Source organism: Lynx canadensis, chromosome X, assembly GCF_007474595.2.
Source record: "Lynx canadensis isolate LIC74 chromosome X, mLynCan4.pri.v2, whole genome shotgun sequence".
NCBI lineage: Eukaryota > Metazoa > Chordata > Mammalia > Carnivora > Felidae > Lynx > Lynx canadensis.
This window is the reverse complement of record NC_044321.2, coordinates 93,448,608-93,520,696: the sequence shown is the minus strand read 5'-3', so window position 1 is coordinate 93,520,696 and position 72,089 is coordinate 93,448,608.

The window sequence follows — 72,089 nt, the reverse complement described above, 5'->3', positions numbered from 1 at the left end:
GCGTCGGACTCTTTCTTGGTTTTGGCTCAGGTCATGATCTCATGGTTCGTGTATTGGGCTCTGTGCTGAGAGCCCAGAACCTGCTTATTAGCATTCTCTCTCTCTCTCTCTCTCTCTCTCTCTCTCTCTCTGTGTCCCTCCCCCACTCACACTCATTCTCTCTCTCAAAATAAACTTTAAATATAAAAAAAAAAGTCAACTAAAACCATAATCCTACACCACTTACGGCCAAAAGTGAAACGACTGAAACTATCAAGCATTGGTAAGTTCAGAGAGATGTATTGCTAGGAGATATTCAAAATTCTATTATCGCTTTGAAAATAGTTAGCAGTTCCTCCTACTGTTGAAAATACACCAGTCAGTCCACTCCTAGGCGTTTACTCAACAGAAAGGAAAGCATATGTCTACGCAAAGATGTCTACATGAATGTTTATAGCAGCTGTATTTGTAATAATCTCAGACTAGCAAGAACCCATATGTCTTCTTAATATAAGTAAACAAATGAAACAATGTCCGTGTATTTATACAATGCAGTGTTACTCAGTGATAAGTTATTGATACAGCCCAAAGCATTCATGTACCTTAAAACAATTATGCTGGGGCACCTGGATGGCTCAGTCAGTGGAGCGTCCGACTTTGGCTCTGGTCATCATCTCGCAGTTTTTGAGTTCAAGCCCTGCTGTCAGCACAGAACCCGCTCCAGAACTTAGGTCTCCCTGTCTCTCTGCCCCTCCCCCGCTCAGGCGCACCGTCTCTCAAAAATATTAAAAAAAAACAAAACACGTATACTTTAAATATTTGGGACGTATATTTACCAATCTCAGCATATGTGCAAATTAGAGGCATGGGAGAGATCACAGAGTTGCAAGCTACTGAGATCTAAGAACAATTTTCATGAACTGCAACACGTAACCGGTAGAGATGGTGTGCTTCCAAAGGAAAAGAGATGGACGGAGAGCTAGAAAATAAAACAGGTAAGTATGGTAATGTGGAACCTAAGGGGAAGTGTGTTTCCTGATGGAATGAGTAACTTGTCAACGGTAAACAATGCTATTGCTGCCAAACAATTATCCGTACAGCTAAGAGGTAAACTAAAATGGGAACGGTAAAGACTATTTAATGTTTTTTTTTAATTTTATCAAATTTTATTTAAGTAATCTGTACACCCAACGTAGTGCTCGCACTCACGACCCCGACATCAGGAGTCACGTGATCTTCGAGCTGACCAGCCAGGTGCCCCCAGTAGAGTCTATTGCACTTAAATTTTTTTTTTAATGTTTATTTATTTTTGAGACAGAGGGAGACAGAGTGGGGGAGGGACAGAGAGAGAGGGAGGCACAGAAGCCGAAGCGGGCTCCAGGCTCTGAGCTGTCGGCACAGAGCCCGATGCGGGGCTCGAACCCACGAACCGTGAGATAGTGACCCGAGCCGGAGACGGACGCTTAACCGACTGATCCCCCCGGGCGCCGCAAGTCTGTTGCATTTAGAGACACTGGTGACCTCAGCCACATCGGTTTTTATGAAGGATAGTGACAGACAGCCAAATAGTAGGGGTCAAAGGAATAAAGACAGAGAGACCAGACTATTAATAAAAGAAAGTTTTAAAGATTTCTGACTGAGAAAAACAAAAAATAGGTATGGATGGAAGTTGCCAGAAGGAGAAGAGAAGTTATGTTGTTTTTTTTTTTAATTTTTTAAATGTTTATTTGGGGGGGGGGGGTTGAGGTGCAGAGAGAGAGGGAGACACAGAATCTGAAACAGGCTCCAGCTGTCAGCACAGAGCCCGACACAGGGCTCGAACTCACAAACTGTGAGAGCATGACCTGAGCGGAAGTTGGACGCTTAACGGACGGAGCCACCCAGGCGCCCCTGTAAGTTTTTTTTTTTAATTGAGGAAAATATTATTACATTTGTAACACTGTTGAGCTTGACCTTGCTCATGATAGTTTAACTGTAAGTTTCAAGCCATTGTTAAACATAGCCATTTATAACAACTGTTATATAAACTTAGAATTAAGTAAATTATATTAAGGTCAAAGACATAGAAACTCGAGCATCATTACTTCTTATTTAACTATATTATATATCCCCTTGAGGTTATCTTCAATGGTGGGATCTGTATGGTGGGAATACTGAACAATGTTTTACCACCGTCTATCCCTTCTCAACTATGTGTTCAGTAACACCATGGTGGTAGGTTGACATCGGCCAAGGAGGGAGTTTTACTCCACAGATATTGGTAAATACTACTGATAAGGGCTTTTTTCATTTTCGTTGTTGTTGTTGTCTGTCCAGAAAGAACATGATAGAGACCATTTTAGTCCTTATTACACAAAGCATTGTGTTTGTTACCATTACACCGTGAACTGAACAAAAAAAAAAAAAAAAAGAGAGAATATTACTCCGGTATCTGAAAAGCGTTATGTGATTCACCAAGGAAAATCACATCACTGTCAAAACGTGCTGTATTTTTATGTACTTTGTCATTTTTTTCACTTCTGTTCATTAATGTAAAGAAAAATAGGTCATCGTTCAGGTCAAAACCACACTCATTTGTCAGTTACAGTCACAGATGGGCTAGGACTACACAAGTTTACCAGAAACAACGATAGCATTTATTGAGAATCAATTAATTCCACGTAATTTACAATAAAGCATATAATATTTGTAAATTGTGTGCTATACATGCTTAGTAAAACATATAATAATTTAAGCACGTATATACATTTTTCCAGGCTGCTGGTTATTAAACATTTACCATCACACATATACCTCAGTAGAGCCATAATAAAATGGAGGAGCAAAAACTAAATCCATCTGTAGGTGTTGAATTACTACGTTTTGAGAGTGTGAAATGATCATCAACCATAGACGAGACAATGAGGACCTGGGGCAAGGGTCAGAATATAGATAGGAACGTATTTGTGAAAGGCATCCAGTGTCGGATGTAGCTGGGGTAAGGCTCTGAACGCATTCAATTTCCAAACTTAGATCGATAAAGTAGACTCCTGATCAGGCTATGATAAAAAATGCAAGCAGTTCACTTCATTTGCCATTCAGTTATGGCCCTAGGAGAAAAGTAATAACCACGTAATGTTTCACCAGACACCGTGCTCAATATTTCTTTTTTTAATTTTTTTTTCGAACGTTTATTTATTTTTAAGACAGAGAGAGACAGAGCATGAACGGGGGAGGGGCAGAGAGAGAGGGAGACACAGAATCGGAAACAGGCTCCAGGCTCCGAGCCATCAGCCCAGAGCCCGACGCGGGGCTCGAACTCCCGGACCGCGAGATCGTGACCTGGCTGAAGTCGGACGCCTAACCGACTGCGCCACCCAGGCGCCCCTGTGCTCAATATTTTAAGTACATTCTTTTAAATATTTTCAAAATCCTCGTGCAACTGGTGTCGTTATTCCTACCACCATTACTGAAGCAGAGAAAAGGGAGTCCTATGGAGATTTATTCCCTCAAAAATTTAGAGCGTTAGTAGAGAAGAAGGCATGTGCACAATGAAGTCCGTCATAAAGGGGTTGATGTGCCTAACCACGCCTCCCCCCCCCCGCCTCTCTTCTAGCTTTATCGATTTACAATAAATAAATAACAATTATGTATTTAAAGTGTACAAGGTGATATTTTAACATGCATATACACTGTGAAATAAGCATGCTAGTTAACATCCATCACTTTACATAATTACCATTTTTCTTATTTTGTGGTGAGAACACAAGAACTATCTTACCAGATTTCAGGTATAAAATACAGTATTGTTAACTATAGTCACAAGGCTATACACTAGATCTCCAGAACTTACTTATCTTCTGTCAACTTTTTACCCATTGACCAACATCTACCTGCTTCCCCTCTTCACCCAACCCCAGGCAACTTACAGTCTCCTCTTTTTCTATGAATTTGACTATTTTAGAGTCTCCATTTCCGTATGATCATATATTTTTTTGTGTGTATGTATGTGGATATATAATGTGTATATATTTTATATATCTATGTACATTCACACGCAAAAGATACACGTGCCCTATACATCTCACATTTTCTTTTTAAAATGTTTTAACATTCATCCATTTTTGAGAGAGAGAACACGCGCGCAAGCTGGGGGCGGGGCAAAGAGAGAGGGAGACATAGAATCTAAAGCAGGCTCCAGGCTCCGAGCTGTCAGCACAGAGCCCGACGTGGGGCTCGAACTCACCAACTGTGAGATCACGACCTGAGCCAAAGTCGGACACTTCACTCGCTGAGCCACCCAGGCGCCCCGTATCTTACATTTTCTTTGTCCATTCATCCATTAATGGGCACTTAGGTATTTCCATGTCTTGGCTTTTGTGAATAATGCTGCAATGAACATGAGGGTGCAGATAAATCCTTTGGCTACATACCCAGAAAAAAGAACTGCCAGATCATATAGTGTTTCCATTGTTTATGTTTTCAGGAATCTCCACTGTGTTTCCATAATGGAGGTACCAGTTTACATCCCCACCAAAAATGCACAACAGTGCCCTTTCCTCCACATTCTCACCAGTGCTTGTTATTTTTTGACTTTTTTATAAAAGCCGTTGTAACAGGTACGAGGCGGTATCACATTGTGGGTTTGCTTTGCATTTTCCTCACGATGAGTGATGTTGAGCACCTTCTCATATACCTCTTGTCCATTTCTAAGTCTTCGGAGAAATGTCCGTGTCCTTTGCTCATTTTCATTTAAGTAGCGTTATGTGCTGACGAGTTGGAGAAGTTCCTTATATATTTTGGATAAAAATCACTTACATATGGTGAGCAAATATTGTCTACTATTCCACTGGTTTTCGATTCACTTTGTTAATTGTTTCCTTTCCTGAACAGAAACTTATTTTTTTCAATTGAGCCTTGTTTGGCTGTTTTTTTTTTTAATGTTTATTCATTTATTGAGAGAGAGAGAGAATGAATGGAGGAGGAGAAGAGAGAGAATCACAAGTAGGCTCTGTGCTGGCAGCACGGAGCCCGACATGGGGCTTGAACCCATGAATCTTGAGATCATGACCTGAGCTGAGATCCAGAGTCAGATGCTTAACCAACTGAGCCACCCAGGTGCTACCTGAACAGAAACTTTTCTTTTCTTTTTTTTTTTTTTTTTTAATTTGAAAGAGAGAATCCCAGTCAGGCTGCACACCCAGCATGGAGCGCAATGTGGGACTCGATCCCAGGACCCTGGGACCATGACCTGAGCCAAAACCAGGAGTTTGATGCTCAACCGACTGAGCCACCCTGGTGCCCCAGAAACATTTTTGTAAGTTTGTTTATTTTGAGAGAGAGCATAAGCAGGGTATAGGCAGAGAGAGAAGGAGAGAGAGAATCCCAAGCAGGCTCCACACTGTCAGTGCAGAGCCTGACATGGGGCTCAAACTCGTGAACTGGGAGATCATGACCTGAGCCAAAATCAAGAGTGGGATGTTTAACTAACTGAGCCACCCAGCTGCTCCCCCTCCTGGAAACTTCTGAATCACATACAGTTCTACTTTACCATTGTGGCTTTCCCAGTTGGCTCTTTGTCCTTGAATTTTACTGTATTATTGTAGTGCAAATGGGTATGGTCTTCTTTGTATTGTCTCTCTTCATGGTTCTTAGAGCTTCATGAATCTGGGTATCCATTTCCTTTCTACGTTTTGGGAAGTTTTGGGCTATTACTTCATTAAATAAGCTTTCTGACTATATCTCTCTTCTGCTGAGATTCTAATAATGCATTTTTTAAAGTGTTCCAAAAATCCTGTTGTATTTTTCACTTTTTCATTCTTTTTTTTTCCTTTTTCTTCTTCCAAGTGCATAATTTCAAATTCTTCTCTTCAAAGCTTAGTAATTTAGGATTTATTTTTGTAAAGATAGGTCGACCAATATTAAAACGTTATAACTGTTGAGCCTCTTTTCATGTGTATGTCTTCTTTAGAGAAATGTCTGTTCATGTCTGCTGCCCATTTTTTAATTGGGTTACTTGTTTTTTGGGTATTGAGTTGTATCAGTTCTTTATATTTGGTTGCTACCCCTGTGTCAGATATGTCACTTGCAAATATCTTCTCTCATTCAGTAAGTTGCCTTTTAGTTTTGTTGATTGTTTCCTTCACTGTGCAGAAACTTTTGATTTTGCTGTCGTCCCAGGAGTTTATTTTTGCTTTTATTTTCCTGGTCTCAACATCACTTATCATTAGGGAAATGCAAATCAAAACTACAGTGAGATCATACCTCACACCTATCAGAATGGATAAAATTAAAACACACACACACACACACAAGAAACAAGTGTTGATGAGGATGTGGAGAAAAAGGAACTTCCATGTATTCTTGACTGGAATGCAAACTAGTGTACCCACTGTGAAAAACAGTATGGAGGCTCCTCAAAAAAACTAAAAACAGAACTAATCTATAATCCAAGAATCACACTACTGGGTATTTACCCCCAAAATGCAAAAGCACTAATTCAAAGGGATACGTGCACCTCTATGTTTGCTGCAGCATTATTACATACACATATACATACAACAGTGGGATATTATTCCACCATAAAAAAAAGGGAATGAAATCTTGCCATTTGCAACATCATAGATGGAGCTAGAGAGTACAATTCTAAATAAACTGAATCAGAGAAAGACATACTATGTGACCTCACTCGTGTGCGGAATTTAGGAAACAAAACAAATGAAGAAAGGAAGGAAAGAGAGACAAACCAAGAAACAGACTTGACTATAGAAAACAAACTGTTGGTTACCAGGGGGGAGGGTGGTTGTGGGAATGGTGGAAAGGGGATGGGGATTAAAGAGGACCCTTACCACGATGGGGGAAAAAAAAGTGGTCGGAGGGAATCTTTGAGTTAAATTTGAAAATGCCTTGTTTGCTCAAAATTTGCAGCCATCGACAACAACCAGAAAGAAATGATTCAATAAAACACCCATTTTCCGAAACTCATTAAACTCCTATCTACTCCAGACTAGCTCCTTTTTCCATATCTTTATACTGCCTGACACTCCAGCCAGTTTCCTGAGTCATAAATCTGCTTATCCATACTACCACATCCAAGAAGAAATACAAATAAAAATGTTATCATTACATTTAGAAAATTATAAGCATGTTAAACACCAATCTCCCATGGTTGGCTTGGATTTAGATAGTAAGTATTTTATGTTTCATAGAAAGGAACTAAGTGTTATCATCTTCATGAAATCTAGACGGCTAGTATTAAAAGTTATTACTTTTTTTTTTTTTTGAAGTATTCTAAAACATGCCAGTTTGGATTGGCTTTCAGATTTTCAGGGCATGAAAGATATACAGAGGACCCAAGATTGTGTTTTAACACATTTGGAATGTTTGTTCACAGTTACAACAAAAATACCTTCAACGTTCAGATACTGAAAGAAAATACCCTAAAACACACATTGAAGTTTTTTTTAGGACGCGTTACTTGTTTGTAAAAATAGTATATCACGTTATATCTTCTTGTGGGATTGTCTACTTTATTCTTATATAATGTCTTTCTTTGTGTCAATTTTTCTTTGTTTTAAAGTCTGTTTTGTCCCAGGGGCACCTGGATGGCTCAGTTGGTTAAGCGTCTGACTTTTGGTTTCAGCTCAGGTAGTGATCTCATGGTTCGTGGGTTCGAGCCTTGCATTGGGCTCTGAGCTAACAGTGTGGAGCCTGCTTGCATTTCTCCCTCTCTCAAAATAAAGAAAAATAAACGTTAAAAATAAATAAAGTCTATTTTATCCAATATAAGTATTGCTATCCTGGTTTTCTTTTGACATCCATTTGCACGAAAAATGTTTTTCCATCCCCTCGCTTTCAATCTGCAGGTGTCTTTAGGTCTGAAACGCATCTCTTGTGTGTAGCATATAGGTGGGTCTTGTTTTTTTATCCATTCCATCACTCTGTGTCTTTTGATTAGAGTGTTTAGTACATTTCCAAAGTAATGAGTGATTGGTATGTATTTATTACTATTTTGTTACTTATTTTGTAGTTGTTTTTATGGTTCTTCTTTAATCCTTTCTTCCCTTCTTGTCTTGCATGGGTTGCTGGCTTTCTTTAGTGATATAAATGGATTCCTTTTCTGTCTTTATTTTTTGCATATCCATTCCTGATTTTTGATTTGTGTTTACCGTTAGATTGGTATACATCATCTTGTGTGTATCGCGATCTATATTAAGTCGATAGTTGATTATGTTTGAACCCATTCTTTATTCCTCCTTCCTCCCACATTTTAGGTATAGGGTGTCATACTTCATTTATTTGGTGAGTCCCTTGACTGATTTTTACAGATCTACTTGTTTTTACTGCTTTTGTTCTTCCTGTTTTTCTTACTCTTACTTAGGGTCTTTCCTGTCTGCTCAAAGAGTCCCCTTTAATATTTCTTGGAGGGCTGGTTTAGTGGTGATGAATTCCTTTAATTTTTGTTTGTGAAACTTCTCTCTCTTATTCTGAATGACAGCCTTTCTGGATATTCTTGACTGCAGATTTTTTTCCTTTCAGCACCTCAAATCTACCCTGTCAGTCCCTTCTGGCCTGCAAAGTTTCTGCTGAAATAGCACCTGAGAGCTTTATGGGGTTTCCCATGTTTGTAACTATTTTCTTTTCTCTTGCTGCTGTTCACGTTCTCTCTGTATCACCACTTTTTGCTGTTTTTATCACTATGTGTCTTACTGTGTGGACCTCCGTAGGTTGATTTTGTTGAGAGATCTCTGTGCCCCCTGGATCTCAATATCTCCTTCTTCTCAATATTAAGGAAGTTTTCACCGATTAGTTTTTTCAAAGAAACTTTTGTCTCCTTTCTCTCCTTCTTCTGAGAGCCCAATAATGTGAATGTTATTATGCTTGACGGTGTTGCTGAGCTCCCCAAATGTATTCTCAGTTTGCATAATTTTTTTCACTCACCTGCTCAGCTTGATTACTTTCCATTATTCTGCCCTATAGTTGGCTTCTTCTTCTGCATTCCCTAGCCTGGTATTCTATCTATTGTATTTTTAATTACATTTATTGTGTTCTTCATCTCTGATTGGTTCTTTTTTATATCTTTGTTAGGGGGCTCACTGATGTCCTCCACTCTTTTCTCAAGTTCAGTGAGTGGCTTTATGATCATTACTTTAAATTCTCTATCAAGCATATTAGTTCTGTCCATTTTGCCTAGTCTCCTACTGTGGTCTGTCCTATTCTTTCATTTGGAACATATTCCTGTGTCTCCTCATTGTGTCCAACACTTCCTGCTTTGTGTGTTAGGAAAGTCAGCTATATCTCCTGCACTTGAAAGTAATGGCCTTTCAGAAAAAACTCCTGTAGTGCACCCAATATGGTGCATAACACAAAAGAACTAATCCTTAATAATACAATAATAGTGGTGACTTTATCACCCCACTTACATCAACGGGCAGATCATCTGTACAAAGTTAAGGAAACAATGTCATTGACACTGGACTAGATGATCAGGACATTCCATCCTAACACAGCAGAATACATATTCTTTTCAAGTGCATATGGAACGTTCTCCAGAATAGAGCACATATTAAGCCACAAAACAAATCTCAAGATATGTGAAAAGATCAAAGTCATACCATGCATGTTTTCTGACTACAACACTATGAAAGTTGAAATCAACCACAAGAAGAAACCTGGAGAGACCACAAAGAGATGGAGGTTGAATAACACGCTACTAAACAATGAATGTGTCCACCAAGAAATCAGAGATTACATGAAGAAAAATAAAAATGACAACGTAAGAGTCCAAAGTCTTTGGGATGCAGCCAAGTGGTTCTAAGAGGGAGGTTTATAGCAATCCAGGCCTACTTGTAAAAGCAAAATTTCTCAAAAACAATAACCTAACCTCATACTGAAAGGAGCTGAAAGATGAAGAGCGAAACCCAAAACTAGCAGAAAGAGGGAAGGAATAAAGATCAGAGCAGAGGGGCGCCTGGGTGGCTCAGTCGGTTAAGCGTCCGACTTCGGCTCAGGTCACGATCTCGCAGTCCGTGAGTCCGAGCCCCGCGTCGGGCTCTGGACTGATGGCTCAGGGCCTGGAGCCTGCTTCCGATTCTGTGTCTCCCTGTCTCAAAAATACATAAACGTTAAAAAAAAAAAAGATCAGGGCAGAAATAAATGACATAGAAATGAAAAAAAACCATAGGTATCTGGCTGGCTGAGTCATTAGAACAAGCCACTCTATCGTTCTGTGAAAAGATCAAGACAATTGATAAACCTCTAGCAGACTCATCAAAAAAAAAAAAAAAAAAGACTCAAAATCACAAATGAAAGGCAAGAAATGACAACCAACACCACAGAAATACAAATGATGGTAAAAGAATATTACAGAAAATTATATGCCAACAAGTTCAGACAGCTTCGCAGGTGAATTTTAGTAAAGATTTAAAGAGGAGTTCATACCGACTCTTCTCAAACCTTCCTAAGAAATAGAAGAGGACGGAAAATTTCCAAATTAATTTAACGAGGGCAGCATTACCCTGATGCCAAAACCAGATCAAGGCACCACAAAAAATGAACTACGGGCCAATCTCTCTGATGGACATAGATGTAAAAGTCCTCAGAAAAATACTAACAGAAGGAATTAGCAATACATGAAAAATCTACACCATGAATAAGTGGGATTTAGTCCAGGCACGCAAGGGTGGTTCTCTATTCGGAAATCAATCAGTATGCTATATCACATCGATAAGAGAATGGACAAAAACCTTCAACAAAGTAGGTTTAGAGGAAACATGCCTTAACGTAATAAAGGTCTTTATGAAAAACCCACAGCCAACATGATACCGATTGGGAGAAACTGAGTGCTTTTTCTTGCTAAGGTCAGGAACAAACAAGTATGTCCACTCTCACTCATATATTCAACATAGTACTGGAAGTCCTAGCCTCAGTAATCAGACAACACAAAGAAATCAAAGGGATCCAAACTTGTAAGGGAGAAGTAAAGCTTTCACTATCTGCATATAGATACCCCCAAAGAGTCCACCAAAAAACTACTAGAACTGATAAGTGAATTCATTCAAGTTGCAAGATAGAAAATCAATGCACAGCAAGTCATTGCATTTCTATACAGTAATAATGTAGCAGCAGAAAATGAAATTAAGAAAAGTGTTCCATTTCAACTGCACCAAATAAGATATCCAGCAATAAACTTCACCAAAGGGGTAAAAGACCTATAAAACCCATTCCATGCTCACGTATTACAACAATATTGTTAAAATGTTACACTACCCAATGCAATTAATATAATCCCTATCAAAATATCAACAGCATTTTTGACAGAACTAGAATAAATCCTAAAATTTGTATGAAATCGCAAAGGACCCCGAAAAGCCAAAGCAATCCTAATAAACACAAGACCATAGGTGTTACAATTCCAGACTTCAAATTATATTACAAAGCTGTAGTAATCAACACAGTATGGTACTTGCAATAAAATAGACACATAGATTAATGGCAGAATAGATAGCCTAGAAAGAAACCCATGATTATATGGTCAATTAAGCTTCAACAAAGGAGGCAAGAATATGCAATGAAAAAAAAAAAGTCTCTTCAACAAATGGTGTTGGGAAATCTGGACAGCAACATGTAAAAGAATAACACTGGACCACTTTTTTTTTAATCTTTTTTTTTTGTAACATTTATTCATTTTTTGAGAGACAGAGCATGAGTGGGGGAGCGGCAGAGAGAGAAGGAGAGAGAGAGAGAGAGAGAGAGAGAAAGAGACGGAGTTCCAAGCAGGCTCCAGGCTCTGAGCTGTCAGAACCCACAAACCGCAAAAGCACGACCTGAGCTGAAGTTGGACGCTTAACTGACTGAACCACCCAGGCACCCCGAAACTGGGCCACTTTCTTCTACCCTACACAAAAATAAACTCAAAATGGATTAAGGGGTGGTAGGTGTCTCAGTTGGTTAAACGTCTGACTCTTGATTTTGGCTCAGATCGTGATCTCACAGCCGTGAGATTGAGCCCTGCATCAGGCTCTGAGCTGGGCACAGAGCCCGCTGAAGATTATTTCTTTTCTTTCTTTTCTCCCTCCCTCTCTCTCTCTCATAAAAAAATGGATCATGGACCTAAATATGAGACCCGAAACCATAAAAATTCCAGGAGAGCGCTCAAAGTAATTTCTCTGACATCTGCCATAGCAACATTTTTCTAGATCATTCTTCTGAGGCAAAGCAGACCAAAAGTAAACTATTGGGATTGTATCAAACTAAAAAGCTTCTGCAATGCAAAGGAAACAACCAAGAAAACCAGAGTAATTGAAGATGACTCAAAAGACAAAGTAATGAATAAAAGACATTTACAAATAACACATCTGATAAAAGGTTTGTATCCAAAATATACAAAGAATGAATACACTCCAAAGCACACAAATGCGTAGCCCAATTCAAAAATGAGAAGAAATGCACACACGCTTTTCCAAAGAGGACATCCAGATGGCCAACAGACACATGAAAAGATGCCCAACATCACTCATCATTAGGGAAACAGAAGTCAAAACCACAGTGAGAGGTCACCTCACATCTGTCAGAATGGCTAAAATCCAAACCTCAAGAAACAACGAGCGTTGAGGATGTGGAGAAAAAGGAATCCTGGTGCGCAGTTGGTGGGAACGCAAACCGGAACGGCCACTGGAAGACAATATATTAACCAAAAGAATACAGAAACACTAATTTAAAAGATATACATGCACACATGTATGTTTATTGCAGCAGTAGGTACAAGAGTCAACATATGGAAGCAGCCCAAGTATCCGCCAATAGATGAATGGATAAAGTAGTGTGATGTACACATACGACGGAATATCATGCAGCCATAAAAAAGAACGAAATCTTACCGTTTGCAATGACTTGGATGGATCTAGAAAGTATAAGGCTAAGCCAAATAAGGCAGTTAGAGAAAGACATACCATATGATTTCACTTCGTATGTAGAACTCAACAAAAGGAAAAAATGAGCAAAGGGAAAAATAAGACAAGCAAGCAACAGACTCATAACTGTAGAGAACAGAGGGCTACTAGAGGGTCGGTCAGTGGGGCAATGGGCGAAATAGGTGAAGAGGAATAAGTATATACTTTTTAAAAAATTTTTTAATGTTTATTTATTTTTGAGAGAGAGAGAGCAAATACGGAAGAGGCAGAGAGAGAGGGAGACACAGAATCCGAAGCAGGTTCCAGGCTCTGAGCTGCCAGCACACAGCCCGACCCGGGGCTCGAACCCACGAACCGTGCGATCATGACCTGAGCCGAAGTCGGACACTTAACCTACTGAGCCACTCAGGCGCCCCAGGATTAAGTATATACTTAACGTGATGAGCTCTGAATAATATACAGAATTGTTAAATCACTATATTGTACACCTGAAACTAATATTTTATTTCCAGTATAGTTAACCTACAGTATTATATTAGTATTATATTAGTTTTAGGGGTAAATAAAGATATTAATTAAAACAAAAAAAACCTGTTTCCATTAAGAAAAATAAATGATAATGTCCCATGCCATTTCATCCACAAGAGTTGTTAAATAATGATGATGATCTGGGCACCTGGCTGGCTCAGCAGGTGAAACATGTAACTATTGATCTTGTGAGGTTGTGAGGTTGACCCCATGTTGGGGGTAGAGATTAATTAAAAAAAAATAGTAACGATGATGATAACCATAAAATTATGTAAATCCTGAATTATGAAAAAATACATTATGTTGATCAATTTTTCAACCAAATTCTTTGTATCGTATAATTGTCAAAAATGCATTCACATTGTATACCAAGATACAAGAAAGCATACAGAGATAATAAACCTCAAACTATTCCAGCTCCTGAAAAAGTTTCAAATTAATGACTTATCGTTGTTGCTTGGAAAATGCTTTATTTTTGAGCTCAAATTTAATTTAAAGCTTGGCATGTAACTTAACACTTGTTTACACGAGCGAAATTATTCGATCGCATTTATATAGCGTGATACTTCTTCGCGTAAATATGTTTTACACAATAGTTTTCAATTCATATTGAAAATAAATCACTTGATCGCTTTAATCACAATTAAATAATGAGTGTACGTACGATTTATTCAGCATTTCAGATTGCATCAAGTCCCATGCAGGGAATAATCTGATAACTGCTTAATGGGCATTTCTACCTGTTAGTAACACGACACCAAGAATTTGATTGTTATTCCATTCAGTTGGATCGCATACTTCCATGTGTGTGATTTGGTCTATAGAAAATGATTTGGGGGGGGGTATATACACGATACATATCCAACCTCATGCGAGGCTTTCCATAAGTAACGCTATGTTTTAAAAGCCTGGCATCTGAATATCTGTGGTGAATTTGTCTTTCGACTTCGTGGAACAAGAAAAGAACATTGATCTCGGGAGGGTTATACCAATAATAAAGTTCTTAAGTTCCAAAATGTCGTCTTCTCCCTTTGTACAGGCCGTGCAGTCTCCTGAGAGTCAATAATGTCAATCACAGCTTTCGTACCTTTGGAAGAAACTAATGAGAAAAGAAAGCACATGGGAAGGTGAGACTTCATGTTTGCCTTGAAATAACTGGTCTTAACTTTTCTTCTTGTGGAAAACGTTTAAATCGGTTTATCATAAATCCATCCGAACCCTGAGTTTTTGCAGCTTTCAAGTTTTGTTGATAAAAAGTGTATGGGAAGAGGACAGTAGAGTTCATCTAATTTTCAGTGATAAAATGATCCATCCTAGTCCTTGGCGGGACCCCCACCCCTTGCAATACGAGCTCAGCATCGCCAGGGGGCGCCTGGGTGGTTCGGTCAGTGAACTGTCTGACTCTCGGTTTCAGCTCAGGTCATGATCTCACGGTTTTGGGGGATCGAGCCCCGCATCAGGCTCTGTGCTGACAGGATGGAGGTTGCTGGGGATTCTCTCTCTCCCTCTCTCTCTGTCCCTCCCCTGCTCACACACACTCTCTCTCTCTCTCCCCTTCTCAAGATGTGTTGCTACAGCGATGGCTGATGGCCAGCCTCCTAGGAACCAGAGGGAGGTCAAGGCCCAGGCTTCCCTGCCTCCTGCAAAGCCCTGATGTTTTCTCCATGACACTTGCTTAGCTCACAGATCTCGCCATTAATGTTATCTGCCAGGAGGCTTGCGGTCCATCATCCTCCCTGAGCTTAAACGAATCGTCTTCGTAATCAGTGATTCTTTTTTCTGATGGATCAAATCTGTTGAAGTTCTGTAGTCGTTTTTGTATTGTATCCATTTTGTTTTTCACCCTCAGTAGTGGTTTGGTTCTTTCGTACCTTTTCTGTCTCATCGTCGAATTTGCTTTGCTCATGTGTTTTTGTCGATATCTTTATCCTTGTCCTCTGGTAGTTCAAGGAGTGGCTTTAAAAGCATTAGTTTGTATTTGTCAGGCAATTCGTGGATGTCTCTTTCTTCGGGTTAGAACTGGACGTTTCTTGTGTTCCCTTGGAGGCACGACGTTGCCTTGATTTTTTTTTTTTTTTTTCCTTGCAGCCTTGAATTGGTGTCTCCGTACAATCCTCTTTTACTGCCTCAGACTTTCACTGGCCGATGAGCAGAAGGGTGCCGCCCGGGTTGGGTGCCTGGTGGCACGGGGTCCACGTGGGGATGCCAGTTTAGCGGGGGGAGGGGTCCATCAGTATCAGCACTGGCCGAGACTCGGAGGCTCATCGGCGCTTAAAGGTTGTGAGTTTCTCTGCTGGTGACTTCAACTGCTGGGCTCCTTCATGGTGAAGGCAGTTGTCCTTTGCCCCACAGCGGGAAGCCACAGCCAACGGGATTCCTTTTGCCACCAAGCTGTACTGGCCCCGGGGAGACCGGGTAACACGGCGAAGATGCTTCCTACGCTTTTCTGTGCTGCCCTTCTTGGGTTTTGTGATCCAAGCTGGTGGTGCAGCTACTCAGTTGTACTTTGGGCCTCTCCCAGCCCTGTTTTCATTCAGGGGCAGTTGTGAAATAGTTGTTTCTGTCCCAGATGAGGTATGGGACCCCCTAGTCTATATCATCTTGCCTGTGTCCCTTATTAATCTTACGTTGTTAACGTTCTCTAAGGCTAAGTCTGCTTTCTCTAATAGAACATTAAATCTTACGAAGACAGGTATCCTTATCACCAAGTATACAATTTAAGGGTTTCATTTGCACGTAACAACTCCGAGTGAGATAAAGTTTCCTAATTGAAAGAACAAAATTTGCCCGCTGGAAAGCAGCATAGGATCGGAACCGATGTGAAAGTACCGAAACTTGGGGCAAAATTTAAAGTCAGAATGAGGCCAAGCAAGGTGAGCGATACATACCCCTTCTTAGGATTAGTCGGCTACGTTACCGTTTCCGGATCAGAAATGTTTGTTTTTCCTTTATATAGCTCAGTAAGTCGTTTCCATAACTCTGAAAATTCTCCCACACTAATTCACATCTTTATAAGTCAGTACAAACATTTTGGAGGACAACCTGGCCGTCTGTGCAGATTTATAACTCCCATATCGTTTGACTCAATGGAATTTGTCATACAAAATCTCACAGGCAGGTAAAGATAGAACTCTCAGGAGCATTGCTTTAGAAGGGAAACGTTGGCAACACTATAAACGCTCATCAGTATTAGACTGGTTAACTTGACCATGGTTCAATTATACAATAGAAGACCATACAGCGATTAAACTGGATTATAATGTTCTATCTATGCTGCCACGAAAAGTTACCGGAGACATGTTAAGTAAATGTTAATGCAGCAATGCATGTCATAATACCAACTGGGTGTGCACACAACATCTGTAAGACCCACTGGGTTAGACAGGCGGATGTACATAGTTGCTTGTAGATCCACAGATCTGTCCTGAAAACATAACGATATGCTAGAGCGAGAACTTCTAGAAAAAGAGCAGCCTGAGAAATGGGACCACACTTACTTTTTTACTTTGTTGTCTGTGGGATACATTAAGATACAATGGGCCTGAATTTATTTTGACATAAACCCGAGGGCTACCTGGGTGGCTCAGTTGGTTGGGCATCCAACTCTTGATTTCAGCTCAGGTCACCATCCCAGGGTCGTGGCATCAGGCTCCGCGTCAGGCTCCGTGCTGAGCGTAGAGTCTACTTCAGTTTCTTTTCTCTGTCTCTCTCCCTCTGCCCCACTCATACTCTCTCAAAATAAAAAAAATAAAAATGAAATAAAATAAACCTGGACCTCCACGTTATATTTCTATCATGGCAACATCAATTAATAGAAGGTCAATGATCCAAGATTTCAGTTGGGTTGATACGTATGAGAAGAATCAGGTAAACCCTGGTTTCATTATTTTTTTTTTTTCAGTTTATTTATTTTGAGAGGGGGGAGGGGCAGAGAGAGAGGGAGAGAAAGAATCTCAAGCAGGCTCCGCACTGTCAGCACAGAGCCCCATGTGGGGCTCAAACTCATGAACCATGAGAGAGTCAGATGCTCAAGTGACTGAGCCCCAACCCTGGGTTTATTCTTAACTTTGTGGAGCTGGAGTCAGCCACAAAGTCAGGTTAGTTAAATACATATATAACAGTCCGCAGAATGTTCTTGACATTCCCAAAGGCCACTAATGAGAGCTCTACTTGAAGACTGAAATAGAGATGTACAAAATACAGCATATCATGAGGCCATTAAATCTTCCCATGTTCATAATAGAATAGCAATTATTTGCCACAGAGCCATGTGGAAAGATGAACAAAATCATGGGGCGCCTGGGGGGCTCAGTCGGTTGGGCATCCGACTTCGGCTCAGATCATGGTCTCGCGGTTCGTGAGTTCAAGCCCCACATCGGGCTCTGTGCCCACGGCTCCGAGCCTGGAGCCTGCTTCGGATTCTGGGTCTCCCTCTCTCTCTGCCCCTCCCTTGCTCCTGCTCTGTCTCTCAATAATAAATAAACGTTAAAAATTTTTTTTTAAATATCTAAAGAAAAGATGAGCAAAATCATAACTTCTTAAACTCACAGAAGTATATGTCAATGTTCAGACTCTCCCAGCCACTAACTTTACTACTGTCAGTGTTCAAAAACGAAAGGAAGTATATAAATGTTTCTGGCACATTTTAACGATTTTTTCAATGCATGTAAGCAGGTGAAAAATAGTATTCTAGGGGATCTTCAGGTGTCATGGAGGCTACTCAGCTGACATCCAAAGACACTTCTGGGTGCGATTTCTCTGGTTCTAATCTACAGTCTCCTAGTATTGTTAAAACTGGACTCCGATCTTAATACTGATTTCATGATCTTTTATTTAAATCTACTTCACAGACAGGACTCCGTTCCTCAGACATATGTTGATTGCTGCACATGCGATACATAATTTTTTCCTTTTTTTTTAAAATTAAAAAAAAATTTTTTTTAATGTTTATTTACTCTTGAGAGAGAGAGACAGAGTGTGAGCGGGGAGGAGCAGAGAGAGAGGGAGACACGGAATCCGAAGCGGGCTCCGGGCTCCAGGCTCCGAGCCGACGGCACAGAGCCCGACGCGGGGCCCGAACTCACGAACCGCGAGATCGTGACCGGAGCCGAAGTCGGACGCTTAGCCGACTGGGCCACCCAGGCTCCCCAGCGTAATTTTGTTCTTGATTTAATACAGTCTGTCTTTTTCCTGAACATTTCTGGTGGAAAACCAACATAAAGGACGGAAAATGTGGCTATCCAGGGGAAGTAATACTAAACTATTGGGAGGAAAATGAATTTAAAGGAGGCATAGTAATGAAAGTTATACTTAAGCATGGAGACGGAAATGCTATTAGGAAGGGATGTCTCATCAGTAACATTTTCAAAAGTGACCCTTCACGAAAAATTTGGAGTTGACAAAGGAGCGATAGGTATCTTTTTGCTTCATTCCCTTTCAGTTATGGCAGACAGTCTCCACGATGGCCCCAAAGGTCCCTGCCTTCTGAGGCGAGTGTCCTCGTGTAATCGTTTCTCTTTGAGCCTGGCGTGGGACCAGCGACTCCCTCCTGACAAAGAAAATACAGTTCGAGCGGTAAGCTCAATAGAACGTCCCTTCTCCAGGTTGACGAAACCCCTCTTGATCTGTCTTGGAGCCATTGCTCCGGGGAAACCAGCTACCATATTATAAGGAGCTCGGTGGAGAGGTCCAAGTGGCAAGGAAGTGAGACCTCTGGCGAGTGTCGTAAGAGGAACTTAGGCCCACCGAACACCATGTAAGTGAGCTTCGTGGCTCATCTTTCGGGGTTGGCCAGATGTCAAGGGAGTGAGCTTGAAAGCAAAGCCTGCCTCTTCTGAGCTATGTTAGAGACCCTCAAGCAGAGGTACCCAGGTAAGCCAGGACCAGATTATTGACCCATAGAAACTATGAGATAAAAAAAAAATGTTTGTTTTCAACCACTAAGTTTCGCGGGGGGCACCTGGCTGGCTCAGTTGGTAGAGCGTGTGCCCCTTCAGCTCGGGGTCTTGAGCTCAAGCCCCGTGTTCGGCGTAGAGCTTACATTAAAAAAATAAATAAACCACTAAATTTTGGGGTTACTTGCTGTGCAGCGATAAATAAGTAATATATCAGTAAACTTTTTCCCGGGGGGCCTGTGTGGCTCAGTCAGTTAAGCATCCAACTTCGGCTCAGGTCATGATCCTGCCGCTCATGAGTTCAAGCCCTGCATCGGGCTCCGTGCTGACGGCTCAGAGCCTGGAGTCTGCTTAGAATTCTGTGTCTCCCTCTCTTTCTGTTCCTCCTCCGGTCGTACTATGTCTCTCTCTCTCTCTCTCTCTCAAAAATAAAGTTTAAAACAAATTTCTTTTTAAATAATAAACTTTTTCCTGAAAAAGTGTTTAGCTTGAAGTTTTTGTTTTTTTTCTAAGATTTTATTTCTAAGTAATCTCTATACCCGACGCGGGGCTCAAACTCACAACCCTGAGATCTGGAGTCCCATGCTCTAGCGACTAAGCCAGGTGCCCCTCGTTTGACGTTTTAGAGATCATTTCCTCTAACATGTATGGTAAGAGTGCGTTACCTTTTAAATAATACCTCTCTGAGTATTTTTCGTTGTAAGAGTGCATTACCTGTTAAATAACACCTCTGAGTATTTTTCATTGTCTGAAAATAAAAGGTAATTTACTACAGTGTAATCACCCCAATTGTTTTGTTGTATTCACTTTTCTTATAACAAGAATTCCTAAGATAGGACCTACTGTAGGGTACATGCTATAACCTGAAATACAGTAGCTAAGTAATTTTTTAATTCCCACTTCACATATGAAGAAACTGAGGCATCGAGGGTGACAGAGATTAAACAACCTGCCCAGCGTAACACAGCAAGAGCGAGACGATTCAAACTCGGGCACTCAGAATCCAGACCCCACCTTCTCAGCCTCAACAGGCTGCTACCTCTCCTACGAAACCACGATCAATTCAGGGACGACATTCTTTGTATATAGCGTTACGTTCTCTGTTTGACGACAAAGCAGAGAAATTAGATGACAGTTGTAAATGTAAACCTTAACTTGTGATAGACCAGAGATGCCCTGTGAGATAGTATAATTTGAGTAGGTAAGAAGGAGGGGCGCCTGGGTGGCTCAGTTCTGTTAAGCGTCCGACTTCGGCTCAGGTCAGGATCTCACGGTTCGTGGGTTCGAGCCCCGGGTCGGGCTGTGTGCTGACATCTCCGAGCCCGGAGCCTGCTTCGGACTCTGTGTCTCCCTCTCTCTCTGCCCCTCCCCTGCTTGTACTCTGTCTCTTTCCCTCAAAAATAAACCATTAAAAAAAAAAAGAAGAAGAAAAGAATGAAGACTCTCAAGTCAGAGTGCCTGATTCTGAATGGCGATTTCAGCTCAGCCCATGGTTTTTGCGCAACTCAGGTTAAGTTTATTATCCTCAGATGTATTTCATCTAGGATAAGCCGGTGACTGTAGCAGTCCCCACCTCATAAAGCTGTCACAAGCACGGAGCGAATTCATGGAAAGGTTTGGCATAGGACCTAGACACAACAAGCACTTAATCAATGTAAACTCTTACAATGATGGTAATTATTACCTGAGGAAGGGAACACAATTTAACAGCATTTTAGGCGCTATAGTCCCGGAGGAAAACAGCCAACCGAATAAGTGGGGACAGTAATGTATGGGTACTCTGCCATGCGAAATACTCCCTTAGACGCACTGCACACATACTTGGCTTTAACCTTCCCCGCGCACTAAGTACAAAGCATTCCTATTTCACAAATGAGGAAGCTTTAATTGAGGAACTTGCCTGAGGCTTAAAAGCTGCTGGGTCACAGAAGGAACACAGCTAGGGGGTACCTGTGGGTATTCAAACAAATCAAGGTGCATTCGCCCCGTTGCTCTGTCACCAAGAGAGACTTCTGCGCCGAAATGACCATATGTTGGGAAGGCGGAGCCCGCACTTTCGTTCAATGTAGGTGTTCTTTTGATTCCATTTGGACACATTACCTACCGCGTGTCACGTGCAAACTTCTGTGCAAGATGCACAGGGTTGCCAGGCAGGCTCGTCCGGTTTGTGTCCCGTACCTGCCGCCCCGGTCAAGGGCACAAAGCAGGAGGTGCGATCCGCTCCACGAGCCATCCCCTCGCCCAGCCTTGAGCCTGAGCTCGTAAATTTGCCGCAGAAGGGGTCCTTTTTCTACGAAAAAGTGAAATATGAGCTCACGGAGGCCTTAGGCACATGTAGTAACTGAACTGCGACGCGGAAATTGATCTAACTTTGCTTCCTCGCCCCGTGAGGTGAATTTCTGGCACTCTTAACTAGAGCTGTTCACTTAGTACCGATGAGGGGATCGTGTGGACAAGACCTTACTTAGAGGAGACCCCGGGCTCATTGCTACCCTGGGGTGGCAGAAATTCACACGGGGGGCGGGGCGAGGGGCTCTGCTGTTTCACTACAACTTATTTCTTACCCTGTAACTGAATAGTTTGGGACGTTGTTTTCTTTCTTTCTTTTTTAATGTGTTTATTTTTAAGAGAGAGAGAGTGCGTGAGAGCAGGAGTAGGAGAGGGGCAGAGAGAGAGGGAGCTGAGCCACCCAGGAGCCCCTGGGACGTTGTTTTCTTTAATTTTACAATTCAATTTCCTAAGGGAAGTTAGAACAATACAAGGCAGTTCTAGGGCGGTACTTAGTTTTTCAGCTCCTGAAACCACAGTGACACAAAACCCTGCTGAGGAGTGTTTCACGTAAAACAACCAAGGGGGAAAGATGCATTTTTTTTCTTTATTACTTTTGATATAGAATGTCAAGATTACAAGAAGCGACTTTCAGACTTTTATTGGAATGAAGTATAGTCTTCTTTACTCCAAGGCATCTCCCAGCTGTTATTATAGCATTATTCCACATAAGCAGAAGCCACCCGGGTGCCCCCGACCGTCAGGTGTCCAGCTGGTGGTTTCCGCTCAGGTCACAATCTCATGGGTTCGAGCCCCGTGTAGGGCTCTGCGCTGACAGTGCGGAGCCTGCTTGGGATTCTCTCTCTCTCTATCTCTCTGCCCCTCCCCTGTTCTCTCTCTCTCTCTCTCTCTCTCCCCCTCATTCTCAGAATGGATGAATAAACTTTAAAGAAAATTTATTAGAAATACCTGGGTGGCTCAGTTGCTTAAGTGTCTGACTTCGGCTCAGGTCATGATTTCACAGATTGTGGGATCAAGCCCCGCATCGGCCTCTCTGTTGTCAGCACGGAGCCTGCTTAAGATCCTCTGTCCTCACCCCCTCCCTTTCCCCTCCCCCACGTGCAAGCATGCACATTCTCTCTCAAAAATTAAAAAAAAAATGAAAAAAATCATTTAAAAACACTAAGCAGAAGCCATAGGCGTTTCAGAAGGTGTGGGACAGAAATTTAGGTAGAAAAAGAAGAATTAAATACTGAGGGGTGGTCAGTTGCTACGCAATGGAAACTCACTAGCATAAGCAAATGTGGGATTTTATTATAAAGCACATGCTTCGTTTTCCCAGACCCCAGGGGCAGAAATACAGTCAGGCCTCCCAGGGTAGTGGAAACATGAAAAGCCATTTGAAAACTATTCATCCCGTATGTCCGTCTTTCTCCTTTCTTTTGGACTCATGGTTTTTCATTGTTGCTCTTATATGACCTTTTCATTTCTTCTTCTACAGACTGGCTTTTATAGTTTATCTGTACGCATGAGGGATATCCCCACAACTCTCAAATCTTCCTTATGCTCTTTTTTTTAATGTTTGTTTTTAAAAAAAAATTTTAATGTTTTTTTAAATTTATTTTTGAGAGACAAAGCAGGAGTGGGGAGGGACAGAGAGAGAAGGAGACACAGAATCCCAAGCAGGCTCCAGGCTCCGAGCTGTCCGCACAGAGCCGGACGTGGGGCTCGAACTCGTGAACCGCGAGATCGTGACCTGAGCTGAAGTCGGCCACTTCATGGACTGAGCCACCCAGGCACCCCTAATGTTTATTTATTTTGAGAGAGAGAGGGAGGGAGGGAGAGAGAGAGAGAACACGAGCAGGGGAGGGGCAGAGAGAGAGGGAGACAGAGGATTCCAAACGGGCTCCTCGCTGACAGCAGTGAGCTGAATGCGGGGCTCAAACCCATGACCTGAGCTGAAGTCGGATGCTTAACTGACTGAGCCACCCAGGCGCCCCTTCCTTATGCTCTTGTAGAAGACTCGAGTCACATTAAACCAAATAGATTTGCTATTGAGCCATAATAACCAATTATAGAAAGAAGATACTGATCTTTGGTATCTAGTTTCTCATGTCCTGGGACCAAATATATACTTTCCACCTCCTATAGGTTCCTCCATTCCAGAGGCATAAAATGAGTCCCTGTAAATATTAGTAAAGGCTTTTTAAAAAAATCTACTTCGACATAAATGACAATGTAATCAAGAAGTAGGTATTCGAGTGTTTCGTGGACAATGGCATTTGAAGAAAAGACAGCGTCCTACTGAAAAAGAAGCAAGATTGCTCTGTAATAATTTCCACTATCCCAGCGACTCTGAAAATTAAGCATAACCCGGAGGAACTGTTAAAACAGAGATTCCTGGGCTCTACTCCCAGAGCGTCTGGTTTAAGAAGTAAAGGGTGGGGCATGAGAATTAGTATTTTCCAGAAGTTCCCTGGGACCATACTCTATTTATTTTTTTAATCTGTATGTACGTATGTAGGTAAACTCTGCACCCCACGTGGAGCTCAAACTCACGACCCCAAGATCAACAGTTACACGCTCTACGAGCGGAGCCAGCCAGGTGCACCTCCCAGGGCCACACTTTAAAAACCACTGTATCAGCATATTTGTCATTATTATGTTTGGCTGAGTGCAAATTGACTTTTAATTTTTTTCTCATACATAGCTTAGTCAAAGACGCTCTGCTGTGCTGGAATCAGGCAGGCTGGCACTAACACAGGAAGGCAGAAGGCAGGAAGGAAAAGGAAATTAACCAGAGCTTGATTGGTTTTGTAAAATACTTTCAATCCATTCAGTAGCTGCTGACATTAGGCTCTCTTGTGGTTCCTTCCCGAACTTCCTAGTATGTATTTCTATTGCTGTCAAAAGAAAATGAAAACAAGGACAAAGCACACCAAACCTGGCTTGGTGCGATATCGCACATAGGGATATTAAAACGCAAAGACCAAACGCTGAGGAGATTAAAAAGATAAAATGTTTAGTCTCCTCAGGCACCATTTTATTAAAAGTTGAAGAATTAAGGGGCGCCTGGGTGGCGCAGTCGGTTAAGCGTCCGACTTCAGCCAGGTCACGATCTCGCACTCCGTGAGTTCGAGCCCCGCGTCGGGCTCTGGGCTGATGGCTCGGAGCCTGTTTCTGATTCTGTGTCTCCCTCTCTCTCTCTCTGCCCCTCCCCCGTTCATGCTCTGTCTCTCTCTGTCCCAAAAATAAATAAACGTTGAAAAAAAAAATTAAAAAAAAAGAAAAAAGTTGAAGAATTAAATAATTCCCCTTCCGTTCAGGAGAAAAATCTCTGCCGAGAGATACTAAAGGATTTGAAATAATGAGAAACTAAAGTCTACCAAAAATGTTTGAAAGTCATGCGTGATGCTGAAAGCATCACTTTTAAAGAATCTCTTTCACAAACAAGATATTCTTGTCTCATTTGTGTTACTATGATCAAGTTCAAAGAGCTGTATCCAATCACGTACTGCTCGTATGGCAAGACATCGCTCATTCATCAAGTTAAAATCTATCAGAACTGTTTGCTCGTCTTACGGAATATTCGCAGAATAAGTTCCTCGCAATCCAAGGTTTTACTGTATACTGGAATTGAGCGGTTGAGTCAACCGGTGGCAAATGGAGACAGCCAGAAGTCTTGCTTTTGGAGCAGGAGGTTTCAGACAAGCAATGGCGAGAAGGCTATGGTGATCATGTGTCAATGGAGGAGCTCCTGTTTGAACTCCTGTTTACATGATAATCATGATAGATGCATATCCTATATATTCTAGATGTAATAGATTACCTATGGATATGGCAGAAATATTAATAGCCATACACAGGTTACTATACTTCCATACGTGTCTTTGCTCTATCAGCTGCCAAAGCCTAGAAGCAATGCTACCCCAGTAGCAATGAGAATAACCTGCACCTGGAATTTGGTTTATAATATTCTTCTCCAATGAAAGGAACCAAGGCTACTCACGAGAGAGGCTGATTCAAGGACTGGAACAGGCCGTAGGCAAGATCAGCCAGTAGCTGTGGTTCAATATCAAGTCCAAGATGCTGCCGTTCACGCTGACTTGCCTCCTAGTTTAAGTACAAGGATACCACCTCTATCCCTTAAGTTGAAGTCCTTATCTCAACTCTTATTTATAGGGTACTATCTTAGCAATAGGTCCATTCAGCTTACAAAGAAATCAAGAGTCCAACAAAGCAGAGGAAAGCAAGTTCCAGAGACACGTTTTTTTCTCTGAATTCTTTTTCCACCTGGTTTCAAGGCCAGGATATACCTTATTATACGGTATAACCTTGGTTTGCAAGCATAATTCATTCCTGAAACATGCTTGTCGTTCAAAGCACTCGTATGTCAAAGCAAATTTCAGGAACCATTGGCTCAGCTGTGATCACGTGACGTTCGGCATCGCGTACTTACTACTCGTATGGTAAGACATCGCTTGTTTATCAAGCTAAAATTTATTAGAACTGTTTGCTCATCTTGCGGAACACTCGCAGAACACGCTACTCGCATCCAAGGTTTTGCCGTAGGACATAGTGTGCTTTGGTGGATCAGATATTCACATCAACGAATAAAGAACCAGCTGTCAGTAGACCCATGTTCCACTTACGGCTCATCACATATTAACGCTGACATTTCACTTTCCTAGGCTCGTTTTTCACATCTGTTTAAGAGAGATGACCACAAGGTTGTCCCCAACTGTTTAATGAGGACAGTCATGAGCTTATTGTACACATGAAATAAAAATAGGTCTTTAAAGCACTAAGCATCATTCCTGGCCCTAAAACTCAACAAATCTGTTGGGGGATGAGAAGGCAGAGGAAAAGAAAACAGGAGGACGTATGTAGAAGCCGTAGGAAGTGCTCAATGATGGTTTTGGTGGTGGTGGAATGGTGGTGAAGAACGTGGTTTCTGCCTCGGTGCCTGTGTTACGCCTCAAAGTTAGTTCCTCGGTCTGAGCCAGCCTGCATCTCCTAACGTGTAGAATCTACAATCTGATTCTGACAATTGCTATGCATACTTGCGGGACTGTTGTAAGAATTAAGTGAGATCAGGAATGTGAGTGAACGTTGGCCCCTACCGAATTCAATAGAAGCCCGAAAAGATTACCACCTCAAAAAGCAGCCCGTGAAGCCTGTGTTAGGCAAATGTTGGATAAAGGTAAGTGTTGGGGCGCCTTGGGTGGCTCAGACAGTTGAGCCCCCGACTCTCGATTTTGGCTCAGGTCATGATCTCCACTCCTTAGAAGGTTTGTCTACAGATAAAATAGAATACTGTACTTGAAATTGACTTCCGTGTGAAAAATGTTGCAGGGTAGAATTGGTTCTTGTGGTGTTACATCAACACCCTTATTTGTATACAGGACTGACCTCTTCCAAAACCGTTTCAGTGTTTTGAAGGATGACACAGTTTGGATCCGAGTCTAAGACACTAGATCAAATGCTATGGGAATCAAGTCAGTTAATAACCAAATATATCAAAATTGCCTGCCATATTAGCAATCAAAGATACAGCACGGGAATGGATTGAACCAATTGCCTTTAAATATTCAATCTTAGAAGAAACCATTTTTTTTTTTAATTTTTTTTTTTCAACGTTTATTTATTTTTGGGACAGAGAGAGACAGAGCATGAACGGGGGAGGGGCAGAGAGAGAGGGAGACACAGAATCGGAAACAGGCTCCAGGCTCCGAGCCATCAGCCCAGAGCCTGACGCGGGGCTCGAACTCACGGACCGCGAGATCGTGACCTGGCTGAAGTCGGACGCTTAACCGACTGCGCCACCCAGGCGCCCCAGAAGAAACCATTTTTTAACAAGTTGTCTAGACCCTTTTCTGCTTAGGATGAAAGGGTGTGGTGGCACGACCCATTCCCCACCCCGCCTCGTTGGCTCTGTCCCTAACACTTCTAGTTCTTTTTTTTTTTTTTAAAGCGTAAAGTCAGATTTTCTTTTCTATGCTCAAACCACCTAGATTCTAAGATCCTGTTTTCAGGCTGACCTGAGCCGCAGAATTCCACCCACACTCCTTTGGTCAGTCAATGACTCGAAATTCGAAATAGGTAGGTTGATGACAGACAGACGGACTTTCAGGAAGTTCCAAGGAGAGCGAGTCTATATAAAATAACTTTAATCGTGAAGAATCATGTGTCTATCTTTTTTTTTTCTTATGACGAAGTAGCCTTGAATGATTTATGAGAAGACACTTTGATGCACAGCAATGTCTCGGTGATGACACAGATTCTCTAAGTCTTTGTGCATTTGAAACTTGCTATGTTCATAATGTTTTTGTAACAGCATTGTCAAAAAAGAAAGCCTTCAGTAGAGCCGAAATTGATCGTTTACACCAAAGGTAGAAACTCAAGACGTCCTAGAAATCCTAGGGGTGGCACAGCATTGTAGAAGGTCATCCCACCTCTCTGAAATTTCATTTCCTCATTACAGTTCACCGGAGAAAATACACAACTCTCCGTTGTATTTGAATTTTCAACGAACAACGAATATTTTTAGTATCATTATGTTCCAAGTGGTGCACAGGACATGTCTAGGCTAAAAAAAACCAAAACACAAAAAAACAACAACAACAAACCCAACTTCTTATCGTGTGTCTGAGATTCAAATTTAATTAGAGGCCCTCTATTTTTGTTTTCTAAATCTAGCAACCCTACGGTAAAACGTTAAGTTCAGGAGTGCCTGACATAGGTAAATTCTTAGGGCCCTTCCAAAGGAAACATCCCTACTTCTGTCGCGGGAGCACCTGGCAGGCTATGTGCATATAACACAATAGGACACACAGAAGTATAATACTTGTAAGCCACTGGTTTTCAAACTTCACTCCCCTCTGGTCTCCTGGGTGGCTCAGTTGGTTAAGCACCTGACTTCAGCTCAGGTCACGATCTCACGGTTCATGGGTTCGAGCCCTGCGTTGGGCTCTCTGGTGACAGCTCGGAGCCTGGAGCCTGCTTCAGATTCTGTGTCTCCCTCTCTCTCTCTCTCTGCCCTCCCCCCATTTGTGCTCTCTCTCAAAAAAAAAAAAAAATTAAAAAAATAATAACAGTAAAAAAACTTCACTCCCCTCACTTGCTGAACTTTTTAAAATGCTGAGTCCCAGGCTACAGCCTATGAAATTTTAACTCACCAGTTTTGGGGTGAGGCCAGGGAGTCTGCACCTTTAACAGATATCCGAGATAATTCTGATATAGGTGTTTGGAGACCATACTTATAAAATCACCGTGGCTTTCTCCCATGAATCAGAAATCCCGTCTACCTGGAAGCCAGGATTTCCTCACCCATCGTTCATTTAGGACCATACTAAACATTGAACACTGATGGGGAGCCTGGGTGGCTCCGTCGGTTAAGCGTCCAACTTCGGCTTAGGTCATGATCTCACCATCTGTGAGTTCAAGACCCCCATCCGGCTCTGTGCTGACAGCGCGGACCCTGGAGTCTGCTTCGGACTCTGTGTCTCCCTCTCTCTGTCCCCCCCCCCCCCGCTCGTGCGCTCTGTCTCTCAAAGATAAATAAAAATTTAAAAAATATCGAACACTGCTCTTCTGACCACACAAAAGAACCACATGGCCTGCTCTCATACTTCTCTAACACATGCTAAATAGGCTTTCATTAATTTTGGTGGATGTGAGGAAAATTCAAGTTAATCCTATTGAAATATGAATGAAAGCATTCTGGGAAAAAAAATAAAATACAGTTTCCATTTAAGAAAGAGAAATGACTTGTTGAATATTAGACATGGCAATAATAGAACAAACTAGAATGGAGAAGAAGCCGCGTGGAGCAGTGTTCTGACCAGAGAAAGCTAATTGTTTTAATCCAATTCAATCTGCTACTCAGCTGCAACTCTGAAAGGTCACACAACACTGCATAAAAACCCCAGCACAATGGTCATCCCCAATGAGGATTTAACATTATGTAATACTCCTTTTTTTCCCAATTTAATATTTCTATATGGCCCCTTTAGAGTGCGTCTAAAGTTAACATTTAACACCTTCACAGGAATGCGTTACCCTAAGCACAGCTGGTTCAACTTTCGTTGGTCACGAGACAAAATACTAGTCCAATTTGGTGATTAGACCAAAGAGTGACTGCTTTGGGGGGACCAGAACTAGGTTTAGAGTGACCTGACCATAAAGGGTTTGATCTCTTGGGTGCGCAAATGTCAAGAAACAACACATGCACTCACGTAGATGGCTGGGGGGGGGGGGGGAAGAGTACCTTTTCTCGTTTATTTACTTCAGAGAGCGAGCTAGAGCGACCCAGTACGGGAGGGGCAGAGAGAGAGGGAGACACAGAATCCGAAGCAGGCTCCAGGCTCTGAGCTATCAGCACAGAGCCCGACGCGGGACTCGAACTCATGAACCGCGAGATCGTGACCCCAGCCGAAATCAAGAGTCGGATGCTTAACCGACTGAGCTACCCAGGCGCCCCGGAAAACGAGTACCTTAATCTTTGATTGTTTACCTAAAAAACGTGTCTTGGGGCAGGTAAGAGGGCCGCATTTCCACCTTGGCAGAAAGAATTCCTATGAATCTCTTACAAAACGGTGTGGCAGCATTTCTTGGGGAATTTCTGTTTTCACCATGTGGGAATGAAAGCAGTGAATTTACCATAGTAGTTAGAAGTTTGATTCTGGAGCCAGAATGCTTCGATTTCATTCCAAAACTTGCAACCTGTTAGCCGTATGACCCCAAAGACATAGCTACAGCTTCTCTTGGCCTCAATTTATATCTCTCTAAAATGGGGCTAGAACCTTCCTCCTGTGTTCCGAGGACTCAATGAGGTAATGGGGGGTAATGTTCTTAGAAGAGGGCCTGGTGCCTAAGGACCGTAGAAGTGTGTGTGTGGTGGGTATGTTTTTGTCCTTACACTTCTGATTCACGGCCTTTTCCAACAGTCTCCTGACGGGTGGCGACCCTCGCCTGCCATTTTGTTCACGGTAGATTCGAGCGGACCAAATAAGCCCTGTTGCAGCCGGTTGCGCTGTCCGAGTCCCAACTATGTGAGATGCAACTACAAAGTGGTCAGATCACTTTTTCCCATCGATGATGTGATTCGTTTCCTGGCTTTGTCCGTTACATCGTGGGTTCCAGGTAACGGAGAAGCACAGGATCTTGCAGTCCCCGAGGTGACAGAGCTTCTGCTTTGCTTTAGTTCTCAAGTTGAAGTCCAAGTAGGTGCTCGCCTAGCCCCTCTTCCCAGCTTGCTCCCCCATCGGTTGTGACGCACGGTGACTTACACGCTGAAAGAACCCCGACCAGGCCTTTTCTCCGGGTTCTGTGTACAGAACCACTTCCTGCCACTTTCTCTAGTCCGAGTATGGAAGTTTCCTGAGCCTATCTACTCCTACAATGCCCCCCTCGCCCCCCCGCCAAGACTAATGATACTGCCTCGCACAACCCGGACAATAAAAGATTGGCTTAGTGAATGAACAGAAATCCATAATTTACCTCCAGCTGCATAACATAGTGGCTTTTGTTTAGGTCTTTTCCTTTTTGCCTGACTTTGTGCCTAATTTTATTTCTTTTTATTATTTTAATGACCTCCTCACCAGTCGCTCCATTAATCCGGATTTGCCCCATGTCTTTGCATCGCTACGATGCGTTCTTAGCAAAACTGTTTCCGCCCAGAGGTCCTGTTTTCATCCAAGGCGATCCCATCCACATCTCCGAAGCTCGGTTTGCCATGCGAACGATTATCTCACGAGAGAAACTCTGAATCAAGGCTCTACACTGTAACTGCAGGCCAAGTTCCGTATTTGGAACCAGGCTCAAATCCATCGTGACTCTCAGGGAATAAGGTATTTATTATAGAGGGCAACCCTTTGATAAACGATTCCTACCTTCGTCTCGAGTCCATATTTGCCTGTCAACCCACAACGCACAAAAGGTTCTTAGATGAATACTCAGTGATTGACATCCCAGGTTACAGTGGGAAATGCCAATACAATCGTCTAAAAAATAAAGGCATATTTGAGGCACATGCAGTGATATTTAATTAAAAAAAAAAAAAAAACCATCACTGGGAACCGGGGAGTGCTGACTTGCGTGTTTCATATGAAAGTTTGGTGGAGAGCTTCCGTTTGTGGCGTGGGGCACAAGGGTACCTACCGAACGTCACTTGGTGTCTGACAAGAGATTCATTCCATCCGATAACGAACCTCTGAAATCTTGCAGGAGATGCCCTTCCACGGATTAGCATAGTCCCGACTTGCTCTGCCAGAATACCCTGCAGGGGGCTTTGGAAACAGGGTACTTCGCTTAAAAGGCAGGCTTGGCACAAGGGGAGAGCTTTCCACTGACTACTCATAAAGCCGAGTGGACCAGATTTCTTATGCGTCAAATGTTTCCATATGGGTTACCTATACTGCCAAATCTTTTTCTTCTCCTTTCAAAAAGTTCTTGCTTTTTCGTAAGCTAGATGGTTTAAAAGATCTTCTGTAACTTTGAAGAAGCATTACATTCCATTTTTAGAAAGTGAAAATTGCTGCTCTCAAATGGAAACAAATTTTGCATCAAAGAGCCTGAATTCAATACAGAGGGTGGAAAAAAGCCAAATATGTAAAGCATTCTAGCAGCTGGCACTGATACTGGCCAAGGCTGTCTCTACACATGCAAACCAAAGAGATATGAGGTGGTTTTTAAATAATTCCAGAAGTTCCGCACCTTGACTGTAATTATCTGAACTAAAAGTGCATCTTAGCCCAATTGACGCAACGATCTAACTCAATCCCTCCCTCAACGTTCCATAGAGAAAGGCAGGTGCTATGATTACGGCACACCTAGGTGTTGAGAATGAGCTAGAATCATTCACTGCAGCTTTCATTCTTCTGCTCCGTGACTGCTTGGCAACGTGGACCCAAAGCTAAGAGATGCAGGGAAGATCCACTGTGATCTGTCAGTCTGTCAGCAACCTGTCAGCCAAAATTACTTCGGTCAGAAGGCCACATTTTGTCAAAAAGATGATGAGAAAAAAAGAAAGAGGTATGAATAATGTCTCTTGAAGTCTCGACTCCATTCTCACTATAAAGCAGCCAGAAAGAAGGAAGCTATATAGCTATTCAGCAGCAAATTCTGATAAACGAAAGAAAACCCACCACCAGACCCCGTGGCCGTGTTGATTCAGTCGGCAATGGGATTCTCGAAACCATTCAATGTCCACATTCCCCATGACTAATTCTACTGGTATTGTGCCTGCGGTAAGCGATTGCTTAGGGGAACGAGAAAGGAGGCGGAGAGGCAGGAGATGGGGGAAGGAGATGTGAGGGGAAAGACAGGACAGTCAGGGCTCATTTCAACGGGAGGGCAGTATTGAAATAAGGGGACAGTTGGAGACAACCAACTTCGTTATGTGCGTGTAGCTCAGGTTTCTGTTAAGACTGTCTGCTTGTGGTTTGGGTCTAATGGATAGATCTGTCTGGCTCCCAGGCCCAGCCCAACAGGGTTGGTGTGGAAAGGGAGGCCTGGAAGGATCCACCCCTTTCCACATATGGGTTGGCTAGCCAGCCCCTTTCAGCAAATTGATGACAGTCTTCGGGGTTGCAGTCAACTAAATCAACCATTGTGCAAACAGGGCCACCCACCAGAGCACTAATTCCACCCAAAAGTGGTGTTTTTTTTTTTTTTCTGGGGGGGGGGGAGGGGGGGTGCCAAGCAAATGGGTGCCACAAATTAACTTGATTCCTTCATAAGGAGAAAATTCTCATAGATGAGCAGGAATCAGGGACAGAGTGTACGTCTTCATTTTTTCTTAGGAAAAGAATGAGATCTCGTCGGTAAGAATAAGAGAAAACACTTTGTCAAAGATGTAACAGCCAATGTGGTTGAGAAAGGATATCTGATAATAGAGAAGAAAAGAAATCAAGAAAATGAAGCTACCAGCACAAAATCTGAGTAAGAGTTCAAATGAGTGTTGGCAGAAAGGAAGAAATAGCAGAAACCTGTGTGACAAACCATATCTGTAACAGATTCTCAATAGTCTTTTATGTGAAAATATTTGGGTGCATAATTTCCCTGCCAAGACAGCTATTCAAAACTCTAAACCAAGATTTTTCTATTGCATGAATACAGTTTTCTGTTTCCTTTGTAACACGATATATTTGACGGACGGATTACTCCGTAAGACATTTTATTTGGGCGTTTTTTTTATCCAGTTTTTTTCCCCCTTTACTAACAGCATACAGATTAAGGAAGCATGAATAATTGTTACCTCAGTCCCCATTATTTAAAAATATGATCCATGTGATTTCTTTCTGGTTCCATAGGGTAGTGGAACAGAAACAAACTGTCTTTTTCACGTGGTTGTTCGTTTGAGGAGATATCTATCTTCCGTAGAATTACGGCTCATAGAACAGCACTTAATCTGTGAACTCTCCAGTCCAGAAACATTGGGCTAGATTATTGCTATGCCAAGCACAGAAGCTTGTTGAATTTGGTTCCTTTGATCTGCCCATCTGAAAGTCTATCTTACTTAGAAGTGTCCAAAGTGAAGTTTCTTTGATCTCCTATGACCGTGAGAACTCAGGTTCTCTTTATCTCTAGAAATCTCTTGCAAACAAACTTTTCTAAGGCTCTGCCTACAGGACGCTTTCAGAAAAAAAAAAAGTAAAAAAGAGAACAAAGGAGCTGATTAGGTCACACTGAGATACTCCACAGCTATCTAGTCGATTGCACTTGCTCAAACAAACAAGCTATATGAAATGATAAATGCTAATAAGTTTGGCCTCACACTTCCCCCACAGTGCATCTAGAATAAGCAATGAATTGATAACGAGCTACAGGATGATTGATTTGCTTGTGTACAGAATGATCAAGCCTCAGAAATAATAATTCATCGCCACAAAGCATGCAGGTGTTGAACAGTGAGGACCTTCTTTAAGGAGGAATACAGGGAGGAAATGCCTATTCATGGATCTTTGATAAAGAAACGTGTTTCATGCGTTGGCTTGAGGACACCAGTTCGTTTAAATTCCAGGGAGTTGACAGTCTTAAATAGAATTGCACCATTCCTAGAAATGTGAGGACTTTAGGACTGTCCGCTGGGGAAAAGCCAATATTGCTCTCTTTGAAATCATAGAAATCGTGCCTCCATTTGAGAATGTGAAATAGCTTCGAAATTGATGTGTTTGGTCATTACGCACGAGTGCTTGACAAAGCTGCTTTGATTTCAGAGATTGTAAATCCCTGCAACGCTGCAAGAACCCATTTATGAAATTGAGGTATTGATTGTGCTAATCTATACAGTGATTACAAGAAGCGGCCTAATGAGTAGGTGCTGTCTGAATAATGTGCCTAAGAGGCACCATACGGGGCTGCAGTCGAAAAGTTTGTTCCTTTGGCCCCGAGGATTCTGGTCTGCCTGAGTTTCTTATTAAAATAGGAATATATATATATGGGAATATATATATATATATTAGTGTTTTATTTTTAGTCCTGGTCCTGGACTTTTATTTATATATATATATAAAATATATATTATATATATATAAATATATAAATTTATAAATATATTTATACATATATGTATAAATATATACATATATGTATAAATATATACATATATGTATAAATATATACATATATGTATAAATCTCGCCCTGTTTTCTCACCTCTCCATCCTTTCTCCTCCTCTTTTCTTTCCTTTCTCCCTTTCTCTCTTCCTCTACTCCCTCTTTCCTCTTTCTCTCAACCTCTCTCTTTCTCCCTCTCTGTCTCCCCTCTGTCTCTTCTCTTCTCTTTCTCTCTATCTCTTTCTCTTCTCTTTCTCTCTTTCTCCCTCTCTCCCTTTTTCTCTCTCTTCTCTCCCCTCTCTCTTTCTTCGTGGTTTGTTTTTGCGCGCGAGCGCGCGCTCACCCACAAGCCAGGTTGGGGCAGAGCGATAGGGAGAGAAAAATCCCAAGAAGGCTCTGAGCTGACAGCGCTGAGGCCGACATGGGGCTCAAACTCACGAACTGGGAGATCGTGACCTGAGCTGAAACAAAGAGTCAGACGCTTAACTGACTGCGCCGCCCAGGAGCCCCTAAAATAGCAATCTTCTTGTGTAGGGACACACCCTAAAACAGTTTTTGTTCATTAATATGTTTGCTCTTTTAATAACTATATTGAGATTCTACTATACACGATGTACTTTGAGAAGGTTCCAAAACGAATACGATCTAACGCCCAAATTGAGTGTAATCCTCAAAGTTGGGGGGTAGTAAGGTACAAGATGCATGTGTGGTAGGCAGGGATCTGAAATGGAATTAGACAATAAACTGAAATAGACAGAAAACAGGCACTCGAGGCATATGTGCTGGAAAAACGACTGATTCAGAGTATGAAGGAATGTTACTGGATAATGTATAGACAAATGATATACTAGAGACCTAACGTGTTTTAGTTAACGTACTCCTCATGCATCCGTACTGACTCAGGTCTTAGAAAAATCATTATTTTCTGTCAAAGATGCATTAGGATCTGGAGTTTTCTGAAATAACTGGAAAACTCTAGAGGTTTGGGGGATACACTTGGAGAATAAACGATGATGTAATATCACTCAAAAAATTTTTTTACATGATGATCTGATTCCTACTTCCAAGAATCTTATCACCTTAGAAGTGATACGATGTGTATACGCATAGGTATGAGTTCAATAGAATGGGAAGGGATTCGTTGGCAATTAAAGAGGATGAATGAAAACCAGAATAGACACCTGGAAGGAAGACAGGAGGAGAAAGAGGCCTCTCCGAAAAGGTGTTAGAGGAGAGAACCAAACACATCTTAATTTTGCACATCATGATTATGCTCTTGAATGCTTCCTTCCTTGCGTCAGCCAAAATGATGTGAGAAGGGAAACACACAGCTAGACGTTGAGCATAGTCAGCTACTCCTAAGAGAAGATGTGCAGATAGTGATAGGACTAACCGGCCAGTTCAGCTGAGGAAAAAAAAAAAAAAAAAACCCATCAACCGCAGGGGATTGAATTGCAGACAAACAAATGAGCAGCTCAGGATTACAACTCTTCTTCTAACCAGTGTTTATTTCCTAACAGGCTAAAAGGGGGAAACAGAACATTGATGAGACAAACGCACGGAACCTGCAAGAACTGTAAATGAGATCTAGGTGCCAAAGAGGAATATGGAATTCAGTTTGCAATTAAAAACATGTTGGGAATTTACTGGGTTCTATTTCTCTCTTGACAAAACTTTCTTTCTTTTTTTTTAATATTATTTTTGGAGGGGCGCCTGGGTGGTGCAGTCGGTTAAGCGTCCGACTTCAGCCAGGTCACGATCTCGCGGTCCGTGAGTTCGAGCCCCGCGTCAGGCTCTGGGCTGATGGCTCAGAGCCTGGAGCCTCTTTCCGATTCTGCGTCTCCCTCTCTCTCTGCCCCTCCCCCATTCATGCTCTGTCTCTCGCTGTCCCAAAAATAAATAAACGTTGAAAAAAAAAATTTAATATTATTTTTGGAGACAGCACGAGTGGGGGAGGGGCAGGGAGAGAGGGAGAATCTTTTTTTTTTTTTTAATTTTTTTTAACGTTTATGTATTATTGAGAGACAGAGCGAGACAGAGCATGAGCATGGGAGGGGCAGAGAGAGGAGGAGACACAGAATTTGAAGCAGGCTCCAGGCTCCGAGCCGTCAGCACAGAGCCCGACGTGGGGCTCGAACCCACCAACTGCGGAGAGAGGGAGAATCTTAAGCAGGCTCCACGCTCAGCCAAGAGCCTGATGTGGGGCTCGAATCCAGGAACCGTGAGATCATGACCTGAGCCCGAAATCAAGAGTCTTAACCGACCTGAGCCACCCAGGCACCCTGACAGAACTTTTAATATGGGGAAGGTTATTCAAAGTTCTCTTATAGAATTCTAACATCCACAGAATTTGGCTCAAGGAAGAAGTTTAGGAACCCCTACAAACATTGATAGTACAATGCAATTAACAATGCAGAGGAAACTATTATGATCATACCAGGAAAATAAGCCATCAACATCCTTATGAAGATTCATTATGATGATGATGATTCATAATTCCAGAAAAGGCTTCTAGGCAAACATCGGCTGGTAAGTAAAGTGAATGATACTCAAACTTATGTATTTCAGTTATAAGATGTACATCATTCTTGGGGCGCCCGGGTGGCTCGGTCAGTTGAGTTGTCTGACTTCAGCTCAGGTCATGATCTCACAGTTCGGTTCATGGGATCGAGCTTCTCGTCGGGCTCTGTCCCGATAGCTTGGAGACCGCTTGGGATTCTCTCTCTCTCCCTTTCTCTCTCTGCCCCTCCTGAGCGCGTGCGTACTCTCTCTCTCAAGATAAATAAATAAACTTAAAAAAACAACGCACATGCCAAAGTGACAGTTTTTGGGGTGGCATATTCCACTCTGCCTATGACACAGTCCCAAGCCTGCAGTCTTAATATGCACTTTATAGCCAACGTATTGAACTAGCTCCTTCTATTAGGAGAAAAAAAAAAAAAGAAATATTAGATAATAATCGAGCTCGATGTTATTCCAGGAAACTTTCCATTCATTTCTTTGAGGAATTAAAGATGTTCTCAAGGTTTTTGACCTCTCGCCTTCTAATGCACAACGACCACGCGCTGGTCTCAGTCACGTGTGCTGTTGTGGATAGTTTTTTCATGCGCAGCAAATTACCAAACAGTGGGGGAAAAGAAGCATTATTTAACTGGAGTTTTTAAAACGTGATTATTATTATTTTTTGTCTTTAAAAATATATTAAAAATAAACCTCAGGAGGTTGGGAAGGCAGTCCCGCCCCCCCCCCCCCCCCCCCGCCCCACCGCGAGAAGTTTTCTTCCACCTAGAAAGCATGCATGCACGTACACATATAATATAGATATGATTAGGAATACAAGAAACTGCCTAATCTCTACCTAGGTCTGTTCCATCTAAGCCACCTAAGTGCTGCCTGTACCCTCCTCACTGCTCCTGTATCATTGTCTAGTCAGGAGCCATTTTGTTTCCTTCACACACTCCCATAAGACGTCTGCCAGCTCTCCCCCTCAGACATCAAACCTACAAGGTTGGATTTCACCGCGCCAATCGCTCAGCGGCAGTAATTGTTATGTGTTGATCCCGGTTCCGATCCCTTGTAACAACCCCAACTCCATTGCACAATGTAAGGTACCAAATCTCAGAATAACATACCCCGGATCCATCTAAGGTGTTCCATTTCTCGATATCCAATATCCTGTGTACCCCTGAAAACCCCACTCCTACCCTGTCACCTCCCCCCGCCCTCTGGCCCATATTCTCTTCCATCATGCTAGAGATCACAGCTTTGTGCCTGGGAACTGGATTCACGGAAGGGCTCCCTAGGGGAAGCTACACTTCAGCTGAGTCCTCAATGAGTAAGCAACAACCGGAGAACAACGAACGGATAGTTCTACGGTGAAAATTCCACGGCGAGGTGTGTTATGGGTAGCATCTCAGTGCTTCTCAAATGTAGTGGTTTTTAAATATGAACATTTCTGAGGTCAACCCTAGTGCTAATGAAAAAGCATCCCCTAGGAGTGGAATCCAGGAATCTGCAACTTCAGGGCCTATATGAGGGGATTCTTTTGATTCCTTTTATTTTTTTTTTTAAGTTTTTTTTAAAATTTTTATTTATTTTTGAGACAGAGAGAGACAGAGCATGAACGGGGGAGGGTCAGAGAGAGGGAGACACAGAATCTGTAGCAGGCTTCAGGCTCTGAGCTGTCAGCACAGAGCCCGACGCGGGGCTCGAACTCACGGACCGTGAGATCGTGACCTGAGCCGAAGCCGGACGCTTAACCGACTGAGCCACCCAGGCACCCCTTGATTCTATTTTTAGAGAGAGCAAGCACGATCAGAAGAAAGGCCCGGGGAGGGGTGGGGGTGGGGGAAAGAGAGAGAGGAGAGAGAGAGAATTGTAAGCAAGCTCCGTGCCCAGGGCGGATCCCAAAGCGGGGCTCGATCTCACGACCATGACATCATGACTTGAGCTGAGATCAAGAGTCAGACGCTCAACTCAACGATCCAGGAGCCCCAGACCTACGTGAGGTGATTCTGATGTACCTCAGGAGTCTATATTGTAGACGCCATAAAGTTAGCCTTGCAAAATCAAAGTCATGACAGTTTGCATGCTCTTGGACATAGGGACTCATGATTTTGTGTTACGGTCATGTCTAATAAAAAGATGCCTGCTCTAATATTTTCCCTGTTTCTTCAAGACATTTTCGAGACAGGCAACCTATTTATTTATTTATTTATTTATTTATTTATTTATTTATTTATTTAGAGTTCATTTGTTTTGAGAGAGAGACAGAGAGAAAGAGGGAAGGGAGAGGGGCAGAGAGAGAGAGAATCCCAAGCAGGCTCCACGTGGTCAGCACGGAGCCCGACACAGGGCTCGAACTCAACAAACTTCGGGATCACGACCTGAGCCGAAGCCAAGAGTCTTGACGCTTAACCGACAAAGTCACCCAGGTGCCCCGAGACGGGCAACTTTCTATGCAGTTCGGAACTAGAGGCCTTTAGAAGGCCACATTGCGAAAGGAGGTCACGTGAGTAGTCTTTCAAAGCCGCCTAATCGGTGAAAACATTTGAAAGACTAGTTTTGGATAGAGAATTCGGTGTAACTTGATGCTCAGCCTTTAATCGGAGTATGAGCATTTACATTGCAGATTCTCAATTAATTTTGGAGAAACCTCTGGCAAAATGACATTAAATAGAAAATCACTGTATTTACATAGAATGTGAGATAAATGAAAATTAATTGCCCTTTCAGCTAATTCATGGTGGACTCATAAAAATGCTTTTTTATTCTGTAAGGCCCTTCAATATTCAAACTCCTTGAGCACACCATCTGTTCCGTCTTTCAGCGCATCTGCAAGTTTTATCTCTGTGACAGAGATCAGAGAGTTGTACTGCTTTAGAATATTTTTAAAAGATTGAAATATGTGAGAAGTATACTACTACCGATGCCTTACGATGTTTATTCCCTAAATTGTGGGGATTTTTGTCAACAAAATATTTATGCAGCCGGTGCAGGCTTTGTCGATGTTTTTTGCAAGATTCAGAAATCATGGGTGTTCCTTTCCTTCATCGGACGTTCGTGTTGAAATTGATACACCGTACAGACAGCCCTGTGAATCTCATCAAAATTTATAACCTATTAATCAGGAAACCTTCAATATGGGTTGATGTCATGCTTCTATTTGGGGTAGATTTCCTTTTCCATTTTCGAGGCCAGTAGAATTGATTTGTATGAATTTCATCGTCACGTATGATAGCTCATTAGGTATTTAGGAAGTAGTTATAGTTTGAGTTTTAAATGTTCATTTAAAGCATTTGGAATTCCTTGTCTTTCCCCCAGAAAAAGGAGAGCACATTTTTTTTCAGGAGGTAACAGTTCTCTCCGCCAAAGGTTCAAAATTAATCTGAATCAGAAAAGCCTCGATTGTAAAGAAAATCCATTCTCACAAGCTGCCTATCTTATGACATTAAGAGCTGCACGTTGTAAAAGTCCCGTGACATTTTCCATATGAGGACAACTACAAAATAATTCAATGACTAACTCATTAAAACATATTTTACTGTTAAATGTTTAATACTGCCAAATTGACTTCTCCCTTTATTTACTGATCCTCGATACTGAAACAAAGAGAGAATCAAGACCGAATCGCAAACGCCTGACTTTTCCCCTTGGTGATCCCAAAGGAAGGCATGCAAATATAATATTCTGGGATCTAAAAGGGGACTTGAGACACTGCTTAACACAATACAAAAGGGTAGACTTAGAAACTTCACTTCTGCTTGTACTAATTGTTGACCTAATTTATCAGGTGGCGAAATGAGCGGACGTCAATCTTCCTGATCCGTGTGATGAGTAGAACCTGGGTGTTTCAGACGACACTCTCTTACAGGAAGGTCAGCAAATTCTTAAGGGAAAATGTTTGATAGATGCTATTAAACGTACAAGGCCTGGGTGTATTGCTTATTGACATGTTCTTGAATTCAATGATTTTCACTCATGCTTGAAGGTCAAACCATCCACCCTTTGATAAAGCACCAGCGACAAGATCATTCTTGATGAAACGCTGAGCTCTCGGTCAGAAAATTAAGGGTTGTTTTTTGTTTTTTTGTTTTTTTTTTTTTTTTATAAGCTTAAAATAGGTCTGAGGGCAAGGAGGGAGAGGAAACAAAAGGGTTGTTGGGGAACTAAAGAGAGCAGCAGTTTCTATATACAGTTGTTTTTCTTCTGGACAATAAAGCAGGAAATGCCCCTCATGGCCACCTAATGAGGGCCCGATAGACTCCAGCCTTCCTAATTCGCATATTCACACAACATGGCTTTGTTACAGAGCATCATGGCGCTCAGACATCTCCCTGGTAGCTGAATGCTGGTTTGCAAAGTGCCCTTGGATCCCGAACAGCGAAAAAGGCATTTGTGAGCAGATGGCAATTGTGTGATGAAAAGTCTAATTGTATTTGCCTTCTCTAATGGAGAGAGAGCCAGGACAGTCAGGCAGGTCAAGGCATGTGGGCAGGACTAACATATTGTGTGTGAAGAGAAAACTTGGAAAGCTCAGATGGAGAGCTAATGAGACAACTCGCCGGCCCCAACGCTGACTCTGTGTCTGCCGAATGATTGAGGAAAGGCAAAAATTGAAGCAGTAACCTAGAAAATGTAGGCCCACACGCCTTGTGAACACTTCACAGAACACGGAGGCATTGAAACCAGACAGAACTGTGCTCCCGAATCCCAACTATGCCATCTAAACACTGCGTGACACCAGACAAACGAATTCATTTCTCTAAGCCTTAGACCTCTCGTATATAAAAGGGAATAATCAATGTACCACAGGTTGCTGTGAGAATTACGTGAAACGATATAAATACAAATCGCACCCCAGCTTGGTGTTTGCTTCACAATAGGAGCTTGGTAAATGTCATCAATTCGTTTTCGCAATGATCTAAATGATCAAGGCAGTGTTGGGGGCTTTCTCATGTTGGGTCCTCCGGAAGCAGAGCCTGAGACAGGGATTATTTGGAAGTAAATACCAGTTTCGGGGCCACCTACCACCATGTTTTGGCAGAATCAACAGTGTTCTGAAAATCTGATTGTGCACCTCTTCTCCTAACTCTGTTCAAGGAGGTTATGCTCCCGGCTTACATGTAGCCAGCACGGAAGTATTTAGACCCTAGAAATCAGTGAATTCTATAATTAGCCTCCCTCACTCCGCCCCACCCCTAGCCAGTTGTTAAACATTTCCCGGCACGCCACAGTTTATAAAGTAAATCGGCGAAATTGATTTTGAAATGTGATCCCCGCGTATGATTCCTAAGGTGGGATAAAGCCTGAACTGGCAAAGGTCCCAAACGTCTAGAAACAGCCGAGGGGCTCCCACATAATGGCCTCCTTTGTACACGCAAATATTCTATGTACTTAATTTCATCAACGTTCTCACTTTCCGCCATTTTTGTTCTCTTTACTCACTCTTCCTCAATCCTCTGCTGATACATAACCTGGCTCCAGCGAAGGACTAAAACTGCTACTGTAACACGACTTTAACAATAGACGGAAAATTCTGCAGGCCAGGAGCACCGAACCAAGTCGCTCAGCAACCCGAAGTCACTCAGAGAAGTAACGGAATCATTTACACCTTCGTTGAGTTCTCACAAAGGAGGCTGTATCCTAAGCCAAATGGACAGCTCAAAGTTTGTGGTATTACTTCCCAGACCAAGCAATCAAATTCACCAAAGATGTTTGCAAGGCCACGCCTAGGACTCTCGCAAATCCGTCCAACTCCCTGCCGTGAACAGCAACTGCATAGGAACAACCGCAAACTTGACCGGCCTGAGAACTGAAGCAAAAAACATTCCCAAGGATCCCTTTCCGCGTGGAGACACCATAATTTAAAGTACGAAGTTCTGTCTCCCAAATCCTCGATCGTCCCCTCGCCCTTTGCGGAGAACACAAACAAAGCAAAATAAAAACCACAGGAACTCGTTCTCCAAATTCACATGGGTCTCCTTAGGGAGGGAAGAGGCATTTAGACAAAAAGGTTTGATTATACCCCTGAAGATACAACGCCACCCCAACTACAAGCCAGGCATTCAAAGAATAAGTTGTTCGGCTTCATTAAAGGCTACATGCTCTCAGTGTATTGCACTGACAGGTAGCCTAATCTAATATAAAACACCGTAAGAAGCAACTTTTCTGAGTTCCCTTGAAATGCTAGGGGCAACACATTCTGAGCCCATAAGCCACCTGACATTCGGAAAATGGCATCATTATTATATCTTAGAATAATAAATTCTGAATACAATACAACAAGTACGGTGGGGCTCTGTCTTAACAACTCAAGTCCTAGAAAAAATTGTAATGTTCTTTTGTTAAGTTTATTTTGAGAGAGAGCATGCGCCTGTGAGCGCGTGAGGGAGGGAGGGACAGAGAGAGAATCCCAAGCAGGCTCCACGCTGTGCGGAGACTGACTCGGGGGCCGTGAGATCATGGCCTGAGCGGAAATCAAGAGTCAGACTCCTAACTGACGGAGCCACAGAGGCACCCCAAAAGTTGCACTGTTCTTTTTTTTTTTTTTTTTAATTTTTTTCAACGTTTTTTATTTATTTTTGGGACAGAGAGAGACAGAGCATGAACGGGGGAGGGGCAGAGAGAGAGGGAGACACAGAATCGGAAACAGGCTCCAGGCTCTGAGCCATCAGCCCAGAGCCCGACGCGGGGCTCGAACTCACAGATCGCGAGATCGTGACCTGGCTGAAGTCGGACGCTTAACCGACTGCGCCACCCAGGCGCCCCAAAAGTTGCACTGTTCTTGAATTATTCTCGTGGTTGGTCCTTTCCTATTCTTTACGACTCAGCTTCAGTGTGACCCCCCCCCCCCAGAGAGGTTTTCCTGTTTCTATTGTACATTCTATTGGTTCACTGTTGTTTTTTCTTTTTGCCTTTTTTAAACATTGAAAGTTTAGGGGCGCAGTGGGTTAAGTGTCTGACTTCGACCCAGGTCGTCATCTTGGGGTTCGTGAGTTCGAGCCCTGCATTGGGCTCTCTGCTCTCAGCACAGAGCCTGCCTTGGATCCTCTGTCCCCTTCTCTCTCTCTTAAAAGTAAATAAACATTTAAGAAATAAGACAAAAATTGAAGCTCAGCTGACACACAACGTGACATTAATTTGGGGGGTACAGCGTAGCGATTCAACCTCTGAATACATTTTGCTCTGCTCGGTGCGAACGCAGCCACCGTCCGTCACCAATACGGCACTGTCACAGCACCGTTGACCAAATTCCCTGTGCCGTTCCAACGCCCTCCGTAGAGTGTAAACCTCATGGGGCCGGCGACCATGTCGGATTCTCAGTTCCTAGCGTGAAGCCAAGCTCAGTAAGTATTTTTATTTTAATTTTATTTGGGAGAGAAAGAGAACATGTGCGTGTATGCACATGCATGGTGGAGGGGCAGAGAGAGGAGGAGAGACAGAATCCCAAGCAGGCCCTGCCTGATCCCACAAACCACGAGACCATGACCTGAGCCCAAACCAAGAATCGGACGTTTGGCCGACTGAGCCGCCCAGGTGCCCCCTCGTGCGCTGGCTCTGATGATTGGATTGCTAACTTGTTTTTCGTGGACAAAGTGGCCACCTTTCGTTCTAGTACTTGCTGCCTGTTTCTATTTTTTCCCTGCACCTGAATACAGTTTCCTGTCTTGTAATCAGCCTAGGACCCTAATTCTAGGACCGAAGCTCTGTTTGCCTTTGCCGGTTTCCTTCCCACGAAGACCTTCAAAACCGTAGCTCAAAATTGGAATTCCTCTTACCTATTCACAACTTTAGTAAACATTAATAATAAGAGAGAAGTCCCATTTAAATGCCACAGTCCAGCTCCTTTAATCCTCAGTACAATTTGGAAGTATTGATTATGTATATTACTTCTATTTTCTTTAAAAAAAATTTTTTTAACGTGTATTCATTTTTGAGAGAGAGAGAGAGAGAGAACATGAGCAGGGGAGGGGCAGAGAGAGAGGGAGACACAGAATCCGAAACAGGCTCCAGGCTCTGAGCTGTCAGCACAGAGCCCGACGCGGGGCCCGAACCCATGAACCGCGAGATCGTGACCTGAGCCGAAGTTGAATGCTTAACCGACTGAGCCCCCCGGGCGCCCTGTTATCACTTCTATTTTAGAGATAAGGAAATCAAAACTCAGAGAGATTATATAATGCATCTAACGTCACCTAACAAATAAGGGACAGACATGGTGTTTTAACCAGATTCATCTGGCTTCAGCATCCATATCTCTTCTTCTATTCTGTGTGCTCAAAATCAGGGACTAGTGCCAGATAGTGTATTCTGAGTTGGTGACTGGGATGGTATAATCAGACACGGTCTGTTCCATCAGACACCCCTTCTTCCAATGCTCTGCCTCGACTGTTGACTTTCTGTTGACCCAAGAGTGCTTACCGCTGCCCTTGGCCCACCTACTTGATTGCTTCCCTGATGGATTCTCTGATGTTGACCGTGGTACTGAACTATTTGCCTGTAGTCTCCCGATTATCATGTTTCGTGTGTTGGACCGGACCTCTTTTTAGAACCTGTTTGTGTTTGCCCCGCCAGCATCGACTCCAATCCAAGGGAGACAGCTAGTCTCCTGGTCCCGACCCTTTCAGTCTTTTCCATCTTAACGCCATTAAACAAATCAAGCCTGGCCTCACACGACACCCCTCAGCGCAGAGGCAGGCACATAGCAGGGAATAAATACATATTTGCTGTGATTAAACAAATAGCAATTCTTTTTTTTATGTTATTTATTTATTTATGAGAGCGAGCGTGCGCACGCGAAGGAGGGGCAGCGAGAGAGGGAGACAGAGGGTCTGAAGCAGGCTCTGTACTGACCGCAGAGGGCCCGATGCGGGGCTGAAACTCACAAACCATGAGATCATGACCTGAGCTGAAGTCGGACGCTTAACCCACTGAGCCACCCAGGCGCCCCCCAAGCACATAGTGATTCTTAATATGAAGCATTACAAAATGTACATGCAGTAAGTCTTAATTGCTTAGTTTCAGTACTGGATGTCTCCTATGTGGTATAAAATACCATCAGAACCAAAAAAGAAAAAAAAAAATTCAAGAAGTAACATAAGGCCAGGAGGCAGGCAATCCTTTGAGTCAAGCTAAGCACAACCAATAATAAAAACAAATTGTATTGTTGTTATGAAAATATTAGTGCTATTCATTTTAGGTATTTTTTTAATGTTTACTTTCGAGAGAGACACAGAGTGTGAACAGGAGAGGGGCAGAGAGAGAGGGAGACACAGAATCCAAAGCCAGCTGCAGGCTCCGAGCTCTCGGCATAGAGCCCAACGCGGGGCTTGAACTCATGAACTGCGAGATCATGACCTGAACCGAAGTCGGACGCTTAACCGACTAAGCTACCCAGGCGCCCCAGTGCCATTCATTTTGAAAGGTGATAACAAGCTGCCTTTAGTGAATGGTGAATAAAGTTCAAAAATTATGGTAAGTTCTTTACATATAGTATTTGATTTAATCTCCCTACGTTGAAACTTAGGTTGGTCAGTCATTACCTTTTTCAGAATGAAAGTTTAAGTACCTTGACCAAGGTCTCACAAGAACTCCAGCATTTCTGTAAAAGGGGTTTAGAGGTACACAACAGGAAGAGGAAAGGGACCGGTCTTGACCTTTTGTTGGCAAGGTAAACCATTATCTTAGATTATTGAAGGGGCTTCCATTAGTAGTTGATGGTCATTACGGGCAGGGGAAAGCCGTGATAAGGGCACTGCCACTGCTAAACTAGTAAATTGTTGGGGCGCCTGGGTGGCTCAGTCGGTTAAGCGTCCAACTTCGGCTCAGGTCATGATCTCACAGCTCGTGAGTTCGAGCCCCGCGTCGGGCTCTGTGCTGACAGCTCGGAGCCTGGAGCCTGCTTCGGCTTCTGTGCCTCCCTCTCTCTCTGCGCCTCTCCTGTTCACTCTCTCTCTCTCTCTCTCTCTCTCAGAAAAACAACAACAAAAAACATCAAAAAAAACTAGCAAATTGTTTGCTGGGATTTGAATATAGACCATGTGAATCTAAACTCAGAAATAAAGCACGGCTATATCACACACAAACCTGCATTCCATACAGGGACTCTATCGCTCTATTCTAGAAAGTGGACACTGGGATCTGATCAGGAAATTATCTTTAAGGAACAGATTACTTCAGGAAAAATTTCATCTGGAGTTTTTGTGTTTGAATAGAGTAGTGTGGGTTTTTTCTTTTTTTTTTTTTTCCTTTGGTTTTTTTCTTGGTTGGAAAAACAGTTGACAATTGAAGGTCCTTCAAATTTATGTTACAGAGTTTAGGTCGCTGTACGCAGTGGTTTTTCTTGGCTGCCCGCAGGCAGTGAGTGATCGTTGTGGAGGTCTTTCCTGACTCATCCATCAGCGTGACTCCTTTTTTTTCTGTCCCATAAGAACATCCAGCTGACTGATAACCTTCACAGTGCACTTGATTTCTGAATCCATCAAGAGGGCCCTGCAAAGGGGAGATGGGGGCTGAGCTTCTTCCTGGATAAACTGACCAAAGTACCCATCAATAGTGTTACTTCTCCCGGCCACTGTCAAACACGACAACGTGTGAGGATTTGGAAAACGGAAAGCGTGCCCAGGAAGAGCGATACCTGAAGTCCCCAGCTCTTGTGGTTGTCTCATTTTTGTCTTTCATCGCGCAGAGCCTGGTGTTCCGTGCAACGTGCGAAGGTCCTTAGCGAGCAAGTTATTGTGCAAGGTCTGCCCATTAGCTGATTGCTGAACAAGTGACAGCACAGGACTCCTGCGGGGTTTGGAGCTGTGCTGATTTCAGCCTGCCTTTGTGCTACAGCACGCAACCTAAAAAAGGCTCGTGTTGACTCCAGTCCTACATTAATGTTTATTTTTATACCCACCGCTCATCCAAACATAGAAAAGGCAAATGTGCCGACTCATGCCCCTGGCTTGTTTACCGGTGGTGGAAAGTCCCATCAGTATCTACAAAGAGGTGCTAATGCTTAAGGCGGAAGCGCAGACGGTTCCGAGTTAGATCCACGCCAGTCGGTGCGCTGATACGTAATTCACAATCTCTTCCGGAAATGTCTGTGGCCTTCGGCAATTCACGGTAAAGGAAAGCCACGGCTGCCTTTTCAGCCGCTGCTCCTGTTGGGCGGGAGCTAGACGACCACAAATCTACCTTACAGGCGTGCTTGCACTGAGACAGATTGGGGCATCCCTGGAGGCTTCTGAGTGATATTCACTGTTTTGTTTTTTGGTTTTTGCCAGTAAGCTCTATGCCTAACATGGGGCTCGAACTCACGACCCGGGAGATCAGGAGTCATGTGCTCTACTGACCCAGCCAGCCAGGCGCCCCTGAGTGGTATTCATTTCCAGAATGAATGTTGAGCCTTTCGGCTCTTTGGGGGTCCCGTTGAACAAATTCTAAGATGCTTATACGAGGTGCCGTGACGGCCTGAGAGATCTAGTCATTCTCCAGCACGACTGTCCAGACCCAAAGGAAGATAATGTAACGTGAATGACAAATACAGCCCAACCCAACTTCCAGACAAAAGAAAATGCAGCCAACCCTTTCCGTATAGAAAAGAAAACAGGAGACAGAACAGAACAACAACTTGCAACAGATTGGGAAACGAGGCTTTTTACTCCATGATTTTGCCTCTCCTTCCCCTCTGTTCCTTAAAGCTGAATTTTATTGCTGCTTTGATTAGGCCCAGATATGCCCCACCTCCTCCCTGAGACAATCTATCTGTAATATCAACCCCAACGGCCAGGGGGACTTAGGAGTAAACGACCGGCCTCAAATTGAGTTCCAGTCCCAAGTTAGGGGCCTCGGAATTGTTTCCTAGTTCTCCATGGCTTCCAGATACGCCCATGACTTTGTGCCTTCCAGACACTAGGTGCCGGTTTGCCTCCAGATTGTACTTTTCACCAGTCACTGCCATCCCAGTACTGAGTCCCAAGTGTTGGCTTTGGTCCTTAAAGTTGTGGAGCTTGGGGTCTAGAATCCTCTTTCCTGGTTCCTATCATAACGATTGCTGACTGGCTTTGAGCCTTTGTAAATATAACTCAATTATTGGGAACCTCAATTTGCAAAGCTGTAAAATTAAAGTAATAATCCAACATGCCTCGTTGGGTCATTAGGAAGACTAAATAAGATTTTAAAAATTAAAAGTATTTATTTATTTTGAGAGAGAGAGAAAAAAAGCATGAGTGGGTGAGGGGCAGAGAGAGAGGGAGACAGAATCCCAAGCAGGTTCCCCACTGTCGGCACGAAGCCTGACGCAGGGCTCGAACTCACGAACGCTGAGACGGTGGCCTGAGCCGAAGTCGGACGTTCAACTGAGCCACCCAGGCGCCCCAAGACGGTACATTTAATGCACTTAACAGAATGTCTTCACGTAGCAAGGACGTGCTAGTTGTCACGTATTGTTATTACCCACAATCCCTCAACTAACCTGCTTCACGCCTTGCTCAGGAGCTTTCTCTGAGCTGCACACCCAGCCTTGTGGCTGCGTGAGGAGTTGTGAAGAAGAGAATAATGGGTGCTACGGTCTCTCCTAATGCACAGATCTCCCAGATGATGGCTTCTACCCACCTACCTTCCATATTCTATACATCCTGTTCAGTTTTTGTTCCTCTCTACCTGATTAAGACATTGAAACCGGGGCGCCTGGGGGGCTCAGTCGGTTGAGCGTCCGACTTCGGCTCAGGTCACGATCTCACGGCTCGTGAGTTCGAGCCCCGCGTCGGGCTCTGTGCTGACGGCTCGGAGCCTGGAGCCCGCTTCGGATTCTCTGTCTCCCTCTCTCTGCCCCTAACCCACTCGCATCCTGTCTCTGTCTCTCTCAAAAATAAATCAACGTTAAAAAAAACAAAAAGACATTGAAATCATCTTTAGCGTGCCCTGGAACAAGATCCCACACCTTCCTCTTATTAGCAATCCTGAGTAATGACAAGAAATAAGAGGCCTATAGCCTGTCCCCATTGGGGATTTCACTTCCTTTCCTTTTCCTTTTCCTTTTCCTTTTCCTTTCCTTTCCTTTCCTTTCTTTTCCTTTCCTTTCCTTTCCTCTTTCTTTCTTTCTTGTATCTTGAGTAAACAGATGAATAAAAGGTGAGGTCAATAAGGCTTGACCTTTCAGAGAGGCACCAACCTAGGTGAACCTGATAGGCATTAAAAAAAAAATTGACCCTGCTCTTTGCCTATCCCCCCAGAATTACCTTCCCTACTACCTACACACTGCTGCCAGAAATTCCATGGTTAAAACTGTCCCTAATTTCAGAATACGATCCTTGGCTGAAGCAAAAAAAAAAAAAAAAAAAAAACAACAACGGAAGAGCTAACATCAATCCACCGTCCGTCATATACTGTTAGCTATTTGATCTCTCTCAACACTCTTGTTCTCTATTTGACGGACCCACTTAAAAGCTCGCATTTGCCCCACTAACAAAGGCAATCCCAACAGTCAAGACCCGTGCATTTTTTAATTGAAGCATAGTTTGCGCACCATGTTACGTTAGTGGCTACCGTCTGTCACCGTACGACGATATAATACCACCGATTATATTCTCTAAACCGTGCACTTTATTCTCACGACGTATTCATTCCACAACTAGAAGCCTGTATCTCCCGCTCCCCTTCGTCCATTTTGCTCATCCCTCCCAACCCTCTCCGTCTGACAACCACATTGCCAACATCTACTTGCTACAACACGGATCCCACGGAGCATAATAAAAGAGAAAACGGAAGTTTACGTAGGCTGATACCCCCAATCATGATTCACAGAACACGGAAGTAAGCGTGCACGATTCCATGCAGATGTGCGTGCTCGCAAGTGCGTGCACATACACGGAAAGGGACAGATTAGTAGAGATGTCATGTGCAAATGAAAAGGGAAGGAGAGGGGCGCCTGGGTGGCTCAGCCGGCCAGGCGTCCGACTTTGGCTCAGGTCATGACCTCGCGGTTTGTGAGTTCGAGCCCCGCGTCGGGCTCTGTGCAGACAGCTCGGAGCCTGGAGCCTGCTTCCGATTCTGTGTCTCCCTCCCTTTCTGCCCTTCCCCTGCTCACACTCTCTCGCTCTGTCTCTCTCAAAAATAAACATTACAAAATTTTAAATAAACATTAAAAAAATTAAAAAGTGAATAAAAGCATGAGTTCTAATCACTGCGAACAAATACCACGGGCAGTGCAACAATCTAGCCCAATATAACGTCCCTATTTCTAGATAGATACGTCCGTGGGGTTATAGTTAAAAGGGTTCCTTATAAAAAATTACAGTGATCACATAACTCTTTCTGAAACATTTTTTTTTTAGATTTTTTAAAATGTATTTATTTCGAGAGAGAGAGAGAGAGAGAAAGCACGAGTGGAGGTGTGATAGAGAAAGAGGGAGAGAGAATCCCAGGCAGGCTCCTCACTGTCAAGGCAGAGCCCATTGTGAGGCTAAAACTCATGAACCGTGAGATCACCACCTGAGCCAAAATCAAGAGTCAGATGCTTAATCGACGGAGCCACCCAGGTGCTCCTCTGAAACATTTTTTTTTTTTAACGTTTATTCATCTTTGGAGACAGACAGACACAGAGCATGAGCGGGGAAGGGGCAGGGAGAGAGGGAGACACAGAATTCGAAGCCGGCTCCAGGCTCCCAGCTGTCAGCACAGAGCCCGACGCGGGGCTCGAACTCACGATCCGTGAGATCGTGACCTGAGCCGAAGTCGGACGCTCAACCGACTGAGCCACCCAGGCGCCCCTGAAACATTTTTGAAAACGCGCACTCACAGGATGCAAAACTTAAATACAAATATTTGTTCTCTGAAGGGCCTCCTGCTCATTCCTTTTTTGTCTTTTCTCAATTTCCAAACCCACTGTCAAAGAGGTGAATGCTCTTTTTAGTTTCCTGTGTAGCTGTCTGGTGGTGTTTTAGGCACATACAAGCATCGATGATTATTTCTATTGGTCTTTTTTTTATAAAAACGGCAGCATGCTAAACACACTTCTCTGCTTCCTTTTTCTCCCTCATTTAGCTCTTTATCTTGGCCACCCGGCCTTATCCGTAATACAGAGCTTCCTGATTCTTTCTTTTTACAACTGTATCATAGTCCATTGTATGGATGTTCTGCAGTGTATTCAGCCAGCACGTAACGGTAGACATTTGCATTGCTTTTGGCGTTATAAACAATGCTGCAACCAGTAAACAGCTACATCTATCCATACGCATTTCCTTCCGCACATTGCGAGAATACATTTTTAGGTGTGTTCCTTAAGTGAATGCATTTGAATGTCGGGAGAGATCACCAGATTGGACCACACACAGATTGCGCCCAACTCCCCATGCCACAACCTCACTAGCCTTGGGATTGATTTCCTTCTGAAAGGTGATAAATGACATGTTGATATAACTTTAATTAGAGTCTTTCCTTATGAGTGAAGAAGATGAAACACAAACCAAAGCCCTACGTACCTGTTTTTACGCAAACTCTCTGTTCGTATCTTCCGTCCGCTTTTCTACTAGCTTCCCTTTTCTTGTTCGTTTGGGGATGCTCTTTATACCTCGGGGTGATTAACCCGTTGTACTTGAGTCGTCTCGTGCAATCTGGTGTGTACCGAGTGGCCTATCCATGTCTTACTTCAAGGCTTCTATGATCAGCTTTTGCTTTTGTGTATACACGTGTTCAAACTACAGATGTGTCGTATGGAGTGTGTTATCTACCTATTTTTAAGGGCATATGGTTCAATGAGGTGCTACAGTTGGGTCTCAGACCCACATGGATCACGTCTTATCTCTCTAGACTGGATACTAGTCTCTCCATGTGGTGATGGTGATGCATTATAAACCACTTTTAATGAGGCAAGTCACTTTCCCTTAGAATATAAGCTGAAGATGGAACCCCTTATTTACATAGAAACATGAAAGTTCTAAGATTTCTTGTGACACAACATTAAAAACTCACCCCGTATATCGTCGTCAACGAGAGCAGTCAAATACCTGGTACATGACACAACAGATAAACATAGTAAACCCTTATTTGTTTGTATCTGAAATGCAAATTTAACTAAGCAGCCTATGTTTTTCTTTGCTAAATCTGAGAACCCAGATGGTATTTTGATATTTTTTTCTGAGACCAAGATTTCACATCTGTGGTTTTTTTGATTTTGAAGCTTGTGCCCAATTGATAATGCATGGGATCTTGAAGCATAATCATTAAAATCTCCCGGATATTAATTTTTTTTTAAGATCACCAAATTCTGTCACACAGTTGATGTGTAAATGCTATGGAACATGTCCTCCACAAGCAGGTCATTTATCTTGTAACTGGACACTAAGTAGCAGGAAATAGGCACCACCTAAAAGACCACTCGTTTGACTTGACGTTTGCGTTAAATCGCTCGCTAAACCATTTCTCACAATAAGCAAATTCTCTTTTCCTGACACTTTCTTATGTTCAGTCTACTATTAGAGGCCAATGAAAACAAGTTCGGTCCCTCTTCCACATCCCTCAATACCTGAGGACAGGTGAGCACTCTTGAGATGATCTTTTCTCTTTCATAAATATTTTCACTTCCTTCAGCCGTCTTTTTACAGACCAGCATTCCCTGTCCTTGCACACACTAGCAAATATTGATTTTGCACCTCCTACGTGTTAGGCACCGTGCTAGGTGAAAAGACATTGTAATCAACGGTGGAAAATTCCCACTGCTCAGGACACAATTAGTCTAACGGGGGGAAACATTCTTAAGACGTCAGCAAGAAACGTAAGAGACTGGTATTTGAACCAAGATCACCCCATCTCTCCCCATCCTAGCTCAGCAAGGCAGAGATTCCTCTACACCCTGCTTCAGTCAAGAACCCAAGACTCCCTCTCCTCCCAATATTCGGATGTCTGTTTTCCTAGAAGGAGCAGATATCAGTGTTTTTCATCCTGCCCCCAACCGCCTGATGACAAGTCCAAAGAAAGTGTGGTGGGGAGGTTGGGGCTCCCTTCTGCCTAACAGGGACCCACGAAAGAGACACTTCACTTAGGGTACAGCACACTGAGATATTAGGGCCCCGACCATTCCTGTCCTGGCTTGGGATGTGGTAGTTTCACGCCAGGAGAGGTAAGTTGAGGGTACCTAAGGCTGCTGTCCATCCCGCCACTGACTAGAGGTGTCATTCAGAAAGAGGCTGAGTGAAAATATCGAAAGCCAAAGACTAAATGTAAGTCTTTAAGGCAGCAAGAGAAAAATGACTCGTTACTTACAAGGGAGTCCCAGGAACACTGACAGCTAAGTTATCGGCAGACACAATCAAGTTTAGAAGAGAGCGGGATAACTTACGCAAATGGCTCAAAGGGAAAACATTATCAACCAAGAATCCTGTATCCAACAAAGCAGCCTTTAAAATATGAAAGCAGGGGTGCCTGGCTGGCTCGGTTGGCAGAGCATGCAACCCTCGATCTCAGGGTCATGACTTCAAGCCCCATGTTGGGTGGAAAGCTTAAAGAAAAGAAATTAAAAAAAAAAAAGAAAGAAAATGAAATAAAATAAAATATGAAAGCAAAATAAAGACATTCCCTGATAAGCAGAAACTGGGAGAATTTGTTGCTGGAATAAACTTAAAGAAAATTCTGTAGGCTAAAAGCAAGTGAGTCCAGGAAGTAATCTGAATCTACATTAAAGAAGCGGGGGGGGGGGAGGGGGGTACTATCAACAATAGCCAAATTATGGAAACAGCCCAAATGTCCATTGACTGATGAATGGATAAAGATGTGTGTGTGTGTGTATGTGTGTGTATATATATATATATACACACACAGATGTATATATATATATGTATACATATTATATACATATGTATGTATTACATATATGTGTATGTATTACATTATACACATATGCATGACGTATTACATACATACACGTATATATATACATATATATACACACACACACCAGAATATTACTCGGCAATCAAAAAGAATGAAGTCTTGCCATTTGCAACAACATGGATGGAATTAGAATGCATTCTGCTAAGCAAAATAAGTCAGAGAAAGACAAATACCATATGATTTCACTCATATGTGGAATTTAAGAAATACAACAGACGAACATAGGGGAAGGGATGGGCAGAAAAATAAGATAAAAACAGAGAGGGAGGGAGTGCCTGGGTGGCTCAGTCCGTTAAGCATCCGACCTCGGCTCAGGTCACGATCTCCCGGTTCGTGAGTTCGAGCCCCGCATCGGGCTGTGTGCTGACAGCTGGGAGCCCGGAGCCTGCTTCGGATTCTGTGTCTCCCTCTCTGCCCCTCCCCCGCTCACACTCTGTCTCCCTCTGTCTCAAAAATAAATAAACATTCAAAAAAAATTAAAAAAACAAACAGAGAGGGAGGCAAACCAGAAGAGAGTTAAATATAGAGAATGAACTGAGGGTTGCTAGAGGGGAGGTGGGTGGGGGTGGCCTAAATGGGTGATGGGCATTAAGGAGGGCACTTCTGATGAGCACTGGGTGTTCTACGTAAGTGATGAATCACTGAGTTCTCCTCCTGAAACCATTATTACACTATGCTAACTAACTTGGATTTAAAGAAAATTAAAAAAAAAATTTTTTTTAAAGGTGGGAGGGGGAAAAATGTAACTAATGGTAAAGATAATTATGTAATTATAGAAGACAATACAAGTGCATATTTTCTTTTTTTAAAAAAACAATTGTAGGGGCGCCTGGGTGGCGCAGTCGGTTAAGCGTCCGACTTCAGCCAGGTCACGATCTCGCGGTCCGTGAGTTCGAGCCCCGCATCGGGCTCTGGGCTGATGGCTCAGAGCCTGGAGCCTGTTTCCGATTCTGTGTCTCCCTCTCTCTCTGCCCCTCCCCCGTTCATGCTCTGTCTCTCTCTGTCCCAAAAATAAATAAAAAACGTTGAAAAAAAAATTTAAAAAAAAAACAATTGTATAAATTGTGTATAATGTATCATTGGACTTACAACATAGAGTGACATATGTAATATATTTGCTAACAACAGCACAAAGGAGGTGAATAGGAACAAAGCTTTATTGGACTAAAGAAATGACTACAGATGGCAAAGAAGTAATTTTAACAATGCATTGCTGTTTGTCATATAATTAGACATACTATGTATAGCAAGAGTACCACAAAAAAGAGGGAACTAGGAATAGACCTATATAGGAGTAACATTTATATATATTACTGGAACTAAGCTAGTATCATAAATTGGAAGTTGATTTGGACAAATTATGATGTATGTGGTACATCCTAGAGCAGTCGCTAGCAAAATAACTGAAAAGAGTGCAATTTCTTTAAAAAATTAAAATAGTATATCATACTAGATTAAAATACTAGATCCCACGACCACGGGATCGTGACGTTAAGTCAAAATCAAGAGTTGGTCGCTCTCGCTCAACTGACTAAGCCAGCCGGATGCCTTGTAGTATTTTAGATTAAAAAAAAAATTTTTAATGTTTTTATTTACTTTTGAGACACAGAGAGAGAGACAGAGCATGAGCAGGGGTGGGGCAGAGAGAGAGGGAGACCTGTGAGCTGTCAGCACAGAGCCCGACGCGGGGCTCGAGCTCACGGACTGTGAGATCATGACCTGAGCTGAAGTCGGATGCTTAACCGACTGAGCCACCCAGGCGCCCCTGCGTTGTAGATTTTAAATGGGTGAATTATATAACATATGAATAATATAGCAATAAGGCTGTTAAAGATAGCTAATGCTTAAGTATGAAACATTGCTATTAAAAACCACTAAAATTACCAATACTGTTGAGATCTTACTTTTTTCCTAATTAAATCACTTTATGGCTCACTGCTGCTTGTAAAATAATGCCCCAAGTTATCATGTCAATATCAGCAGGAGCCTCCCTAACTATTCAGACTCATCTACGGTCAGCTTTCTCTCGGGAGCTGTACCATATATCAATACCAGACATTTTGAGTTTTCCCACATACACCTATCCGTTCCTTACCTTCATACTGCTCGTGTTCTATACCCCTCACCAGGAATTCCAAAATAGCTCATTCCTATTCCCTCTGAGTTCAGGTCTCATCTCTTCCAAGAAAACTCCCCACCCAGCCTGGACTGAAGGTCAGTTTCTCCTGTGCACCTCCATGAGACCTCTTTACACTTGACTTGCTATATTATAATAACTTACATGGCTTTTTCTTCCCCTAAACCGTGAGCACACCGATGGCAAATACGTGTTTTTTTCTCCCTTGGACATAGCCCAAGAGACTCAATACGTGTATTTACGGTAACTGTAAATACGGGAAATGGCAAAAGCACAGAGTTATTAGGGAGATTTGGGGTTCGTGGAATTGGAGCTAATCTGAGAAACAACGATCCAAAGCCTGAAATTTAGGTAGTGACAAGTAGCGATAGCAAAAGTAGAGGGATTGAAGAGATCCTGTGAGATTATAAATGATAGCAAATGGCAAGTGTATGGGTGTATGGGGGAGAATTAAAAGAAATCAAGGATGGTTCCCAGGTTTCAGGTTAAAGCAGACAGGTGCCATTATCAGAGGTTAAAAACACTCATGGGAAGGGGCACCTGGGTGGCTCAGCTGGTTAAGCGTCTGACTTCGGCTCAGGTCACGATCTCACAGTTCGTGAGTTCAAGCCCTGCATCGGGCTCTGTGCTGATAGCTCCGAGCCTGGAGCCTGCTTCAGATTCTGTGTCTCCCTCTCTCTCTGCCCCTTTCCCGCTTGTGCTCCTCTCTCTCTCCCTTTCTCTCAAATAAATAAGCAAACATTAAAAAAATAAAAACACTCACGGGAAAACAGGTTTTATCACGCGAGCAGTGGCGTGGTAGTACATGGTGACATATGAGGGGAGAATGAGGACTTTGATTGTTGAGGTCTCAAATTTGAGATGCCAAGAACACAAGCAACTAGAGGCACCTGGTAAGCTGGTGGAGAAGCGCAGTTGTGGGAACCGAAGAGAGTTTCTGGCCGGAGATGTAGATTTGGAAATTACTGATTTTGGTTGGAATTGAAAATGTTGCCTGGAGGTGTAGAATGAGAAGGAAAGATTCACTTAAAGGGTAGGGCCCAGAATTGAACACAGTACTTCAGATTTGTCCTGTTAAGCACAAAAGAATATGAGATATGGACCTCTTTTTCTTTTCTTTTTATTTTTTTTAACGTTTATTTATTTTTGAGACAGAGAGAGACAGACCATGAACGGGGGAGGGTCAGAGAGAGGGAGACACAGAATCCGAAACAGGCTCCAGGCTCCGAGCTGTCAGCACAGAGCCCGACGCGGGGCTCGAACTCACGAACCGTGAGATCATGACCTGAGCCGAAGTCGGACGCTTAACCGACTGAGCCACCCACGCGCCCTGGCTATACCTTAGGGCTATGGTATGGCTATATTCCATGGCTATACCTTAGGGTTGCATTAGCTCTCTTAGCAATACTGATACTGATCAGAGCAAACATTCTCTGATCTTATTCTCAGAGGCTGCAGTCTTTCCCCAAATGAATACGCACTCAGTTGGCTTTCTGAATGTAAGTATACAACCTGCTATTTATCGGCGTTAAACTGTATCTGGTTACAAGTGGCCACTGACCCAGTATATTCACATCACATACCTTGATTCTATCACTTGATGTATTTACGAAACGTCCTAATGATCTCGCATGCACAGATTTTCTAAGTGTGCCCTTCTATACAACGTGCAGGCCTTTCATAAGTTGTTGGAAAGATCAGGCTGAGGTCAGATTCTTCATTGGAAATCTCTGTTTGGAATAGCAGTTTATTAATTAGTCCCTTCGGGTATGGGCATTAAAGAAGCTAATAATTCCCCTGATTGTACTAACAAGTAGACACAGTTCTCCATCCCCCCCCCCCACATATATCTCACTCCATACCTAGTCAAATATCGAAACACATCTCACTGAGGTTCAGATTCACTTGCTTTGTGAATTTGCCTGATATCAAAGGGTTTTAGGTTATACTGGTATAACTTATTTTTAGTAAGCCTAGATTGGATCTAGGCTTCCTAGCGATCATTGCATCTCATTACATATAGTTACTAACTTTGCTTTAAAAAAAAAAATTATTCTAAGGGGCACCTGGGTGGCTCAGTCGGTTAAGCGTCCGACCCTTGCTTTCAGCTCAGATCATGATCTCACGGTTTCATGAGTTCGAGCCCCGCAATGGGCTCTCTGTCTCTCTCTCCCTCCCTGCCCCTGCCCCACTTGCGCTGTCTCTGTGTGTCTCAAAAACAAATAAACTGAAACAAAATTATTCTAAGATTTGGCAAAAGGTCGCATCAATCTCGCTGTTGTCTCTTACAATTTGAGATGCTTTTGGTTTATGTCTAATTTCCACCACCCAATCTGTGATGAGGAAGATAGTGCAACCTCTAATTCTGACATGTTCATCAAAACCTGCCGACGGCAGGCACAGGAACTTAAGCCTTCGATAGAGCGATGCTAACGAAAAGTACACGGTTTTGGTGGCCATCACAGCCGTTCAGTGATGAAGTATCTGCCGTCGCCCTGAAGATTTCATTCATTTGAGCCCTGGAGACTGGCATGAGGTCACGGGAGGGGCTTCTTGGAGCCTTCCCGTGTGGCCAAGCAGTCCCCGGGTGAGCAAATTCTCATCGCTTCAAAGGATCAGCCCCAAGGACTAGGCAGTCCTCACCGGACTCCCCTAGAGATTATAAATCCTACCGCTTCTCTCGGGAGGAAGTCCTTAAGAGCACGTACAAGATAAAACACAAGTGAGCAGAGACCATCACCCTACCTTTTGGCAACCCACACCCTGATTCCCACCGAGTACATAACCCTACAACTGGCGAACACCACATGGATTGGAGACCGAACCCGTAATTACAATTTTAATCATAGCAGTTATAATGAGTATACTTAACAAAGTATGCAAGAACACAGAGGTATGAAATAATACGAGTGATCAGAGTGAACTCGATCAAGAAAACCTCGTTCTTGGAGGAAGGGGCGTTTGCCTTTTTTTAAAAAAAATGTTTTTATTTACTTATTTTTGAGAGAGAGGGGGAGGGAGCTGGGGAGGGGCTTGAACTCCCGAACCATGAGATCATGACCCGAGCCGAAATCGGATGCTTAACTGAGCCACCCAGTTGTCCCAGAATTTGCCTTTTTTTATTTTATTTTTTTTTTTTCAACGTTTATTTATTTTTGGGACAGAGAGAGACAGAGCATGAACGGGGGAGGGGCAGAGAGAGAGGGAGACACAGAATCGGAAACAGGCTCCAGGCTCCGAGCCATCAGCCCAGAGCCCGACGCGGGGCTCGAACCCACGGACCGCGAGATCGTGACCTGGCTGAAGTCGGACGCTTAACCGACTGCGCCACCCAGGCGCCCCTGCCTTTTTTTAAAAAAATAAAAATTGTACTTAAGGTATACAACATAGCAAAAGGATTACTACAGGCGAGCTAATTAACATAACCATCCCTGCACACGGTTACATCCCTGTGTAAGTGGGAACAGCACCTGAAATCTACGCTTAGTCAATGTCTCATTTACAAAAGTAGGTGAGAGGCGCCTGGGTGGCTCAGTCTGGTTGAGTGGCCCACTTTGGCTAAGGTCATGATCGCGTGGTTTGTGAGTTTGAGACCCTGCTTGCTGCTGTTAGCACAGAGCCCCCTTTGGGTCCTCCGTCTCCCTCGCTCTCTGCCCCTGCCCCTCTCTCTCTCTCTCTCTTTCTCTCTCTCTCTCTCTCTCTCTCTCTCAAAAATACATAAAACATTAAAAAAAAATTTCAAAAGTAGGTGAGTTTTCAGCAGGTGTTAAAGGAAGTGGGTGACTCAGATTCAAAGACCACAGTGCAGGTTGGGGTTCTGAACCGGAGTGAAACCTACCCGAGGGAGAAGCTTCTTGCATTGGAAAGGGGTGGAGACAGGAACTAATGGGGCCGCTTGCAGACCTGCGAATCCTTCCTGACAGTCATGAATCCCGGGAGGACAGAAGCACTACAGAAAAGCAGGGCTGCAGAGGTTCTGCGGGCAGGTTTGGGAGGGGAGAGGCACAGACCATGCCAGCGACAGGTTTTAGACTCTTCCATCCAAGGTGCCAAGTTCACTCTGTATCCCCGGGACTTAAAAATAGCGCCTGGTGCATTAAATGCTGAAGGAATATAAGGTGAACCAATTTGATGCCGTTCTGTGCTCTGTCTTTCCGCCAAGTTCAAATTGCTCGCAGCCATTTTTGTTCCCTCCTTTTCCCTGTGAAAATAATTTTCACTGACCGAGAACACAGGCGTCAGGGAAGAGGTGACGAATTGGGATTTCTCTCGTCATCTATTAACATTACTTAATATAGCTCAAGCAGCAGGAAATCTCTTCCTTGACCATTTTATTGCTCGGTACACAGCTTTTTTTCTAATTTTTTTTTTTTAACGTTTATTTATTTTTGAGACAGAGAGAGACACAGCATGAACGGAGGAGGGGCAGAGAGAGAGGGAGACACAGAATCGGAAGCAGGCTCCAGGCTCTGAGCCATCAGCCCAGAGCCTGATGCGGGGCTCGAACTCGCGGACCGCGAGATCGTGACCTGAGCTGAAGTCGGACGCTTAACCGACTGAGCCACCCAGGCGCCCCGGTACACAGCTGTAATAGGGTGACCAACTCATCCTGGTTTGATTGGGACTGTCCTAGGTTTAGCACTGACAGTCTCATGTCCTAAAAGGCCCCTCAGTCCCAGGAAAACTGGAATGGACGATCATCCTAGCTTTAAAAAATCTTTTACGTCTGTTCCTACCATTTGTTACAGGCCGCAGATAAGTTGGGATACTAACCTCCCAGAACCTTCGTATTGGTTTGCACTTCTCTCTCCTGTGTGCTCTTATCACCCCCTCCATGCAGCACCTCGGGGAACACATTTCTCTATTTATGCCTTCCACTCATCATTATTGAGATCAAAGTTTCAAACAACTTTTCCTTGCAGGAACTCCATTGTACAAAGCTGAATTAATTTTCTAGAACTTTTTTTAAAGTTCCTTTTTTTGTTTGTTTTCTGTTTTTTGTTTTTTTACTAATCTCTGCACACAACGTAGGGCTTGAATTTACGACACCAAGATCAAGAGTCGCATGCTCTTCTGAGGGAGCCAGCCAGGCAGGCACCCTTGTTCTAGAACTTTAATAGACATTATGACATTGCATCCAGAATCCAGGAACGTAACTCTCTTCCTTCCCTAGGGCTGCCATAACAAGGTAACACAAACTGGGTGGCGTAAGACAGAAATCGATTCCCTCACGTTTCTGGAAGCTAGAAACCGGAAATAAAGGCGTGAACATGGCCACGCTCCCACCCAAGTTTCTAGGAAAGAATATTCCCTTGCTTCTTCTGGCTTATAGTGGTTGCTGGCAATTCTTGGCATTCCTTGGCTTATGGGAGCACATTTCAAATCTCTGCCTCCGTCATCACATGATGGTCTTCCTTCTGTGTGTGTCTGTACCCAAATTTCCCTCTTCTTTTAAGGGTCCTGGCCATGGGATTACGGACCACCCAAGTCCAGCACGAGACCTCATCTTAACTTGATTACATCTGCAAAGACTACTTCCAAATAAGGTCATGTTCACAGGTTCCAAGTGTTCAACCCAATAACCTACAGCAATTCATACAAGAACTCTAACATGATCAATAGGATGTCAAACTCTTTCTCCATGGCTTCCATTCAATAGGCCTACATTCATCCAATGTCCCGATTACATTTCCCAGTTATCTTTCCACTACCATGGCAGATCTAGCCTTTGGTTTCTAGTATTTAAGTTCTGTGATCACCCCTAGAGCAGTGTGTTTTCTTGAAGGGTTTCTCAAGATTTTATGTAAATCCAGCCACTGCGATTTAGTACCTGGTATTCTTAACATGTGTCATTTGAGTTAGCTGGATACTTAAGGCTGTTGACCAATTCCACTGGACCCTGAAACATAAATACCTTCATTATACATAGCACAAATGACAAAAAAGCAAAAACAAAACAAAAACACCTTACTGGGTTCTCCAGCCCTATCCTCTGCCAATCCATTTTCAAAATTACATTCCATTTCTACAAGGATGTGTTGTGAAAACATCAGAAATGCAAAATAACAGTCCAGGTTAAAACACTGATTTGAAGTACGCGTCTTCATATCAGGAAGCTCTTTCTACTGGTTACATTTAATTTTGACTCTTACAGTTTCCAAAAGATATTTCAAGATGCCCCAAATTGACTGTTTCCTTTATTTTCATTTTGTTGTGAAACTATATATGAATTTGACTTTTCAGCCAGGGTCCTCAACCCTTTTATTCTTCCTTTCCGTTAATTTTTATCCTGATGAGCTGACTCGGACACAATATAAGTCACAATCTGGCTTCACAAAGCAATGCTCCATACAAAGCAATGTGTTTGGGCTATTCAGGCTTAATGTTTTAAAAACTGCATCTTCAAGGTTTTATAACTTAAAAAAAATTTTTTTTACTGTTTATTTTTGAACAGAAACAGAGACAGAGTGTGAGCAGGCAAGGGGTAGAGAGAGAAGGAGACACAGAATCCGAAGCAGGTTCCAGGCTCTGAGCTGTCAGCACAGAACCCGACGCGGGGCTCGAACTCACGAACCGCAAGATCACGACCTGAGCTGAAGTCGGACGCTCAACTGGCTGAGCCACCCAGGTGCCCCATACAACTTTTTTAAACTCTTCATTTTTTAACTGTTTTTGATGTTTATGTATTTTGAACGGGGGTGGGGGAGGTGGGGGAGCGGGAAGGGCAGAGAGAGGGAGAGAGAAAGAATCCCGAGCAGACTCCGAGTTGTCAGCACAGAACCTGATGCTGGGCTCGATCTCCTGACTGTGAGATCACGACCTGAGCCAAAATCGAGGGGCGGACGCTTCACCGACCAAGCCACCCAGGTGCCCCGTAACTCTTTATCTTGAAAGGCTAAATAGAATTAATAGCTCAAGATTGATGACAGGAAGTTAATCGCTATTGCGACGTAATTTCTGTTGTGAATTATCTGTGTCTTCTGAGTGACTGCATAGAAAACACTCCCACAGCTGGGGGCTTAGAGTTCCTCCAGTAAGAGCTTACACTTCTTCGATTCTCTGCTAAACTCTGACAAAGTCTGACAACGGAATACTGGAGGCCTGTCTCCAAGTCTGCTCTCAGTTGTGGCTCTGCCTAGACTATCCTTAGCTGAATCTCTCCCAGCCTGTTTCAAAAATACGAAAACGTTAGTTAAAAAAAAAAAAAAAAAGACACCAAAAAACAACAGCAGAAAACCTGCACCGTTTTCCTTCCCAAGAAAAAGTAGCCAAGAAAGTCACAAATCAACAAGGAAATCAATGATCTGAAATTGCTGACCTCCTGCGGGCTACGGACCAAAGATATCAGATACGCTGAATAGTCCCTGAAAGGCTATCTACATGGGCCCGGCGTTACTTAGAGGAGAAAGAAAAGATTGCCTTCTTGATGAAAGACTACATCAAGCGAAATCCAGGCGTACTGCTTGGATTCTAAAGCTAACCTAACTACTTTACTAGCTACATGAACGGGACAAGGGATTTAATGCCGCTATACGCCAGCCTCCTCATCTGAAAAAACAATAGTCATAACCCGAACACCTAACTCACACTGTTGTAGGATTAAATGTCGTACTATAGGTACAGGACCCCGGAGGGTGCCTGGGTGGCAGTAATGAAAAAAAAAAAAGGAGGATGGAAAAGAAGAAATAAAGCCTCAGGGGTGCCCTACAGATAGTGGTGGGTCTGTATTTTGCCTAAGCTGTGGCCCAACAGGGGAAGGGCCAAATACTTTTCAAAAGAGGCATAAAATAGCTAAACAGACCCAACAGTAACGGAGACAGTAAACGGGGTGCCTCGCCTCCGCGGCAGAGGGATTCTCCCCACAATGTTGTGACTCCCCTGGATACGAGGAGAACAGAACATGCTACTGCCTTTTCCCCTGGGATTTTTCTCCCCACCCTCCCCCAAATCTGTAGTGAAGAACTCTGCAAAATGTATCATTTTTATTGCTCTGTTGACTCCCATGGAAGGCAATCACCTCCCCCAAAGTTCTAGACTGGCATTCGCTGTAGGCTGACTACACGGCTGAAGCATTCAGTGCTTCTCAGACTTCAGTGCAGGACGGCCCTACCTGGGCATGTTCTGGAAAATATAGAACCCTGGGTTTTACCTACAGAGTTGCTGTCACAGCAGTGGGTTTGGAGTGGGAGGGTGTTAGGAACCTGCGTTGTTTTTTTTCAACCAGTTTCTTAGGCAAGTCTGACGAGACTGGTCCACAGACACCTTGTGAGAAACAATGACATAGCCAACGATCCCAGGGCAACATCAAAATTCCCGGTCTCAAAATATTTAAACCACCTCAGGGCCACAATGTCTCAAAATTGTACCGTGAAAGCGATGATTCCGCCCCCCCCCCCCCCCCGTGGCAGCAAATTTCCTTTGGGGAACATTTTAGAATTTTCTAGGGACTTTTTTGTTTTAATATGTAATTTCTTGTCAAATTGGTTTCCATACAACACCCAGGGCTCATCCCAACAGGTGCCCTCCTCGATGCCCATCGCCCACTTTCCCCTCCCTCCCACCCCCCCCCCCTCAGCCCTCAGTTTATTCTCAGTTTTTAAGAGTCTCTTATGGCTTGCCTCCTTCCCTCTCTTTTTTTTTTTTCCTTCCCCTCCCCCATGGGTTTCTGTTAAGTTTCTCAGGATCCACATAAGAGCGAAAACATAGGGTATCTGTCTTTCTCTGTATGACTTATTTCACTTAGCATCACACTCGCCAGTTCTGTCCAGGTTGCTACACATGGCCAGATTTCATTCTTTCTCACTGCCAAGTACTATTCCCTTGTATATATAAACCACATCTTCTTTATCCATTCGTCAGTTGATGGACATTTAGGCTCTTTCCATCATTTGGCTACTGTTGAAAGTGCTGCTACGAACATTGGGGTACAAGTGCCTTCTAGGGACTTCTCAAATTGCCAAAGGGGCAATGAGACGTTGTCTCATTTCCCTTGAGAATCACGGCCACTCACTGAGCCACAGTTACTTAGGAATGGATGCTGCCATCCTTAATCGGAATGGAGAGGCAAAATTGTATTTACAGCACTAACACCTATGAATGTTTAGTCCCTACTGCTTTCCAGATACGATGAGTATCACTTTTACATCACATGAGATACAACACATCATTATCCCCATTTGACAGGTAAGGAGACTGAGGAATTCAGGACTGAGACAAGGTCTGCACTTGCTGGTTGATCTAGCAGAGATGAGAATACACATCTCTAGGATTGCAAAATTCTTTCTCCTTAACCGCCCTGCCAGCGTGCTTTGGAGATGCGTTTCAGCGGGATAAGCAATTCCTCGCCAAGAGCCTCCTATAAAGGGCAGCGAACCCTGAGAAGATGAGGACCACGCATCACTGACACCTCAGGGACCCGGGATAAGCCAGTGAGTTGGCCCTGCCAGCTTATTATCTTTTGTAAATAGTGAGTCTTTTCTGCTTGTCTGGGCAGGGTGAACAAGTGAGGGGCAAGACTTGATAGAGAGGAAATAAATGTGCTAATTCAACTTGTCTGAAGTTTACATCAAAATTAAAGTTTCAACTTCAATGCAATGGATGTGGGTGCCTGACAAACGACCGGACCCACTCATGTCCTGAACAGCAGGGAGAAGAGCAAAATGCACGTTTGGGCGAATGTCCCTTTCTGGGCCCTGTATGGGGAGCAGACATGGGCCGGGAGGTGCCCCCTGCACGGACTCGTGTGGCAGTTGACTAATAGAAATCTTTGGGTTAGCCACTGAAGGATAGGGGTTTCCAGGCACCCCAGCTGTATGTCGCTGATGTCCCTCTGGCTCCACAATTTTCAAGAGGTATTATAAAATAAAACTTCCTTTAGGGGCACCCGTGTGCCTCAGTTGGTTAAGTATCCGACTTGATTTCGGCTCAGGTCATGATCTCACGGTTTGTGGGTTTAAGCCCCACGTCAGGCTCTGTGCTGACCTCACGGAGCCTGCTTGGGGTGCTCTCTCTGCCTCTCTCTCTCTCTCTCTCTTTCTCAATTAAAAAAAAAAACACCTCATTTGGGGCTCCTGGGTGGCTCAGTCAGTTGAGCGTCTGATGTCAGCTCAGGTCACGATCTCACGGGTCGTGGGTTCAGGCCCCGCATCGGGCTCTGTGCTGACGGCTCAGAGCCTGGAGCCTGCTTCGGATTCTGTGTCTCCCCCTCTCTCTGCCCTTCCCCAGCTCATGCTCTGTCTCTCTCTGCCTCTCAAAAATGAATAAACGTTAAAAAAAATTTTTTTTAAACTTCATTTGAATCGAATGAAATTGTTCTCTTCAATGGAGGCTCCCCCCACCCCAGTAATTAGAGGCTGAAAATGCGTTTGGCTTCAGTCCTCATTGTAGAACTGATTCTATAATATGCCTCGCACTTATAAGCTTGCTAAGGATGATATAGTAGATATGACAATGTTTCTGTTCTGGAAAAGGATATTACAGGGCGCCCATGTGATTATAATAAACACTGATCGTCACTCTTTGTAGCAGGTCCCCTGAAACGGTGCCCAGTCAATAAAGAGACTGGGCTGATGCCAGAGAATGCCAGCTAGCCTGCCACACAGGTCATCGTGAAGGGGCATTACTCATGCTGAGTTCATCGCCATCCAAGGTTTAGTCTCACAACGCCAGGCTCGAAAAATTGATTTTGTTCAATTGCAAACCTAAGTATAATTCTCAAGGTTGGAATAGGAAGCCGATGTCATAGATAATTGCCTTATATAATCAAAATATCAAGGTATCAGTTGTTACTGAACGGCGAGGAATATGCCACCTCCAAATATGCCGTTATTCTAAGGATTATCTTGGGCTGAATATTTTGAGAAACAGTAGACTCAGAAGAACTTCTGAAAACAGAGCAGAAATGACCGTTGTAGAAGAGAAATTTACATTTCTAAAGAAAATCTCCATTGGTACGGGGGTCTCTTACTCTTCAAGAAGTTCAGAAGGATGGGGGCGCCTGAGGGGTTCAGTTGGTTAAGCTTCCAACCTGGTCTCAGGTCATGATCTCGTGGTTTGCGAGCTCGAGCCCCGCGACGGGCTCTGTGCTGACAGCTCGGAGCCTGGAGCCCGCTTCGGACTCCGTGTCTCCCTCTCTCTCTGCCCCTCCCCCACTCACACTCTGTCTTTCTTCGCTCAAAAATAAACGTTAAAAAAAATTTTTTTTTTTTAAAGTTCAGAAGGATGACTACCTCATGAAAAGAAATTATCAAGGGATGGGCCTGGATGGCTCAGTCGGTTAAGCATCCAACTCTTGATTTTGGCTCAGGTCACCGTCTCACAGTTCGTGAGTTCGAGCCCCGCATCGGGCTCAGTGCGGACAGCGTGGAGCCTGCTTGGGGTTCTGTCTCCTTCTGTCTTTGTCCCTCCCCCACTTGCTCTTTGTATCTTTCTCAAAAATAAATAAAAAAGAAAACTTTAAAAAAATCATAAAGTAAAAAGATTATCAGTAGATAAGGTATTGACTTAAATCTGCATGGCAAATCTTACCCTTGTTTACCATGCTTTTTCTGGTTATCTTTGCATAACTGGCCTACATGCGTACACACACACACACACACACACACACACACACACACCCCTTTCTTTTTTTGTCGTTAGCTGCCGGTGGTATTTAAGGCAACATCATAAGCCACTTCTTTAAGGTACTCATTTTTCTCTAGGTATTACTCATGTATATATGAGGTTATTCGTGTTAATAAACCTGTGCTTGTTTTTCTCTTGTTAATTTGTCCTTCATTACGGGGGCTTCAGCCAAAAGCTTAGAAGGGATAAAGGAACAGTTTTCCTCCCCTACGTTATTTAAAAAATAAAACGTTATGAAAATGTTTAAAATGTATTTAATAAGATAGAAACAATTAACAAATTAGCAAGCAATTAACAAAGTAACCACAAAAATTAAAAGAAACAAAGACCCGGAGTTTTGCCCTGATGCGGTCACTGCTACGAAGCTTGATTGACTAGACGTGTGCCTTCCGGCAAATCGCAGAGCCTCACTAAAACCTCGATTTCCTTATGTTTGAAGTGGGGACCACAGAAGTAAATCCCTCTCACAAGGTTGGGAGTACTAAAGGGGAGCGTGCGTGCAAGTCTCTCAACACAATGCCTGGCATGCAGTAGGTCCTCAATAAGTCCTGTCTGTCATTATTACCATAATAAAATCATCGACGGCAAAGGATTCTCGTTCGAGGTAAAGTTTGACGCTCTGACCCCAGCTCGGCTCAGCTCTTCATGAAGATTCAGCAAAATGAAAGCTGGTAGATGCTCTGGAAACCTATATCGACATCCTACCTACTCTTACATCCCTGGAGGTATTTTCGCTAACTATAAAATCTATTTTTTATTTTATTTTTTTAATGTGTATTCATTTTTGAGAGACAGAGAAGGACAGTGCAGGTGGGGGAGGGGCAGAGAGAGAGGGAGAGAGAATCCGAAGCAGGCTCCAGGCTCCGAGCTGTCGGCACAGAGCCCATTGCCGGGTGCTCGAACTGACCAACTGTGAGATCACGACCTGAGCCGAAGTTGGACGCTTAGCTGACTGAGCCACCGAGGCGTCCCTCTTTTTTAAAAACAACGTCAACCCTAACCAGGCCACGGCTGAGGACAAAGCAGCACTGATTTAGCCAGTCAAGATACGAAAAGCCACCTTTAGATTCAGATGTTTTATTACCTACGTAGGGAACAGAAGGAAGGGTACCCCAAGGTGCCAGCTCCCCATAATCTTTGGCTCGCGCACCAAGAAGGAAAGGGTATCCGTGACGACGGTGTTGTGGAGGAGACAATTCCAGACGGCAGTTAACGACTTTGAGAGTCTGTAGCCCTATTTTGCAAGGCACGGGTCTGAGAGTCCCATACTTCCTCAGGATGTGGGAGGTGAGGAGGAATTGTTTTATGACAGTCTCTCACAGGAAGGGCCGTAGACGACTGGGAGACGGCAGTCACTCACAGACCTCCCATCCTCCAGCACCCCAGAAGGAACCCAAGATGCTCACCGAGTTCCAACTCCGGTATAAGCCTTTGCTGGCGTGGCCTACCTAGATGCCTGCGAGATTGCCAGGGCACCATGGTGTGGCCATTCCCCGCCAGAAGGCAGACAATTAAGTCTCAGTTGGATGGAGCCATACGACGACGAAACAAGGATGGGATTTTAGAACGGAAGCTATGTGTAACACTCTATTCTCAAGAAGAAATCTGAGAAGAGGATCTATGGACATCCATAGCTAAGGCCTAACTATAGCTGGTTTTTTGTTGTTGCTTTTTGTTTTGTTTTTTTGTATTTTTTTTTTTTACACCAACGAGAGACTGGAATTTCAGTTTTCCTTTTCTACAAATAAGGAAGCACTCCGAAGGGATATGTGCACAACCATTTTCCACACCTATAGTGTTTCACCATGTGATACTTTGCCAATTTGTTAAGTGGTTAAAAGGGGTGTGACCCTGTGGTATTTTTTTTTTAACGGTTTGGCAGAGTTACCTACATGGAAATTGAGAAGGGGAAAGTAATTTCAGCAGAGCTAACCCAAGTAAAAAACTACCCCAATCTAATAAAGGGACTATAAAAAAAAAACCCTTCTAGTACCTGAAAAAGTGAACCCTATGGTTAGTTTAAAAAGAAACACACCTCAGGGACACCTGGGTGGCTCAGTCGGTTAAGCGTCCGACTCTTGATCTCAGCTCAGGTCATGATCTCATGGTTCTTGAGTTCGAGCCCCACAGCAGACTCTGTGCTGACAGCTTGGAGCCTGGAGCCTGCTTCGGATTCTCTCTCTCTCTCTCTCTCTCTCTCTCTCCTTCTCTCTGCCCATCCCTCTCTCTCTCTCTCTCTCTCCCTCTCTCAAAATAAACCTAAAAAAAAATGAGAAACACACTTCTACTTCTAAAAGTTACTTAATAGAGAAAACAGTTCATTTCTTTTACTTATTATTCTCATTAGGATATAAAAACACATTTTTATGAAGCAGAAGTCAAAGAAGAAAGATGAAATAAACATGCCTCTTTCAGATCTTGACCAAGGACAGAATGCATGCACGCAAGCAGAACTAATCCTAACTTCTAGTTAGGAGATAAATAAGTCTGGAATGGAACGGGCAGCATGGTGACAGTACTTAAGACCATGTTACCTATTTGAAAGCTGCTATCAAAGTAGATCTTAAAAATTCTCATCCCAAGAAGAAAAATTGTAACTATGCACAGTGATGAATGTGAACGAAACTTACTATGGTAATCGTTTTGCAATATATAAACATACCAAATCATCATGCTGTACACTTAAAACTAATACAATGTCATATGCAAATTATACCTCAATAAAAAGAAGAAAAATTATCTCATTTACAATGGCATCAAAAACAATACAATCCTTAAGAATAGATTTCGCCAAGGAGCTGAAAGCTTTGTACACACGGAGACCTCTAAGACATTGATT